General features: G+C 40.9%; 1 protein-coding gene across 1 annotated transcript; it reads right to left on the minus strand.

Moving 5' to 3' along the window:
• Positions 1-30120: 30120 nt before the first annotated feature.
• LOC142391176 (uncharacterized) lies at positions 30121-53953 on the minus strand. Its single transcript, XM_075476952.1, has 5 exons — positions 53528-53953; positions 40033-40461; positions 38199-38627; positions 30642-30905; positions 30121-30256 (listed from the first exon to the last, which is right to left on the minus strand). The coding sequence occupies exons 1-5, from the start codon at positions 53857-53859 to the stop codon at positions 30121-30123; spliced, it is 1590 nt and encodes a 529-aa protein (XP_075333067.1). The 5' UTR covers positions 53860-53953.
• Between the last annotated feature and the right edge of the window lie 12893 nt (positions 53954-66846).

Below are 66846 nucleotides of genomic sequence, written 5' to 3' on the forward strand. Positions count from 1 at the left end.
TTTTATCTGCTGTCTGACCTTTAAGAGTCAAACATAGAAACTGAAATCAAACAGCGGTGAAAGAACAAATCCAGAGTCCGTATCATGTCCAATAGGTGCTGATGCTCCACCTTGCTGCTGATTTAACACACATGTAAATCACAGTTCTGCTGCACAACATCTGCAGCTGGAGACACAAAGTGATGATGACTCACTGCTGTCTGTGACCTGAATGTGTTGCTCTCTATAGAGCTGCTACCATCTTCATCATGGTCAGTAAAGTTCACTCCAGCCACAAGTTAAAAAGGCAGCTCAATGGAACTTTCTTTGTTTCCTTCATTTCCTTTAAAATGCTGTTAAATTCAACTGAAAGAGAAGCTCCTTTTTGTTCTTCAGCTGCTGAGAAACTGAAAAAGCCAACAGCAGCTCTGACTGCATGTTTTTCTCTTTGTGTACCAGGAGGTATGAACATGGCTGTGTTGTTGTCACTGAGCCACAGAGTTCTTATTATTCACATCATTTCATTCTTCTCATGCAGACAGAAGACTGTCACATGTTTCCAAACTGTTGGAGCTAAATATTTCTCCTTAAAATCCCTGTTCTCCCACATTCTTCTCTGTGATTCATTTGTTCAGACAGAGACCTTCATGGAGACAAGTTAGCTCAGCAGCCAGTCATGTTTCATGTTGCTGTTCAGAGGACTAAAAACAGCAGGGAGTGCTTTGACATGATGGACTGGAAGAACAAGCTGAAAACACTCAACCTTCCTACTGATTGTACAGAGAAGTCATTTAAATCAACAATCTATTCACAATCATGTCACCAAAACTCTAACAGAAGCATGGTGAAACTAACTATTTCTATATATTCAGTTGTTCTGTTTAATCTTTAACAAAAACTCAGTTTTATAAAGTGATCAAACATGTAGATAAAATATCAGACTGCAGGAAAACAAACGACCAAAACAGTAAAGTAATGATAGCGCAGTAAAGAGTACAATGTTTCCCTCTGAAATGGGACAAAGTTTCAATAAAACTGAAATATGACTCCATGTGGATAAAGTCTTTAAGTGGAAATAAAAACCCAACAATAATCAGAAGAATATGCTGACACAGAAATTTATGGAGTTTAAACTGCTCTTTTAAAATGTTCCTCTTTAATGTAGAGTTAGTTATGTAAAGTTAAATGAATTTACCTGAGCTGTGAGATATAAGGCAGACACTGCAGGAAACTCCTCACTTCACTCTCTGCATGTGAGCAGCCTGTCAGCTTCACTTGTTTCTTCTCTGATTGGAGTTTCAGCACTTCCAGGAGGATGGAGCTCTTTCTCTCTGAGAGGTTTATGAACCAGACTGCAGGAGCTGACTGGAAAACTGGCTGTAATGATGGAAGGACACTCAGACCTGTTTTAGTCTCACAGTCCTTCAGATGGGAGTACAGATCCTGCAGGAAATCAGACTGATGTTTGTCCCCATGATTAAAAGGAAACCTCTGATATCTGCACACTGATGATAACAGCTGCAGCATCTTCTCTCCTGTCTGCTGTTCTCTCTCTGCTGCTGCACAGAACAGATTCACAAAGAACCTGGTTTGATCCTGAAGATCTGAGCTCCAAAGAAGCAAACTGGAACAACAAGAAGGAAACATTTAGTGATGATTTGATCTCAGCTGCATAAATACAACCACACACTACTGATGGACTCCATCTTGTACATGTGTGTCCTGTATATGATGAACTTCCATGTTAAACACATCTTTCATCAGAGCAGCTGAACATTGTTTTAGACTGTTACTGACTCACAACACAAACACTGATCCTGACACTGAAATCACTCAGTTCTAACTGTCAGCCTCATTTTATCTGCTGTCTGACCTTTAAGAGTCAAACATAGAAACTGAAATCAAACAGCGGTGAAAGAACAAATCCAGAGTCCGTATCATGTCCAATAGGTGCTGATGCTCCACCTTGCTGCTGATTTAACACACATGTAAATCACAGTTCTGCTGCACAACATCTGCAGCTGGAGACACAAAGTGATGATGACTCACTGCTGTCTGTGACCTGAATGTGTTGCTCTCTATAGAGCTGCTACCATCTTCATCATGGTCAGTAAAGTTCACTCCAGCCACAAGTTAAAAAGGCAGCTCAATGGAACTTTCTTTGTTTCCTTCATTTCCTTTAAAATGCTGTTAAATTCAACTGAAAGAGAAGCTCCTTTTTGTTCTTCAGCTGCTGAGAAACTGAAAAAGCCAACAGCAGCTCTGACTGCATGTTTTTCTCTTTGTGTACCAGGAGGTATGAACATGGCTGTGTTGTTGCCACTGAGCCACAGAGTTCTTATTATTCACATCATTTCATTCTTCTCATGCAGACAGAAGACTGGCACATGTTTCCAAACTGTTGGAGCTAAATATTTCTCATTAAAATCCCTGTTCTCCCACATTCTTCTGTGTGATTCATTTGTTCAGACAGAGACCTTCATGAGGACAAGTTAGCTCAGCAGCCAGTCATGTTTCATGTTGCTGTTCAGAGGACTAAAAACAGCAGGGAGTGCTTTGACATGATGGACTGGAAGAACAAGCTGAAAACACTCAACCTTCCTACTGATTGTACAGAGAAGTCATTTAAATCAACAATCTATTAACTATCATGTCACCAAAACTCTAACAGAAGCATGGTGAAACTAACTATTTCTATATATTCAGTTGTTCTGTTTAATCTTTAACAAAAACTCAGTTTTATAAAGTGATCAAACATGTAGATAAAATATCAGACTGCAGGAAAACAAACGACCAAAACAGTAAAGTAATGATAGCGCAGTAAAGAGTACAATGTTTCCCTCTGAAATGGGACAAAGTTTCAATAAAACTGAAATATGACTCCATGTGGATAAAGTCTTTAAGTGGAAATAAAAACCCAACAATAATCAGAAGAATATGCTGACACTGAAATTTATGGAGTTTAAACTGATCTTTTAAAATGTTCCTCTTTAATGTAGAGTTAGTTATGTAAAGTTAAATGAATTTACCTGAGCTGTGAGATATAAGGCAGACACTGCAGGAAACTCCTCACTTCACTCTCTGCATGTGAGCAGCCTGTCAGCTTCACTTGTTTCTTCTCTGATTGGAGTTTCAGCACTTCCAGGAGGATGGAGCTCTTTCTCTCTGAGAGGTTTATGAACCAGACTGCAGGAGCTGACTGGAAAACTGGCTGTAATGATGGAAGGACACTCAGACCTGTTTTAGTCTCACAGTCCTTCACATGGGAGTACAGATCCAGCAGGAAATCAGACTGATGTTTGTCTCCATGATTAAAAGGAAACCTCTGATAATAATCATCATCATCATTGAAGGGGAATGTTTGATATCTGCACACTGATGATAACAGCTGCAGCATCTTCTCTCCTGTCTGCTGTTCTCTCTCTGCTGCTGCACACAACAGATTCACAAAGAACCTGGTTTGTTCCTGAAGATCTGAGCTCCTTCGTTCCAAACTGGAACAAGAAGAAGGAAACATTTAGTGATGATTTGATCTCAGCTGCATCAATACAACCACACACTACTGATGGACTCCATCTTGTACATGTGTGTCCTGTATATGATGAACTTCCATGTTAAACACATCTTTCATCAGAGCAGCTGAACATTGTTTTAGACTGTTACTGACTCACAACACAAACACTGATCCTGACACTGAAATCACTCAGTTCTAACTGTCAGCCTCATTTTATCTGCTGTCTGACCTTTAAGAGTCAAACATAGAAACTGAAATCAAACAGCGGTGAAAGAACAAATCCAGAGTCCGTATCATGTCCAATAGGTGCTGATGCTCCACCTTGCTGCTGATTTAACACACATGTAAATCACAGTTCTGCTGCACAACATCTGCAGCTGGAGACACAAAGTGATGATGACTCACTGCTGTCTGTGACCTGAATGTGTTGCTCTCTATAGAGCTGCTACCATCTTCATCATGGTCAGTAAAGTTCACTCCAGCCACAAGTTAAAAAGGCAGCTCAATGGAACTTTCTTTGTTTCCTTCATTTCCTTTAAAATGCTGTGAAATTCAACTGAAAGAGAAGCTCCTTTTTGTTCTTTAGCTGCTGAGAAACTGAAAAAGCCAACAGCAGCTCTGACTGCATGTTTTTCTCTTTGTGTACCAGGAGGTATGAACATGGCTGTGTTGTTGTCACTGAGCCACAGAGTTCTTATTATTCACATCATTTCATTCTTCTCATGCAGGCAGAAGACTGTCACATGTTTCCAAACTGTTGGAGCTAAATATTTCTCATTAAAATCCCTGTTCTCTCACATTCTTCTCTGTGATTCATTTGTTCAGACAGAGACCTTCATGAAGACAAGTTAGCTCAGCAGCCAGTCATGTTTCATGTTGCTGTTCAGAGGACTAAAAACAGCAGGGAGTGCTTTGACATGATGGACTGGAAGAACAAGCTGAAAACACTCAACCTTCCTACTGATTGTACAGAGAAGTCATTTAAATCAACAATATATTCACAATCATGTCACCAAAACTCTAACAGAAGCATGGTGAAACTAACTATTTCTATATATTCAGTTGTTCTGTTTAATCTTTAACAAAAACTCAGTTTTATAATGTGATCAAACATGTAGATAAAATATCAGACTGCAGGAAAACAAACGACCAAAACAGGAAAGTAATGATAGCGCAGTAAAGAGTACAATGTTTCCCTCTGAAATGGGACAAAGTTTCAATCAAACTGAAATATGACTCCATGTGGATAAAGTCTTTAAGTGGAAATAAAAACCCAACAATTATTCAGAAGAATATGCTGACACTGAAATTTATGGGGCTTAAACTGATCTTTTAAAATGTTCCTCTTTAATGTAGAGTTAGTTATGTAAAGTTAAATGAATTTACCTGAGCTGTGAGATATAAGGCAGACACTGCAGGAAACTCCCCACTTCACTCTCTGCATGTGGGCAGCCTGTCAGCTTCACTTGTTTCTTCTCTGATTGGAGTTTCAGCACTTCCAGGAGGATGGAGCTCTTTCTCTCTGAGAGGTTTATGATCCAGACTGCAGGAGCTGACTGGAGAACTGGCTGTAATGATGGAAGGACACTCAGACCTGTTTTAGTCTCACAGTCCTTCAGATGGGAGTACAGATCCTGCAGGAAATCAGACTGATATTTGTCCCCATGATTAAAAGGAAACCTCTGATATCTGCACACTGATGATAACAGCTGCAGCATCTTCTCTCCTGTCTGCTGTTCTCTCTCTGCTGCTGCACAGAACAGATTCACAAAGAACCTGGTTTGTTCCTGAAGATCTGAGCTCCTTCGTTTCAAACTGGAACAAGAAGAAGGAAACATTTAGTGATGATTTGATCTCAGCTGCATAAATACAACCACACACTACTGATGGACTCCATCTTGTACATGTGTGTCCTGTATATGATGAACTTCCATGTTAAACACATCTTTCATCAGAGCAGCTGAACATTGTTTTAGACTGTTACTGACTCACAACACAAACACTGATCCTGACACTGAAATCACTCAGTTCTAACTGTCAGCCTCATTTTATCTGCTGTCTGACCTTTAAGAGTCAAACATAGAAACTGAAATCAAACAGCGGTGAAAGAACAAATCCAGAGTCCGTATCATGTCCAATAGGTGCTGATGCTCCACCTTGCTGCTGATTTAACACACATGTAAATCACAGTTCTGCTGCACAACATCTGCAGCTGGAGACACAAAGTGATGATGACTCACTGCTGTCTGTGACCTGAATGTGTTGCTCTCTATAGAGCTGCTACCATCTTCATCATGGTCAGTAAAGTTCACTCCAGCCACAAGTTAAAAAGGCAGCTCAATGGAACTTTCTTTGTTTCCTTCATTTCCTTTAAAATGCTGTTAAATTCAACTGAAAGAGAAGCTCCTTTTTGTTATTCAGCTGCTGAGAAACTGAAAAAGCCAACAGCAGCTCTAACTGCATGTTTTTCTCTTTGTGTACCAGGAGGTATGAACATGGCTGTGTTGTTGTCACTGAGCCACAGAGTTCTTATTATTCACATCATTTCATTCTTCTCATGCAGACAGAAGACTGGCACATGTTTCCAAACTGTTGGAGCTAAATATTTCTCATTAAAATCCCTGTTCTCCCACATTCTTCTCTGTGATTCATTTGTTCAGACAGAGACCTTCATGAAGACAAGTTAGCTCAGCAGCCAGTCATGTTTCATGTTGCTGTTCAGAGGACTAAAAACAGCAGGGAGTGCTTTGACATGATGGACTGGAAGAACAAGCTGAAAACACTCAACCTTCCTACTGATTGTACAGAGAAGTCATTTAAATCAACAATCTATTAACAATCATGTCACCAAAACTCTAACAGAAGCATGGTGAAACTAACTATTTCTATATATTCAGTTGTTCTGTTTAATCTTTAACAAAAACTCAGTTTTATAAAGTGATCAAACATGTAGATAAAATATCAGACTGCAGGAAAACAAACGACCAAAACAGTAAAGTAATGATAGCGCAGTAAAGAGTACAATGTTTCCCTCTGAAATGGGACAAAGCTTCAATAAAACTGAAATATGACTCCATGTGGATAAAGTCTTTAAGTGGAAATAAAAACCAACAATTATTCAGAAGAATATGCTGACACTGAAATTTATGGAGCTTAAACTGATCTTTTAAAATGTTCCTCTTTAATGTAGAGTTAGTTATGTAAAGTTAAATGAATTTACCTGAGCTGTGAGATATAAGGCAGACACTGCAGGAAACTCCTCACTTCACTCTCTTCATGTGAGCAGCCTGTCAGCTTCACTTGTTTCTTCTCTGATTGGAGTTTCAGCACTTCCAGGAGGATGGAGCTCTTTCTCTCTGAGAGGTTTATGAACCAGACTGCAGGAGCTGACTGGAAAACTGGCTGTAATGATGGAAGGACACTCAGACCTGTTTTAGTCTCACAGTCCTTCACATGGGAGCACAGATCCAGCAGGAAATCACACTGAAGTTCCTGATAATCATCATCATCAACATAATCATAATCGAAGGGGAATGTTTGATATCTGCACACTGATGATAACAGCTGCAGCATCTTCTCTCCTGTCTGCTGTTCTCTCTCTGCTGCTGCACAGAACAGATTCACAAAGAACCTGGTTTGTTCCTGAAGATCTGAGCTCCAATAATCCAAACTGGAACAACAAGAAGGAAACATTTAGTGATGATTTGATCTCAGCTGCATAAATACAACCACACACTACTGATGGACTCCATCTTGTACATGTGTGTCCTGTATATGATGAACTTCCATGTTAAACACATCTTTCATCAGAGCAGCTGAACATTGTTTTAGACTGTTACTGACTCACAACACAAACACTGATCCTGACACTGAAATCACTCAGTTCTAACTGTCAGCCTCATTTTATCTGCTGTCTGACCTTTCAGAGTCAAACATAGAAACTGAAATCAAACAGCGGTGAAAGAACAAATCCAGAGTCCGTATCATGTCCAATAGGTGCTGATGCTCCACCTTGCTGCTGATTTAAACGCCTACAGAAAGGTGATTTTTTTGCACAAAACTGAAATAGCAGATCGATTCCTTATATACCATGGAATTTTTTTATGATTTTAAAAGAATTTTAGGCCCCTGGATAGTCCTGATTAGGCCCAATAAACTATCACCACATTTTACTCGAATTTGGCAAACTGGAAGTAGCAGACGACAGGTGCGTGACGTCACGAGTGCCAGCTGCTGGAACAACCCCCAACAATCAACAGCAATTTGCCAGACCTGGACAGCTTCTTCATGGCAAATTTCGATCCGAATATTGTTGATGACAATGAAGAAGACAATGAAGAGCCTGAAGAAGAAACCAAGGAGGAATTGGGGCTAGAAACATACAGGTTCGAGCCAGCCATTGCCAGTGACAGTGGGTCGGAGTCCGAGTCCGAGAGCAGTGGGGACGATGATGGTGATCATGGTGATTTTAGTCGTCTTCAGAATGCCGATTGGTGAGCATACACTGTGTTTGGTCTAGGCCACGAGTCACAAAAGCAGCGTGTAATTGTGCAGCTATTTCCACTGCTGTATACACAGCTGGACTGTTTGGCACCAAAGCAGGATGAACAAAAAAAGGTCACCGGTAATAAAACATAACAGTCCATTAGGCTGCAACAAAGAGACAGAATCCCATAACGCCCTCCTCTCCATCTCTGATAGATAACACCACTGTTGCTACATTTGCGGCACTGAAACCTTGTCCAAACACAAGTATACTCCCACTCACTTTCGTGCTGGGAAGTTCCCCATGTGTGCCGCGGGACGTCGGGGCTCTTGATGATCGCTCTGCCGGCTGATTTCAGGGCAACCATCCCGAGGTGTGTCCGCTCTCCGCCAGGTGGATTCCCACTGAGCGTCCGCACCGCAGGGAGCTGAACACGGCAGGATGGCTCCGGCTGATTTCACCAGAGAGGAGGCAGGCGAACAGGGAGACACAGACACAAGTTCCGACCGCAGGTCTCTCTGCTTCCTCTGTCCTCTGTGGTGTGAGCTGCTGGTGCTGAGGGCAACACACGCACCCACAACACTTCGTACATCTACTACTCACAATAAAAACTGCACTGAACCCAACGTTTTATTGCCTTCACCACTCAACAAGCATACTAATAGCGGCAGCCAGGAAAAACCATGGCACTTGTGACGTTGCACGGAAGCCCCGCCCCCAGTCTGGAATTCCAGGAAGGATTTCCAAGCGGCAAATTAGAAATCGCAAATTTCATGCGTTTATGAAATGTTTTGGTGTAGAGTCCAATGATCATTATTGTTCCTCTGTGTATGTATTATCATTATGTATTGGGTGTAGTGTCAGCTTTCTGTAGGCCTTTAACACACATGTAAATCACAGTTCTGCTGCACAACATCTGCAGCTGGAGACACAAAGTGATGATGACTCACTGCTGTCTGTGACCTGAATGTGTTGCTCTCTATAGAGCTGCTACCATCTTCATCATAGTCAGTAAAGTTCACTCCAGCCACAAGTTAAAAAGGCAGCTCAATGGAACTTTCTTTGTTTCCTTCATTTCCTTTAAAATGCTGTTAAATTCGACTGAAAGAGAAGCTCCTTTTTGTTCTTCAGCTGCTGAGAAACTGAAAAAGCCAACAGCAGCTCTGACTGCATGTTTTTCTCTTTGTGTACCAGGAGGTATGAACATGGCTGTGTTGTTGTCACTGAGCCACAGAGTTCTTATTATTCACATCATTTCATTCTTCTCATGCAGACAGAAGACTGGCACATGTTTCCAAACTGTTGGAGCTAAATATTTCTCATTAAAATCCCTGTTCTCCCACATTCTTCTCTGTGATTCATTTGTTCAGACAGAGACCTTCATGAAGACAAGTTAGCTCAGCAGCCAGTCATGTTTCATGTTGCTGTTCAGAGGACTAAAAACAGCAGGGAGTGCTTTGACATGATGGACTGGAAGAACAAGCTGAAAACACTCAACCTTCCTACTGATTGTACAGAGAAGTCATTTAAATCAACAATCTATTAACTATCATGTCACCAAAACTCTATCAGAAGCATGGTGAAACTAACTATTTCTATATATTCAGTTGTTCTGTTTAATCTTTAACAAAAACTCAGTTTTATAAAGGGATCAAACATGTAGATAAAATATCAGACTGCAGGAAAACAAACGACCAAAACAGTAAAGTAATGATAGCGCAGTAAAGAGTACAATGTTTCCCTCTGAAATGGGACAAAGTTTCAATAAAACTGAAATATGACTCCATGTGGATAAAGTCTTTAAGTGGAAATAAAATCCAACAATTATTCAGAAGAATATGCTGACACAGAAATTTATGGAGCTTAAACTGATCTTTTAAAATGTTCCTCTTTAATGTAGAGTTAGTTATGTAAAGTTAAATGAATTTACCTGAGCAGTGAGATATAAGGCAGACACTGCAGGAAACTCCTCACTTCACTCTCTTCATGTGAGCAGCCTCTCAGCTCCACTTGTTTCATCTCTGATTGGAGTTTCAGCACTTCCAGGAGGATGGAGCTCTTTCTCTCTGAGAGGTTTATGATCCAGACTGCAGGAGCTGACTGGAAAACTGGCTGTAATGATGGAAGGACACTCAGACCTGTTTTAGTCTCACAGTCCTTCAGATGGGAGTACAGATCCAGCAGGAAATAACACTGATGTTCCTGATAATCATCATTGAAGGGAAACCTTTGATATCTGCACACTGATGATAACAGCTGCAGCATCTTCTCTCCTGTCTGCTGTTCTCTCTCTGCTGCTGCACAGAACAGACTCACAAAGAAACTGGTTTCTTCTTGAAGACCTGAGCTCCTTCGTTTCAAACTGGAACAACAAGAAGGAAACATTTAGTGATGATTTGATCTCAGCTGCATAAATACAACCACACACTACTGATGGACTCCATCTTGTACATGTGTGTCCTGTATATGATGAACTTCCATGTTAAACACATCTTTCATCAGAGCAGCTGAACATTGTTTTAGACTGTTACTGACTCACAACACAAACACTGATCCTGACACTGAAATCACTCAGTTCTAACTGTCAGCCTCATTTTATCTGCTGTCTGACCTTTAAGAGTCAAACATAGAAACTGAAATCAAACAGCGGTGAAAGAACAAATCCAGAGTCCGTATCATGTCCAATAGGTGCTGATGCTCCACCTTGCTGCTGATTTAACACACATGTAAATCACAGTTCTGCTGCACAACATCTGCAGCTGGAGACACAAAGTGATGATGACTCACTGCTGTCTGTGACCTGAATGTGTTGCTCTCTATAGAGCTGCTACCATCTTCATCATGGTCAGTAAAGTTCACTCCAGCCACAAGTTAAAAAGGCAGCTCAATGGAACTTTCTTTGTTTCCTTCATTTCCTTTAAAATGCTGTTAAATTCAACTGAAAGAGAAGCTCCTTTTTGTTCTTCAGCTGCTGAGAAACTGAAAAAGCCAACAGCAGCTCTGACTGCATGTTTTTCTCTTTGTGTACCAGGAGGTATGAACATGGCTGTGTTGTTGTCACTGAGCCACAGAGTTCTTATTATTCACATCATTTCATTCTTCTCATGCAGACAGAAGACTGTCACATGTTTCCAAACTGTTGGAGCTAAATATTTCTTATTAAAATCCCTGTTCTCCCACATTCTTCTCTGTGATTCATTTGTTCAGACAGAGACCTTCATGAAGACAAGTTAGCTCAGCAGCCAGTCATGTTTCATGTTGCTGTTCAGAGGACTAAAAACAGCAGGGAGTGCTTTGACATGATGGACTGCAAGAACAAGCTGAAAACACTCAACCTTCCTACTGATTGTACAGAGAAGTCATTTAAATCAACAATCTATTAACAATCATGTCACCAAAACTCTAACAGAAGCATGGTGAAACTAACTATTTCTATATATTCAGTTGTTCTGTTTAATCTTTAACAAAAACTCAGTTTTATAATGTGATCAAACATGTAGATAAAATATCAGACTGCAGGAAAACAAACGACCAAAACAGTAAAGTAATGATAGCGCAGTAAAGAGTACAATGTTTCCCTCTGAAATGGGACAAAGTTTCAATAAAACTGAAATATGACTCCATGTGGATAAAGTCTTTAAGTGGAAATAAAAACCCAACAATAATCAGAAGAATATGCTGACACTGAAATTTGTGGAGCTTAAACTGATCTTTTAAAATGTTCCTCTTTAATGTAGAGTTAGTTATGTAAAGTTAAATGAATTTACCTGAGCTGTGAGATATAAGGCAGACACTGCAGGAAACTCCTCACTTCACTCTCTTCATGTGAGCAGCCTGTCAGCTTCACTTGTTTCTTCTCTGATTGGACTTTCAGCACTTCCAGGAGGATGGAGCTCTTTCTCTCTGAGAGGTTTATGATCCAGACTGCAGGAGCTGACTGGAAAACTGGCTGTAATGATGGAAGGACACTCAGACCTGTTTTAGTCTCACAGTCCTTCAGATGGGAGTACAGATCCAGCAGGAAATCACACTGATGTTTGTCCTCATGTTTAAAAGGAAAGCTCTGATATCTGCACACTGATGATAACAGCTGCAGCATCTTCTCTCCTGTCTGCTGTTCTCTCTCTGCTGCTGCACAGAACAGACTCACAAAGAAACTGGTTTCTTCTTGAAGACCTGAGCTCCTTCGTTCCAAACTGGAACAACAAGAAGGAAACATTTAGTGATGATTTGATCTCAGCTGCATAAATACAACCACACACTACTGATGGACTCCATCTTGTACATGTGTGTCCTGTATATGATGAACTTCCATGTTAAACACATCTTTCATCAGAGCAGCTGAACATTGTTTTAGACTGTTACTGACTCACAACACAAACACTGATCCTGACACTGAAATCACTCAGTTCTAACTGTCAGCCTCATTTTATCTGCTGTCTGACCTTTAAGAGTCAAACATAGAAACTGAAATCAAACAGCGGTGAAAGAACAAATCCAGAGTCCGTATCATGTCCAATAGGTGCTGATGCTCCACCTTGCTGCTGATTTAACACACATGTAAATCACAGTTCTGCTGCACAACATCTGCAGCTGGAGACACAAAGTGATGATGACTCACTGCTGTCTGTGACCTGAATGTGTTGCTCTCTATAGAGCTGCTACCATCTTCATCATGGTCAGTAAAGTTCACTCCAGCCAGAAGTTAAAAAGGCAGCTCAATGGAACTTTCTTTGTTTCCTTCATTTCCTTTAAAATGCTGTTAAATTCAACTGAAAGAGAAGCTCCTTTTTGTTCTTTAGCTGCTGAGAAACTGAAAAAGCCAACAGCAGCTCTAACTGCATGTTTTTCTCTTTGTGTACCAGGAGGTATGAACATGGCTGTGTTGTTGTCACTGAGCCACAGAGTTCTTATTATTCACATCATTGCATTCTTCTCATGCAGACAGAAGACTGTCACATGTTTCCAAACTGTTGGAGCTAAATATTTCTCATTAAAATCCCTGTTCTCCCACATTCTTCTCTGTGATTCATTTGTTCAGACAGAGACCTTCATGAAGACAAGTTAGCTCAGCAGCCAGTCATGTTTCATGTTGCTGTTCAGAGGACTAAAAACAGCAGGGAGTGCTTTGACATGATGGACTGGAAGAACAAGCTGAAAACACTCAACCTTCCTACTGATTGTACAGAGAAGTCATTTAAATCAACAATCTATTAACAATCATGTCACCAAAACTCTATCAGAAGCATGGTGAAACTAACTATTTCTATATATTCAGTTCTGTTTAATCTTTAACAAAAACTCAGTTTTATAAAGTGATCAAACATGTAGATAAAATATCAGACTGCAGGAAAACAAACGACCAAAACAGTAAAGTAATGATAGCGCAGTAAAGAGTACAATGTTTCCCTCTGAAATGGGACAAAGTTTCAATAAAACTGAAATATGACTCCATGTGGATAAAGTCTTTAAGTGGAAATAAAAACCAACAATTATTCAGAAGAATATGCTGACACTGAACTTTATGGAGTTTAAACTGATCTTTTAAAATGTTCCTCTTTAATGTAGAGTTAGTTATGTAAAGTTAAATGAATTTACCTGAGCTGTGAGATATGAGGCAGACACTGCAGGAAACTCCTCACTTCACTCTCTGCATGTGAGCAGCCTGTCAGCTTCACTTGTTTCTTCTCTGATTGGAGTTTCAGCACTTCCAGGAGGATGGAGCTCTTTCTCTCTGAGAGGTTTATGAACCAGACTGCAGGAGCTGACTGGAAAACTGACTGTAATGATGGAAGGACACTCAGACCTGTTTTAGTCTCACGGTCCTTCAGATGGGAGCACAGATCCAGCAGGAAATCAGACTGATGTTTGTCCTCATGTTTAAAAGGAAAGCTCTGATATCTGCACACTGATGATAACAGCTGCAGCATCTTCTCTCCTGTCTGCTGTTCTCTCTCTGCTGCTGCACAGAACAGACTCACAAAGAAACTGGTTTCTTCTTGAAGATCTGAGCTCCCAGGATCCAAACTGGAACAAGAAGAAGGAAACATTTAGTGATGATTTGATCTCAGCTGCATAAATACAACCACACACTACTGATGGACTCCATCTTGTACATGTGTGTCCTGTATATGATGAACTTCCATGTTAAACACATCTTTCATCAGAGCAGCTGAACATTGTTTTAGACTGTTACTGACTCACAACACAAACACTGATCCTGACACTGAAATCACTCAGTTCTAACTGTCAGCCTCATTTTATCTGCTGTCTGACCTTTAAGAGTCAAACATAGAAACTGAAATCAAACAGCGGTGAAAGAACAAATCCAGAGTCCGTATCATGTCCAATAGGTGCTGATGCTCCACCTTGCTGCTGATTTAACACACATGTAAATCACAGTTCTGCTGCACAACATCTGCAGCTGGAGACACAAAGTGATGATGACTCACTGCTGTCTGTGACCTGAATGTGTTGCTCTCTATAGAGCTGCTACCATCTTCATCATGGTCAGTAAAGTTCACTCCAGCCAGAAGTTAAAAAGGCAGCTCAATGGAACTTTCTTTGTTTCCTTCATTTCCTTTAAAATGCTGTTAAATTCAACTGAAAGAGAAGCTCCTTTTTGCTCTTTAGCTGCTGAGAAACTGAAAAAGCCAACAGCAGCTCTGACTGCATGTTTTTCTCTTTGTGTACCAGGAGGTATGAACATGGCTGTGTTGTTGTCACTGAGCCACAGAGTTCTTATTATTCACATCATTTCATTCTTCTCATGCAGACAGAAGACTGGCACATGTTTCCAAACTGTTGGAGCTAAATATTTCTCATTAAAATCCCTGTTCTCCCACATTCTTCTCTGTGATTCATTTGTTCAGACAGAGACCTTCATGAAGACAAGTTAGCTCAGCAGCCAGTCATGTTTCATGTTGCTGTTCAGAGGACTAAAAACAGCAGGGAGTGCTTTGACATGATGGACTGGAAGAACAAGCTGAAAACACTCAACCTTCCTACTGATTGTACAGAGAAGTCATTTAAATCAACAATCTATTAACAATCATGTCACCAAAACTCTAACAGAAGCATGGTGAAACTAACTATTTCTATATATTCAGTTGTTCTGTTTAATCTTTAACAAAAACTCAGTTTTATAAAGTGATCAAACATGTAGATAAAATATCAGACTGCAGGAAAACAAACGACCAAAACAGTAAAGTAATGATAGCGCAGTAAAGAGTACAATGTTTCCCTCTGAAATGGGACAAAGTTTCAATAAAACTGAAATATGACTCCATGTGGATAAAGTCTTTAAGTGGAAATAAAAACCCAACAATAATCAGAAGAATATGCTGACACTGAAATTTGTGGAGCTTAAACTGATCTTTTAAAATGTTCCTCTTTAATGTAGAGTTAGTTATGTAAAGTTAAATGAATTTACCTGAGCTGTGAGATATAAGGCAGACACTGCAGGAAACTCCTCACTTCACTCTCTTCATGTGAGCAGCCTGTCAGCTTCACTTGTTTCTTCTCTGATTGGACTTTCAGCACTTCCAGGAGGATGGAGCTCTTTCTCTCTGAGAGGTTTATGAACCAGACTGCAGGAGCTGACTGGAAAACTGGCTGTAATGATGGAAGGACACTCAGACCTGTTTTAGTCTCACAGTCCTTCAGATGGGAGTACAGATCCAGCAGGAAATCACACTGATGTTTGTCCTCATGTTTAAAAGGAAAGCTCTGATATCTGCACACTGATGATAACAGCTGCAGCATCTTCTCTCCTGTCTGCTGTTCTCTCTCTGCTGCTGCACAGAACAGATTCACAAAGAACCTGGTTTGTTCCTGAAGATCTGAGCTCTCAGGTTCCAAACTGGAACAACAAGAAGGAAACATTTAGTGATGATTTGATCTCAGCTGCATAAATACAACCACACACTACTGATGGACTCCATCTTGTACATGTGTGTCCTGTATATGATGAACTTCCATGTTAAACACATCTATCATCAGAGCAGCTGAACATTGTTTTAGACTGTTACTGACTCACAACACAAACACTGATCCTGACACTGAAATCACTCAGTTCTAACTGTCAGCCTCATTTTATCTGCTGTCTGACCTTTAAGAGTCAAACATAGAAACTGAAATCAAACAGCGGTGAAAGAACAAATCCAGAGTCCGTATCATGTCCAATAGGTGCTGATGCTCCACCTTGCTGCTGATTTAACACACATGTAAATCACAGTTCTGCTGCACAACATCTGCAGCTGGAGACACAAAGTGATGATGACTCACTGCTGTCTGTGACCTGAATGTGTTGCTCTCTATAGAGCTGCTACCATCTTCATCATGGTCAGTAAAGTTCACTCCAGCCACAAGTTAAAAAGGCAGCTCAATGGAACTTTCTTTGTTTCCTTCATTTCCTTTAAAATGCTGTTAAATTCAACTGAAAGAGAAGCTCCATTTTGTTCTTCAGCTGCTGAGAAACTGAAAAAGCCAACAGCAGCTCTAACTGCATGTTTTTCTCTTTGTGTACCAGGAGGTATGAACATGGCTGTGTTGTTGTCACTGAGCCACAGAGTTCTTATTATTCACATCATTTCATTCTTCTCATGCAGACAGAAGACTGGCACATGTTTCCAAACTGTTGGAGCTAAACATCTCTCATTAAAATCCCTGTTCTCCCACATTCTTCTCTGTGATTCATTTGTTCAGACAGAGACCTTCATGAAGACAAGTTAGCTCAGCAGCCAGTCATGTTTCATGTTGCTGTTCAGAGGACTAAAAACAGCAGGGAGTGCTTTGACATGATGGACTGGAAGAACAAGCTGAAAACACTCAACCTTCCTACTGATTGTACAGAGAAGTCATTTAAATCAACAATCTATTAACAATCATGTCACCAAAACTCTAACAGAAGCATGGTGAAACTAACTATTTCTATATATTCAGTTGTTCTGTTTAATCTTTAACAAAAACTCAGTTTTATAAAGTGATCAAACATGTAGATAAAATATCAGACTGCAGGAAAACAAACGACCAAAACAGTAAAGTAATGATAGCGCAGTAAAGAGTACAATGTTTCCCTCTGAAATGGGACAAAGTTTCAATAAAACTGAAATATGACTCCATGTGGATAAAGTCTTTAAGTGGAAATAAAATCCAACAATTATTCAGAAGAATATGCTGGCACTGAAATTTATGGAGTTTAAACTGATCTTTTAAAATGTTCCTCTTTAATGTAGAGTTAGTTATGTAAAGTTAAATGAATTTACCTGAGCTGTGAGATATAAGGCAGACACTGCAGGAAACTCCTCACTTCACTCTCTGCATGTGAGCAGCCTGTCAGCTGCACTTGTTTCTTCTCTGATTGGAGTTTCAGCACTTCCAGGAGGATGGAGCTCTTTCTCTCTGAGAGGTTTATGATCCAGACTGCAGGAGCTGACTGGAAAACTGGCTGTAATGATGGAAGGACACTCAGACCTGTTTTAGTCTCACAGTCCTTCAGATGGGAGTACAGATCCTGCAGGAAATCACACTGATGTTTGTCCCCATGATTAAAAGGAAACCTCTGATATCTGCACACTGATGATAACAGCTGCAGCATCTTCTCTCCTGTCTGCTGTTCTCTCTCTGCTGCTGCACAGAACAGACTCACAAAGAAACTGGTTTCTTCTTGAAGATCTGAGCTCCTTCGTTCCAAACTGGAACAACAAGAAGGAAACATTTAGTGATGATTTGATCTCAGCTGCATTAATACAACCACACACTACTGATGGACTCCATCTTGTACATGTGTGTCCTGTATATGATGAACTTCCATGTTAAACACATCTTTCATCAGAGCAGCTGAACATTGTTTTAGACTGTTACTGACTCACAACACAAACACTGATCCTGACACTGAAATCACTCAGTTCTAACTGTCAGCCTCATTTTATCTGCTGTCTGACCTTTAAGAGTCAAACATAGAAACTGAAATCAAACAGCGGTGAAAGAACAAATCCAGAGTCCGTATCATGTCCAATAGGTGCTGATGCTCCACCTTGCTGCTGATTTAACACACATGTAAATCACAGTTCTGCTGCACAACATCTGCAGCTGGAGACACAAAGTGATGATGACTCACTGCTGTCTGTGACCTGAATGTGTTGCTCTCTATAGAGCTGCTACCATCTTCATCATGGTCAGTAAAGTTCACTCCAGCCACAAGTTAAAAAGGCAGCTCAATGGAACTTTCTTTGTTTCCTTTGTTTCCTTTATTTCCTCTAAAATGCTTTTAAATTCAACTGAAAGAGAAGCTCCTTTTTGCTCTTTAGCTGCTGAGAAACTGAAAAAGCCAACAGCAGCTCTGACTGCATGTTTTTCTCTTTGTGTACCAGGAGGTATGAACATGGCTGTGTTGTTGTCACTGAGCCACAGAGTTCTTATTATTCACATCATTTCAATCTTCTCATGCAGACAGAAGACTGTCACATGTTTCCAAACTGTTGGAGCTAAATATTTCTCATTAAAATCCCTGTTCTCCCACATTCTTCTCTGTGATTCATTTGTTCAGACAGAGACCTTCATGAAGACAAGTTAGCTCAGCAGCCAGTCATGTTTCATGTTGCTGTTCAGAGGACTAAACACAGCAGGGAGTGCTTTGACATGATGGACTGGAAGAACAAGCTGAAAACACTCAACCTTCCTACTGATTGTGCAGAGAAGTCATTTAAATCAACAATATATTCACAATCATGTCACCAAAACTCTATCAGAAGCATGGTGAAACTAACTATTTCTATATATTCAGTTGTTCTGTTTAATCTTTAACAAACACTCAGTTTTATAAAGTGATCAAACATGTAGATAAAATATCAGACTGCAGGAAAACAAACGACCAAAACAGTAAAGTAATGATAGCGCAGTAAAGAGTACAATGTTTCCCTCTGAAATGGGACAAAGTTTCAATAAAACTGAAATATGACTCCATGTGGATAAAGTCTTTAAGTGGAAATAAAATCCAACAATAATCAGAAGAATATGCTGACACTGAAATTTGTGGAGCTTAAACTGATCTTTTAAAATGTTCCTCTTTAATGTAGAGTTAGTTATGTAAAGTTAAACGAATTTACCTGAGCTGTGAGATATAAGGCAGACACTGCAGGAAACTCCTCACTTCACTCTCTGCATGTGAGCAGCCTGTCAGCTTCACTTGTTTCTTCTCTGATTGGAGTTTCAGCACTTCCAGGAGGATGGAGCTCTTTCTCTCTGAGAGGTTTATGAACCAGACTGCAGGAGCTGACTGGAAAACTGGCTGTAATGATGGAAGGACACTCAGACCTGTTTTAGTCTCACAGTCCTTCAGATGGGAGCACAGATCCAGCAGGAAATCAGACTGATGTTTGTCCTCATGTTTAAAAGGAAAGCTCTGATATCTGCACACTGATGATAACAGCTGCAGCATCTTCTCTCCTGTCTGCTGTTCTCTCTCTGCTGCTGCACAGAACAGACTCACAAAGAAACTGGTTTCTTCTTGAAGATCTGAGCTCCTTCGTTCCAAACTGGAACAACAAGAAGGAAACATTTAGTGATGATTTGATCTCAGCTGCATAAATACAACCACACACTACTGATGGACTCCATCTTGTACATGTGTGTCCTGTATATGATGAACTTCCATGTTAAACACATCTTTCATCAGAGCAGCTGAACATTGTTTTAGACTGTTACTGACTCACAACACAAACACTGATCCTGACACTGAAATCACTCAGTTCTAACTGTCAGCCTCATTTTATCTGCTGTCTGACCTTTAAGAGTCAAACATAGAAACTGAAATCAAACAGCGGTGAAAGAACAAATCCAGAGTCCGTATCATGTCCAATAGGTGCTTGTAAAAGCCATAAACCAGAAAATATAGAATGTGGAGAAATATGTACAATGTATAGTTGCAGTTTATATTTTATTTAATTCTTATTTCATGTCATTGTGTAATTACTCATTTCAAGAAAATGATTATTGATATAAAAAATGTTGGATGACGCTCCCTTAGAGTGACGTAACTGAGAACGTGCAGCCAGTTCAATCAGAGCTGCGTTAGGCACGGGAGCATATAGTTTTCTTAACGTGCGTCATGTGATTTTGTAACCTTTTTATTTTCTAATTAAAGACACCTAAACCTTCAGAACTTGTCATGTCGTGTGCGTGAAGAAATTACTGTGTCTGCAGCTCTAAGTGGTATTTGGAAATTCAAGAAAGAAAGTGCCACTACATTTAGTAAGAAAACTGCTCACGGATGGACCAAGAGTGACTGAAAACTGAATTTTTGGATGCTAATAAGGAGCCAACTAGCAGTTAACACCTCTGAACGGTGTGTCAGATTGGAGCATCATTCTGAAGAGGATTTACTCAAAGCAAACGAGGTGGTAAGCCTTCTGAATTAACATATGAAACAGGACAGTCTCTGGAAATATGAAAGGAGGAATTGCCATTAAAGAGATCGTTTGCTAGATGGAAGGAATCCACAAACTGTGCTAGTTTGAAGCTAAATGAAGCCAAGAAGCTACTGCTAGCTAGCTACTGAATGACTTGCTGTTCGAGCTAAGAAGCTAATGCTAGTCAGCTACTCAGTGACTTGCAGATCCATGCTAACTTGTTAATTGAAGCCTGAAACCGATTACTGAAAGCTCCGTGTGTTTTTGGAAATTGTAAAGCATTTATTGGATGAAGAAAAGTGTTAGTGGAATACTTCTGATTCATATGCACACAGTTTGCGCACAGCTTTATTGAGAAAAGAAATATGGTGGATGGTGATGTTGAAACAGTTGGCACTGAAGAAATGGTCACCAAACGGCCAGTCAAGTTAAATGAGAAGGCAATTGAGGACAAACTGCACAGGCTACTTGGCACCAGAAGAGGATTTCTATCTCGACTCACAACTTTAAGGAGGGAAGTTACCAATTTAATCACATTATCTGATAATTTGCCAACAGTGAAAGAGATAATGCAAGAAGAATTTAATCCAGTTCTCCAAGATTTTATTGCCATCACTGAAAAATGGATGGAGCAGGAGACATTGAGCTTACAACAAATAAACCAAGAATCACAAGCTGAAGAAGAGATAAACCCTGATGATTGTGTGTCACAAGTGAGCCATAAGTCCAGCAAGAAGGGCTCACACGCTGGACACTCAACTGTCGTGTCTTCTCGTGCATCAGTTCGTGCTATTGAAGAAGCCAAGCTCTCTGGTCTAGTGGAACGTGCCGCTATTTTGGAAAGGAAACAAGAGTTAGACATGGAGGAAGCGCGTATCAAAGCGACTAAAGAGAAGTTGGAACTAGAGGCAGCTATTGCAGAAAAAAGAGCAAAAGTCAGAATACTGAAACAGTATGAGAAATCAGAGGATGGCATGAGCAGCTACATGCGCTTTCATCCAACAGATGGCGCAAGAGTGAAGGAAGAGGAAAATCCCGTCACTCTCTCCCAGAGCAGACCTTCTTACAGAAGCCAGGCATCACTCAGGCCATTGCAAGATGTAAGACGTCAGGTTGCTACAGTAAACACTGCAGTGCAACAGCAAGATGGAAGTATGAGTGGCCTTCTGAAAGTAATGGAAAACCAAAATGTTATTACAGAGATGCTTGTTAAGCAACAACAGTATGCTCAGCTTCCTGAGAAAGAGGTGGCAGTGTTCAAGGGTGATCCACTTACCTATAGATCGTTCATTAGAGCTTTTGAACGAGCCATTGAACAGAAGACGGACAGTGAACAAGACAAATTGTATTACTTACAACAGTTTACTGCAGGAGAACCACAGGAACTTGTTCGAAGCTGCGAACACATGCCATCACACAAGGGGTTCAAAGCACCAAAAGAACTCTTAAAGAAACATTATGGAGATGAGTTGGTGATTGCAAGTGCTTACATTGATAAAGCTTTACAGTGGCCGCAAATCAACCCTGAAGACGGAAAATCACTTAAGACCTATGCTTTATTCCTAACTGGTTGTTGCAACACGATGCAAGATGTCGAATTGATGGAGGAAATGGATAATCCTACAAATATGAGGATGGTGGTATCCAAACTGCCTTATAAGATGCGAGAAAGTTGGCGCAATGAAGCATTTAAAATCAAGGAGAAAAGAGAGCTCAGAGCAAGATTTGCTGACCTTGTCGCCTTCATTGACCGACAGTCTAAGGTAGCCACGGATCCACTCTTTGGAGACCTCCAAGGCAAAAACCCACCACTAGCAGGAAAAAGCAGGGAAATTGGGAAAGTGGTCAAGAGTGGAGCAAAAGGATCAAGCTTTGCAACCAATGTGGCGGTGGAAAAGAAAAGTGCAGCTGCAACACCGAAGCAAGCAAGCTCATCTAAGACAGGAACTTCTTTTGAAACTCCGTGTCTATTTTGTCAAGGAAATCACACCTTGGAAACTTGTAACAAGATCAAAGAGAAAACGAACCAGGAACGTATTGACTTTCTAAAGTCAAAAGGACTGTGTTTCGGGTGTTTGAGACAAGGTCATATTAGCCAGAACTGTAAGAAGAAGACAGTATGCAAACATTGTTCACGAAAACACCCAGACATTCTTCATCTGAACGAAGGAGCTAAGAATGCAACTTCTGTACCAGAACAGGGTAATGCTCAGAAGGAAGAGGTGTCTGCGACTCCAAGTCCTGTCAAAGAAGAAGTGTGTGGCTACACTGGGGCCGGAGAAACAGACTGTCTACTACATGTGGTTCCTGTGAAGGTGAAGTCCTGCAGCAGTGGAAGATTCATAGAGACCTATGCATTTATGGACCCCGGGAGTACAGCCACGTTCTGTACGGAGGATCTTAGAAAGAGGCTGAATGAAAAGGGAAAGCCAACTCAGATCTCCTTGAGCACAATGGGTCAGAACGAAGCAGAGGAACGAAAGTTGATCAACAGCTACCTGCTCACAGACCTTGAAGTATGTAGTCTTGATGGAGAAGAGTACTTGGGGCTACCCAAAGTTTTCACACACAGCAACATCCCTGTGCAGAGAGAAAACATCCCCAGTCAGCAACATCTGCAGAAGTGGTCCTACCTGAATGAGGTGAATCTACCATGTATCGATGCAAGTGTAGGCCTTCTCATTGGCGCCAACAACTCTAAAACAATGGAGCCCTGGCATGTAATTAACAGCCAAGAGGAAGGACCCTATGCTTTAAAGACAGTTCTCGGTTGGATGGTGTATGGTCCGGTGATGAATGAAAACCCGCTTGTCAGGGTCAAGACAGCTCCTCTCAGTGTTAACCGAATTGCAGTTGAGGAAGTGGAACAGCTACTTATACAGCAATATAACACAGATTTTCCTGAGTGTCAATACGATGATAAAGAGGAAATGTCACAAGAGGACAAGTTGTTCATGGAATCAGTGCAAAGCACAACCAGGTTCACAGACGGACATTACAGTGTGGGGCTCCCACTGAGAGACAAGAGTGTGAAAATGCCCAACAACCGCTGTGTGGCCGAACAGCGAGCTGCTGGCCTTAGAAGAAAGTTGACAAGGAAACAAGGGTTTCTGGAGGATTACAAAGGCTTTATGGAGAGTATCCTGGGAAAAGGCTACGCTATGGAAGTTCCTCAAGATCAGCTCGCCCGTGACGACAACAGGGTTTGGTATGTCCCACACCACGGTGTATACCACCCGAAGAAAAAGAAAATACGGGTTGTTTTCGATTGCAATGCCAGCTTCCAGGATGTGTCGCTCAATGGTCAGTTGATGCAAGGACCTGACCTAACCAACACGCTGATTGGTGCCTTAGTGAGGTTTCGAGAAGAACCAATGGCTGTGATGGCGGACATAGAGTCCATGTTTTATCAGGTGAGAGTTCCGGAGACAGACGCTGACCTGTTGCGATTTCTGTGGTGGCCGGCTGGTGATCTTAGCGCACCTGTTAAAGAGTACAGGATGATGGTACATCTTTTTGGAGCGACGTCTTCCCCTAGTGTTGCGTCCTATGCGCTACGAAGAACAGCAGAAGATCAAAGAGGCACCGCAGCCCCAGAAGCTGTGGAAACAGTTCTACATAATTTTTATGTAGACGACTGTCTCAAATCGGTGGCGACAGAGGAGGAAGCAATCTTCTTGGTGAAGAATCTTCGAGACCTGTGTGCTGAAGGGGGTTTTACCCTCACCAAGTGGGTCAGCAACAGCAGGAGAGTCTTGTCTTCCATTCCTGCAGAACTCCGAGCCACAGAGTTGAGAGACCTCAACCTCACACAGGACGCCCTGCCCACAGAACGAGCTCTCGGTGTACAATGGTGCACAGAGGATGATGTGTTCACGTACAGCATCAAGCCACAGGACAAGCCCAAGACAAGAAGAGGTGTTCTTTCTGTTGTAAATTCCACCTTCGACCCTCTTGGCTTTCTGGCACCATTGATACTCCCTGCTAAACTTCTCATGAGGGACTTGTGTAAAGAAAAGCTAGGATGGGATGAAGAGATCGATGATTCACGAACAGAACAGTGGAGCAAATGGCTGGAAGATCTCATTCTTCTCTCAGGCTTTAGCATCAGAAGATGTGTCAAACCTCAGGCCTTTGGAACCACAGTGGTTGCCAGGTTACATCATTTTTCTGATGCGAGCGAGGTTGCCTATGGCACAGCATCTTACCTCGTTCTGGTGAATGACCAAGGCATGATCCGTTGTTCCCTAATGATGGGGAAGTCCAGAGTGTCCCCACTTAAGCAGATTACCGTGCCAAGGCTAGAGTTGACTGCAGCGGTGGTTGCAGTCAAGGTGGATAGGATGCTGCAAGAGGAGATGCAGATCCCACTTCAGCAGTCAATCTTCTGGACTGACAGCACGACGGTTCTGAAGTACATCGATAGTGAGACTGCCCGCTACAAGACCTTCGTGGCAAATAGAATCACACTCATACGAGAGGCCACTAAACCATCGCAGTGGAGGTACGTCAGAACGTCACAGAACCCGGCTGACAAGGCAACCAGGGGCATGAAAGCCAAAAGGTTCATGGAAGATAAAGACTGGATAAATGGCCCAGAATTCCTTTCACAGCCAGAAAGTGAATGGCCACAGAGACCAGACAACCTGAATCAGAGCATGCAGAATGACCCAGAGGTGAAAAGTGTCACAGTAAACACCATCATAACGGAAGAAAAGCTTGATTGTTTGAACAAGTTACTTGAGTACTACGACAGTTGGAACCGACTGAAGAGGGCAACTGCATGGATTATGAAAGTTAGAGAAGTATTGATCAACCTGAAAAACAAAAGAAAAGAGTTTCAAAGTGAGATCAGTCAAACCGAAAAGGATCCAGCGAAGCAGACGTTGCTTGTGCAACAAAGCATAGAAAGGTACAGGAGTACCATGGAAAAGAAAGCACTTACCTTGGAACAGCTGACGACGGCAGAAGCAGAAATCATCCGGTACAGCCAAGCCCAATGCTTTCCTGAGGAGATTAACGCACTCTGCAAGAACAAGCCTGTGAAGAAAAGCAGCCTGCTACACAGACTCGATCCCATGTTGAAAGACGGCATTCTGAGGGTAGGAGGACGGCTAGCTAAATCTGCCATGCCAGCGGACGCAAAACATCCCGCGATACTGTCCAAACATTCAAGAGTTGCACTTCTCATCCTGAGTGACATTCATGAGAAAATTGGTCACTGTGGGCGCAATTACATGTTATCACAGTTGAGAGAGAAGTTTTGGATCCCACAAGCAGCCTCCACCATCAGGAAGCTCATATCCAAATGCACAGTCTGTAGAAGACTACAAGGACGAGTTGGTGAACAGAAAATGGCACCTCTGCCTGAAGATCGTCTTGTACCAGACAAACCACCGTTCACCATTGTTGGAATTGATTACTTTGGCCCATTTGAAGTGAAACGGGGCCGGGGCACTGTCAAAAGGTATGGCGTGATGTTTACCTGCCTCACCATCAGGGCAGTGCACATTGAGGTGGCTGACAGTCTGGACACAAGTGCCTGTATCAATGTCCTTCGTCGCTTTATAAGTAGAAGAGGACAGGTCTCCATAATGCGATCCGACAATGGCACCAATTTTGTTGGTGCCGAGAAGGAATTGAGAGAGGCACTGGAAAACCTGAACCAATCCGAAATTGAGAAAACGATGCAAAGGAAGGGCATCAAGTGGATTTTCAATAGTCCAGCGGCATCACATCAAAGAGGGATTTGGGAGCGACAGATCCGTTCAGTTCGTAGGATTCTCAGTGCCCTGCTTAAGGAACAGACCCTCACAGACGACAGCGTTCAAACACTTCTTTGTGAGGTTGAAAGCATCATAAACGGCCGACCCATAACCAGTGTGTCAGATGATCCAAACGACTTAGATCCTCTGACCCCCAACCACCTGTTGTTGATGAAGACCCAGCCTAATCTGCCACCAGGAATCTTCAACCAGGATGATCTATACACAAGAAAACGTTGGAGGCAAGTACAATATCTTGCGGATCTATTCTGGCGCAGATGGACTCGCGAATACCTTCCCCTCCTTCAGGAACGCCAGAAGTGGACGAGACAGGAAAGGAACTTTGAACATGGAGATGTGGTGCTAGTAGTCGACAGTTCATCTCCGCGCAACAAATGGATCATGGAAAGAATAGTGCAAACCCTACCTGACTCCAGTGGAACTGTACGCCGTGTGAAGTTGCAAACAAAAAACAGCACCCTGGAGAGATCTGTGCATAAGCTATGCTTATTGCAAGAAGCCATATGAAAAGAAAAGAGAAAAAAAAAAGACTTTTTTATTTAAAGATTATTTATTTGTAGTTTATTGATAGTCTTGATTTGATGGCTCTTAGTTTTAAGTTAATTGTTAATTGCGTAATTTTACAGTATACCCAATTAGGGGCCGGATATGTAAGAGCCATAAACCAGAAAATATAGAATGTGGAGAAATATGTACAATTTATAGTTGTAGTTTATATTTTATTTAATTCTTATTTCATGTCATTGTGTAATTACTCATTTCAAGAAAATTATTATTGATATAAAAAAAATGTTGGATGACGCTCCCTTAGAGTGACGTAACTGAGAACGTGCAGCCAGTTCAGTCAGAGCTGCGTTAGGCACGGGAGCATATAGTTTTCTTACCGTGCGTCAAGTGATTTTGTAACCTTTTTATTTTCTAAGTAAAGACACCTAAACCTTCAGAACTTGTCATGTCGTGCACGTGAAGAAATTACTGTGTCTGCAGCTCTAAGTGGTATTTGGAAATTCAAGAAAGAAAGTGCCACTACAGTGCTGATGCTCCACCTTGCTGCTGATTTAACACACATGTAAATCACAGTTCTGCTGCACTACATCTGCAGCTGGAGACACAAAGTGATGATGACTCACTGCTGTCTGTGACCTGAATGTGTTGCTCTCTATAGAGCTGCTACCATCTTCATCATGGTCAGTAAAGTTCACTCCAGCCACAAGTTAAAAAGGCAGCTCAATGGAACTTTCTTTGTTTCCTTCATTTCCTTTAAAATGCTGTTAAATTCAACTGAAAGAGAAGCTCCTTTTTGTTCTTTAGCTGCTGAGAAACTGAAAAAGCCAACAGCAGCTCTAACTGCATGTTTTTCTCTTTGTGTACCAGGAGGTATGAACATGGCTGTGTTGTTGTCACTGAGCCACAGAGTTCTTATTATTCACATCATTTCAATCTTCTCATGCAGACAGAAGACTGTCACATGTTTCCAAACTGTTGCAGCTAAATATTTCTCATTAAAATCCCTGTTCTCCTACATTCTTCTCTGTGATTCATTTGTTCAGACAGAGACCTTCATGAAGACAAGTTAGCTCAGCAGCCAGTCATGTTTCATGTTGCTGTTCAGAGGACTAAAAACAGCAGGGAGTGCTTTGACATGATGGACTGGAAGAACAAGCTGAAAACACTCAACCTTCCTACTGATTGTACAGAGAAGTCATTTAAATCAACAATCTATTAACTATCATGTCACCAAAACTCTAACAGAAGCATGGTGAAACTAACTATTTCTATATATTCAGTTGTTCTGTTTAATCTTTAACAAAAACTCAGTTTTATAAAGTGATCAAACATGTAGATAAAATATCAGACTGCAGGAAAACAAACGACCAAAACAGTAAAGTAATGATAGCGCAGTAAAGAGTACAATGTTTCCCTCTGAAATGGGACAAAGTTTCAATAAAACTGAAATATGACTCCATGTGGATAAAGTCTTTAAGTGGAAATAAAATCCAACAATTATTCCAGAAGAATATGCTGAAACTGAAATTTATGGAGCTTAAACTGATCTTTTAAAATGTTCCTCTTTAATGTAGAGTTAGTTATGTAAAGTTAAATGAATTTACCTGAGCTGTGAGATATAAGGCAGACACTGCAGGAAACTCCTCACTTCACTCTCTTCATGTGAGCAGCCTGTCAGCTTCACTTGTTTCTTCTTTGATTGGAGTTTCAGCACTTCCAGGAGGATGGAGCTCTTTCTCTCTGAGAGGTTTATGAACCAGACTGCAGCAGCTGACTGGAAAACTGGCTGTAATGATGGAAGGACACTCAGACCTGTTTTAGTCTCACGGTCCTTCAGATGGGAGTACAGATCCAGCAGGAAATCACACTGATGTTCCTGATAATCATCATCATCATCATCATCGAAGGGGAATGTTTGATATCTGCACACTGATGATAACAGCTGCAGCATCTTCTCTCCTGTCTGCTGTTCTCTCTCTGCTGCTGCACAGAACAGATTCACAAAGAACCTGGTTTGTTTTTTAAGATCTGAGCTCCTTCGTTCCAAACTGGAACAACAAGAAGGAAACATTTAGTGATGATTTGATCTCAGCTGCATAAATACAACCACACACTACTGATGGACTCCATCTTGTACATGTGTGTCCTGTATATGATGAACTTCCATGTTAAACACATCTTTCATCAGAGCAGCTGAACATTGTTTTAGACTGTTACTGACTCACAACACAAACACTGATCCTGACACTGAAATCACTCAGTTCTAACTGTCAGCCTCATTTTATCTGCTGTCTGACCTTTAAGAGTCAAACATAGAAACTGAAATCAAACAGCGGTGAAAGAACAAATCCAGAGTCCGTATCATGTCCAATAGGTGCTGATGCTCCACCTTGCTGCTGATTTAACACACATGTAAATCACAGTTCTGCTGCACAACATCTGCAGCTGGAGACACAAAGTGATGATGACTCACTGCTGTCTGTGACCTGAATGTGTTGCTCTCTATAGAGCTGCTACCATCTTCATCATGGTCAGTAAAGTTCACTCCAGCCACAAGTTAAAAAGGCAGCTCAATGGAACTTTCTTTGTTTCCTTCATTTCCTTTAAAATGCTGTTAAATTCAACTGAAAGAGAAGCTCCTTTTTGTTCTTTAGCTGCTGAGAAACTGAAAAAGCCAACAGCAGCTCTAACTGCATGTTTTTCTCTTTGTGTACCAGGAGGTATGAACATGGCTGTGTTGTTGTCACTGAGCCACAGAGTTCTTATTATTCACATCATTTCAATCTTCTCATGCAGACAGAAGACTGCCACATGTTTCCAAACTGTTGGAGCTAAATATTTCTTATTAAAATCCCTGTTCTCCCACATTCTTCTGTGTGATTCATTTGTTCAGACAGAGACCTTCATGAAGACAAGTTAGCTCAGCAGCCAGTCATGTTTCATGTTGCTGTTCAGAGGACTAAAACAGCAGGGAGTGCTTTGACATGATGGACTGGAAGAACAAGCTGAAAACACTCAACCTTCCTACTGATTGTACAGAGAAGTCATTTAAATCAACAATCTATTAACAATCATGTCACCAAAACTCTAACAGAAGCATGGTGAAACTAACTATTTCTATATATTCAGTTGTTCTGTTTAATCTTTAACAAAAACTCAGTTTTATAAAGTGATCAAACATGTAGATAAAATATCAGACTGCAGGAAAACAAACGACCAAAACAGTAAAGTAATGATAGCGCAGTAAAGAGTACAATGTTTCCCTCTGAAATGGGACAAAGTTTCAATAAAACTGAAATATGACTCCATGTGGATAAAGTCTTTAAGTGGAAATAAAATCCAACAATTATTCAGAAGAATATGCTGACACTGAAATTTATGGAGCTTAAACTGATCTTTTAAAATGTTCCTCTTTAATGTAGAGTTAGTTATGTAAAGTTAAATGAATTTATGTTTATAGTGAAGTGTTGTTTTGAGACATATATCAAGGAACAGTCTCTCCTTTTCCATCGCCAACATCTCAGTGTGTTTCTCCTTGTTCTGTAAACCTGAACCTCTGTCAGTCATCCTGAAGCTGTGAGATGACAAAAAATATGAAATATAATTCTGATGTAGGTCATTTTACTCTCGTAAAAATCAAGATTAAACTAGGTCTGTACTACTCAGCACTTTATGGCAGTAAAGATATAAAACACAATGAAATGGCTGAAAATGTCTGAGTGTGAGTGTAACACCAACCAAAGTCTAACTACTCGAGTCATTAGTGGTATGAATCACAGTTGTAAAACCCACGATCCCTTCAAACACTAAAGTTTTAACACCACGGATAAGCCATTCCACGAATAAGAAGTTCCCTCTTGTCCCACTGGTTGAAGAGTTGTCACCAAAAAGGGAGGATTTTTATTTCGATACTGACAGACTGAAAGAAATTAAAGGAATGTGGGATCATTTTTACTCACCTGAGTGAGCCGATGGATGGCATCGCCTCCAACAGGGACTCACACAGACTCTGGCAGACAGCAGCTGCTCTGTCCCAGTAGAGGCAGACATTAACCTTTGTGGACATCCTCTGCATGACTTCCACAGCTCTTTCAAACAACTGTTTTTCACCACAAACCGGAAGATGTAACTGGTTTCCATCAAGACCAAGCAAGGCCTCATAATCCATCTGCTCTTCACTGAGGAGGAAACTCTTCCAGAGCTGCTGAGACAGGAGGTCACGCCTGCAATTTAAAGAGGAGGCTGTTTCTTCATTGTTCAACTATTCAACCAAAAGGTGTGATTCAGTTTATTTTACAGGGGTTGGACAAAACAATGGGAACAAATGTGATATGTCAGTGTAGATTCTCAGTCATCTGGGTCATGGGAATCCAAAGAGCTTGAGACTACCACCTTATTCCAGCACATTTGGCCATCTCTAAATAAAGACTATAAAAAGCTCGAGTACTTCTTCAGAGGTGCAGAACCTGGACTCTTGACTGAAGATTCTCAGTCATCCAGGTCATAGTAATCATGCTCAAAGCAGTTTCATTTGGATCTTTAAGATCCAAAAAGATCCAAAAAGAAGTCCAGTTGCCCTTTTTCCAGCTCTTGTGAACTCACACATACAACATCCAGCCTGCCGTATGTTCACTGCCGGTCCCTAAAGAGATCTCTCTGTCATTACTTTCTCTCTGCCACAGCCCCACCCACTGCCCACCGGGAGTTAAGGCTGATTCTTACTCGGCGCGACCTCGCTCATACTAGCTGGTCGCAAATGGCGCAAACGGTCACGTGTCCCAAAATTCCGCCACGCCCCCCTTCGCAAGCTAGAAAATCCTCGCGCGGCACGAGGGCGCGCACACAACTTTTTTTCTGACTTCACGCGCGCTCAAACGGAAACAGCTGACCAAGAAAAAGAAAAAATGAACACTGCAGAGACCGCGGTGACCGAGACGGTGCGCCTCTACAAACATCTGTACGACACGTCTATGAAGTTACACTGGGACAACGTTGGACAAAGTCCGTCTTGTTGCAAAGGACGAACATTCCACCTTCTCTTCTGTTTTTGCCGCAGCCGCTTAGCTCTGAGATACATATACAGTTCTACACCCAGAGTAAATTCATTCCGCATCAGATGTGCCAGCCTCTGCTGACGTGACACCACAGGTGGCATTGTGTATGCTTTTTTCGAATGCTTTTCAGCTTGTTTCCTCAACAGTGACGCTCGCTGGTCTGGAGAGAACTGCAAATGTGACGCATTCTCGGCGCAAACTGCGCTTATGAGCTGAAGGAACTGTGAAGGGACTGGCGCTTTCGATTACGTCATTAATGGTTCTCGAGCCAGAACAGTTGCGCGTTTGCGCCGAGTATGAATCAGCCTTTAAATGATTCACTCATGGACTGAATACCCTGACCTTATTCACCAGACCTACCTTAAATGTGCTCAGACAACAGATAATAAGTTGGTGATACTTCATTTAAAAAACTGACTTTTTTCAGAAGAACACGCTGGTCGCAGTTCGGCCCATTTGAATATCACACCATGACAACAGGCAGCCGGAGTGGCCAGGACAATTCCCGGTGGGCCGGTCTGATGTTGGGGCCGTAAGGGCCGGTGTTCTCTCTTCTTTTTTGGGCCGGTGTTCGGTCATGGCAGCGGGTTGATTACGTGCTGCTCGCGCTGTCCCTGGGCCGCCTTCACTGACACGTTAAACGTCAGCGCTCTCGGTCAGTGGTGTTTGAAAGATGGAAAGTAGAAAGATCAAGGGTGGCGCGAAAAAGGCTAGAATTAAAAAGAGCAAAGCTCTGGAAACAGACGCAGCTAAATATGCAAAAACTGGCAACTTTTTCACTAAAACGAGCTCGCGGTTTGTAACATCAAATGAGGACGATGAAACGGAAAAGGCAACATGTTGAACTCTGCCTGCAAACCAGCGTTCATGTTAATTAATTATCAAGTCAATTTGTGTTCCCACAAGTCCAGAGTGGGCAGGTAGGATTACTCATTGAGTGAATACTATTAGAATGAATATAATGAAAAGTATGGTGTAGAGCTGCTCTATGAAAAGGGCCCTGAGATGCTAGATGATTCAGCACCTCATTAATGAAACTGACCTGAAATGATCAGAAGGCTTTGTAAAAACGGGAGATTTGTGCTGAGAATTATGACCATTTTTAAAATGTGATTAAGTGTCAGAAGCAGAGCCAGCAGCCAGTAGCAATGGGACTGCTTCTGTCAGTGTGGAAGGAACAGGTGAGTTTTCTATGCCCAAACCCGTTTTATTTTTTTATTATTAAAAGTAAGATAGTAAATACACAAAGCCCACAATTAAAAGAGAATACAATAAAAGTAATATGAAATAGACCTGCATATTTTGCCACTGAAAATATCTTAATTGGTTAAAGCAATACTATGTAACATTAATACATTAAAATAACAGCTCGAAAAAAATTGTGCGGCTAGAATGAGTTTTAATATTACGATTGGCCTGTCTCCTATGCCCTTCGGGGGTCTGAGTTGGAAAAACTGCGCTATGTAACTTTGCTGGAGCGGCCCGGGAGCTGAGCGGAAGTACTTCGACTTGCTTTCTGGCACACCTACAGCAAAAACAAATAGACCCCTCTCACGCTCCCAGGTACATTTGATTACTCTTACCTTCTCGGTCGACATAGCTTGCACCTTCTGAGTCCTCACCGGTTCGTCAACAAACGTGAAAGTGAAAGTGAAAGGGTGTTGTATTTACAACAGTGTACATTACCTCCAAGACTGTAGGGGGAGCTCCAGAGTGGGCTTTTTGAGAAGTTACATTGTATTGCTTTTAGTCAGAATGTCTTTTCCATATCAAATGTAAGGTTATTATTTAGGGGTTGAAATCGCCAGAGACACCACGATATGATATTATCACGATATTTAAGTCGTGATATGATATTATCACGATATTTAAGTCACAATATAATAATATCACGATATTGCGATATGCTGAGTATTGCTACACCAACTATCAAAGTTATATAGCAAAATTTTCAGCTGCAAAGGATACCAACATAATTAATCTTATCAACATGCTTATCTGTTAAAAAAAGTTTTCAGTCAATTCATCTTACTTGAAACATTTATTTCAATAAAATGGACTGCTCAGAATCGGGTCTCTGCTTTTTGCGGACGATTTGGTTCTGTTGGCGTCGTCAGGCCGTGACCTTCAGCTCTCACTGGAGCGGTTCGCAGCCGAGTGTGAAGCGGCTGGGATGACCATCAGCACCTCCAAATCTGAGACCATGGTCTTAGGCCGGAAAAGGGTGGAATGCTCTCTACGGGTCGGGAATGAGATCCTTCCCCAAGTGGAGGAGTTCAAGTATCTCGGGGTCTTGTTCACGAGTGAGGGACGAATGGAGCAGGAGATTGACAGACGGATCGGTGCGGCGTCTGCAGTGATGCGGGCTCTGCACCGGCCCGTCGTGGTGAAGAAGGAGCTGAGCCAGAAGGCGAAGCTCTCGATTTACCGCTCAGTCTATGTTCCTACCCTCACCTATGGTCACGAGCTGTGGGCAGTGACCGAAAGAACGAGTTCCTACCCTCACCTATGGCCACGAGCTGTGGGTAGTGACCGAAAGAACGAGATCGCGAATACAAGCGGCCGAAATGAGTTTCCTCCGCAGGGTGTCTGGGCTCTCCCTTAGAGATAGGGTGAGAAGCTCGGTCATCCGGGAGGGGCTCAGAGTAGAACCGCTGCTCCTCCGCATCCAGAGGAGTCAGATGAGGTGGCTCGGGCATCTGGTTAGGATGCCTCCTGGACGCCTCCCCGGTGAGGTGTTCCGGGCCCGTCCCACTGGGAGGAGGCCCCGGGGAAGACCCAGGACACGTTGGAGAGAGTATGTCTCTCGGCTGGCCTGGGAACGCCTCGGGGTCCCCCCAGAAGAGCTGGAGGAAGTGGCCGGGGACAGGGACGTCTGGGTCTCTCTGCTCAAGCTGCTGCCCCCGCGACCCGATCCCCGGACCAGCGGAAGATGATGGATGGATTGATGGACTGCTCATTCAACAAGTGCAAACACTCAGTTCAAACTGAATAGAAAAATAAAACATGTCTGTCTTTTCCCAACTACAATAGAAAAATAAAACATTGTAAATTGTACTCATTGTAATTATATGTCCCCTTTACCTGACCAACGTAACTGTTTGTATTTCAGTCTAGTCAATTTCTTCCGCGTGCGCGATGTTCGTCTCATTCAGAGTGAAGATTTCACTGATTTCACTGATTGCCTTCGGGAGACAACAGGGCTGCACAAATTGCAGGCTGTTGTTCAGGAAACCTCAGAAGCATTTCGTATGCACTATTCCATCACGTGGTTACGTCAGTTTTCAGTTTGTGGCTCGGAAGCTGCAACGTGGTTTGTCACCGTGCTTGTGTTGAAAAAGGCAGTGATGCGCCGCACTCTCGCCATAAACCTGGCTGCTGTTGGCAGCTTTAATGCCGGCTGTGATGTGAGATTAAGTGTGTTGGCGAAACACTTGACAGGGACGTATCCCCCTAACTGAAACAATGGACTGAGTTATCTTACTTGCACGCTCAGAATGTGAAGATAGCTTTGGTAATCTCAGAGTGTCCAGTGTCGGTTGTTTTTTTTTTTTGGGGAAGCGCTGGTTTCGTTTGGCCCCCCTCACCTGCCAGTGCTGCTGGGTGGTAACGGGAGAGGTGAACTCTCATGTTAGTTGTGTTCCCGGAGTATTTAACTTTCGCACATGCAGATTGCATGTGATCAATGTCTTTCTTTCCCTCTTTTTTTCAAAAGTCCAAAATAAGTCCAGACATTTGACTTAAATATTGATGGCGCATTTATCAGTTCTCCTTCCTACATGTTGCTGTGCTGTGATCACCTAGGACCTTGGTCATGTGCCAGCCAGATCTCACGAGAGCCGCGCCTTCGCTGTGTTGAGCTCACCAGGCAGGAACGGCTAGCACCATTTAGTGGACTAAAGCAGCAATTGATTTTACTTTGGTGCATAATACAGAGTTTATTCTTTTATGTGTATGTGACTAAAATATCGATATTTGGTGTCTCTGAATCGATACAATATCGCCACGCGAAATATCGCGATATGTCACTGTATCGCTATTTTCCCCCACCCCTTTTATTATTACATGATTTTAGTAACAGGTCGAGATCTAAAGTGGACTGATCTGATGCATGAAACTCCAGGGCTGAAAATGAGTCCCACTCCGGCCCTGACAACAAGAGTCTTCATCAATCACTCATGGGTCAGAACTGCACAAAAGTTGGACGGTTTAATCACTGTGGCTCCCTAAAAAGATCAAAATACCTCTATCCTACCAACGCCACAGCCCCCCCACTAAGAACAGGAAGTGATCGTTTTTATATTTGACTTCTGAACAATTTACTCTTCACACTTTCACAGAGAATGTGTGAACCTTTCATCCTGCTACTTTATCAGGTTTTTTCAACATTTTTACCAAATACATCTACAGCAAACTGATGCTCTGCCATGAAAAAAGGAGGTCCTCCTTCCTATCTGACACATACAATATTCAATTTTCCTCAAACTTTGCAGATCTGATGAAAGTCCCATCTAAACACAAAACTATAAATATGTTGGTGGATGTGGCAAAATAGCTCCATAGCTCCCCCTAAAACAATCAAGAACTTCTGCATATATAAAAGATATTATGCATGTACTGTAGGAGCCATACATTGATTTTGAGTTGTTTTACTTTGTATTATTCTTATTTTGTGTGCACATGCATGACGTCAGCGGAGGCTGTCGCCGGTGTCTGTGGGTGGCACCTTGGGTGTGTTTTTTCTTTAAATGAGTAGGTGAACTCAGCTGTGAGGGGATGAGCCTGGATCATAGAGGCTGGGTGAGCTTGGGAAAAAACTTTTTGTTGACCGTAAACGTAAGCATAATAATAACTTGCACTTTCAGAGGCATCCTTGCACGGCTTGTGAAATACATCAAATGAAGTAAGTGTCTGTCTTTTGTACAAGCTTGTGAGATGGAGCAATAAATAATACCATCGTGTGCAATAGTTCTGCGTGACGCGTCATCAGAAGTAAAACCCCATTCGCGATCTCGTTCTTTCGGTCACTGCCCACAGCTCGTGGCCATAGGTGAGGGTAGGAACATAGACTGAGCGGTAAATCGAGAGCTTCGCCTTCTGGCTCAGCTCCTTCTTCACCACGACGGGCCGGTGCAGAGCCCGCATCACTGCAGACGCCGCACCGATCCGTCTGTCAATCTCCTGTTCCATTCGTCCCTCACTCGTGAACAAGACCCCGAGATACTTGAACTCCTCCACTTGGGGAAGGATCTCATTCCTGACCCGGAGAGAGCATTCCACCCTTTCCAGCCGAAGACCATGGTCTCAGATTTGGAGGTGCTGATGGTCATCCCAGCCGCTTCACACTCGGGTGCGAACCGCTCCAGTGAGAGCTGAAGGTCACGGCCTGATGCTCCACCTTGCTGCTGATTTAACACACATGTAAATCACAGTTCTGCTGCACAACATCTGCAGGTGGAGACACAAAGTGATGATGACTCACTGCTGTCTGTGACCTGAATGTGTTGCTCTCTATAGAGCTGCTACCATCTTCATCATGGTCAGTAAAGTTCACTCCAGCCACAAGTTAAAAAGGCAGCTCAATGGAACTTTCTTTGTTTCCTTCGTTTCCTTTAAAATGCTGTGAAATTCAACTGAAAGAGAAGCTCCTTTTTGTTCTTTAGCTGCTGAGAAACTGAAAAAGCCAACAGCAGCTCTGACTGCATGTTTTTCTCTTTGTGTACCAGGAGGTATGAACATGGCTGTGTTGTTGTCACTGAGCCACAGAGTTCTTATTATTCACATCATTTCATTCTTCTCATGCAGACAGAAGACTGGCACATGTTTCCAAACTGTTGGAGCTAAATATTTCTCATTAAAATCCCTGTTCTCCCACATTCTTCTCTGTGATTCATTTGTTCAGACAGAGACCTTCATGAGGACAAGTTAGCTCAGCAGCCAGTCATGTTTCATGTTGCTGTTCAGAGGACTAAAAACAGCAGGGAGTGCTTTGACATGATGGACTGGAAGAACAAGCTGAAAACACTCAACCTTCCTACTGATTGTACAGAGAAGTCATTTAAATCAACAATCTATTAACAATCATGTCACCAAAACTCTAACAGAAGCATGGTGAAACTAACTATTTCTATATATTCAGTTGTTCTGTTTAATCTTTAACAAAAACTCAGTTTTATAAAGTGATCAAACATGTAGATAAAATATCAGACTGCAGGAAAACAAACGACCAAAACAGGAAAGTAATGATAGCGCAGTAAAGAGTACAATGTTTCCCTCTGAAATGGGACAAAGTTTCAATAAAACTGAAATATGACTCCATGTGGATAAAGTCTTTAAGTGGAAATAAAAACCAACAATTATTCAGAAGAATATGCTGACTCTGAAATTTATGGAGTTTAAACTGATCTTTTAAAATGTTCCTCTTTAATGTAGAGTTAGTTATGTAAAGTTAAATGAATTTACCTGAGCTGTGAGATATAAGGCAGACACTGCAGGAAACTCCTCACTTCACTCTCTTCATGTGAGCAGCCTGTCAGCTCCACTTGTTTCTTCTCTGATTGGAGTTTCAGCACTTCCAGGAGGATGGAGCTCTTTCTCTCTGAGAGGTCTATGATCCAGACTGCAGGAGCTGACTGGAAAACTGGCTGTAATGATGGAAGGACACTCAGACCTGTTTTAGTCTCACAGTCCTTCAGATGGGAGTACAGATCCAGCAGGAAATCACACTGATGTTTGTCTCCATGATTAAAAGGAAACCTCTGATATCTGCACACTGATGATAACAGCTGCAGCATCTTCTCTCCTGTCTGCTGTTCTCTCTCTGCTGCTGCACAGAACAGATTTACAAAGAACTTGGTTTGATCCTGAAGATCTGAGCTCTCAGGATCCAAACTGGAACAACAAGAAGGAAACATTTAGTGATGATTTGATCTCAGCTGCATAAATACAACCACACACTACTGATGGACTCCATCTTGTACATGTGTGTCCTGTATATGATGAACTTCCATGTTAAACACATCTTTCATCAGAGCAGCTGAACATTGTTTTAGACTGTTACTGACTCACAACACAAACACTGATCCTGACACTGAAATCACTCAGTTCTAACTGTCAGCCTCATTTTATCTGCTGTCTGACCTTTAAGAGTCAAACATAGAAACTGAAATCAAACAGCGGTGAAAGAACAAATCCAGAGTCCGTATCATGTCCAATAGGTGCTGATGCTCCACCTTGCTGCTGATTTAACACACATGTAAATCACAGTTCTGCTGCACAACATCTGCAGCTGGAGACACAAAGTGATGATGACTCACTGCTGTCTGTGACCTGAATGTGTTGCTCTCTATAGAGCTGCTACCATCTTCATCATGGTCAGTAAAGTTCACTCCAGCCACAAGTTAAAAAGGCAGCTCAATGGAACTTTCTTTGTTTCCTTCATTTCCTTTAAAATGCTGTTAAATTCAACTGAAAGAGAAGCTCCTTTTTGTTCTTTAGCTGCTGAGAAACTGAAAAAGCCAACAGCAGCTCTGACTGCATGTTTTTCTCTTTGTGTACCAGGAGGTATGAACATGGCTGTGTTGTTGTCACTGAGCCACAGAGTTCTTATTATTCACATCATTTCATTCTTCTCATGCAGACAGAAGACTGGCACATGTTTCCAAACTGTTGGAGCTAAATATTTCTCATTAAAATCCCTGTTCTCCCACATTCTTCTGTGTGATTCATTTGTTCAGACAGAGACCTTCATGAAGACAAGTTAGCTCAGCAGCCAGTCATGTTTCATGTTGCTGTTCAGAGGACTAAAAACAGCAGGGAGTGCTTTGACATGATGGACTGGAAGAACAAGCTGAAAACACTCAACCTTCCTACTGATTGTACAGAGAAGTCATTTAAATCAACAATCTATTCACAATCATGTCACCAAAACTCTAACAGAAGCATGGTGAAACTAACTATTTCTATATATTCAGTTGTTCTGTTTAATCTTTAACAAAAACTCAGTTTTATAAAGTGATCAAACATGTAGATAAAATATCAGACTGCAGGAAAACAAACGACCAAAACAGTAAAGTAATGATAGCGCAGTAAAGAGTACAATGTTTCCCTCTGAAATGGGACAAAGTTTCAATAAAACTGAAATATGACTCCATGTGGATAAAGTCTTTAAGTGGAAATAAAATCCAACAATTATTCAGAAGAATATGCTGACTCTGAAATTTATGGAGTTTAAACTGATCTTTTAAAATGTTCCTCTTTAATGTAGAGTTAGTTATGTAAAGTTAAATGAATTTACCTGAGCTGTGAGATATAAGGCAGACACTGCAGGAAACTCCTCACTTCACTCTCTTCATGTGAGCAGCCTGTCAGCTTCACTTGTTTCTTCTCTGATTGGAGTTTCAGCACTTCCAGGAGGATGGAGCTCTTTCTCTCTGAGAGGTTTATGGACCAGACTGCAGCAGCTGACTGGAAAACTGGCTGTAATGATGGAAGGACACTCAGACCTGTTTTAGTCTCACAGTCCTTCAGATGGGAGTACAGATCCAGCAGGAAATCACACTGATGTTTGTCCCCATGATTAAAAGGAAACCTTTGATATCTGCACACTGATGATAACAGCTGCAGCATCTTCTCTCCTGTCTGCTGTTCTCTCTCTGCTGCTGCACAGAACAGATTCACAAAGAACTTGGTTTGATCCTGAAGACCTGAGCTCTCAGGATCCAAACTGGAACAAGAAGAAGGAAACATTTAGTGATGATTTGATCTCAGCTGCATAAATACAACCACACACTACTGATGGACTCCATCTTGTACATGTGTGTCCTGTATATGATGAACTTCCATGTTAAACACATCTTTCATCAGAGCAGCTGAACATTGTTTTAGACTGTTACTGACTCACAACACAAACACTGATCCTGACACTGAAATCACTCAGTTCTAACTGTCAGCCTCATTTTATCTGCTGTCTGACCTTTAAGAGTCAAACATAGAAACTGAAATCAAACAGCGGTGAAAGAACAAATCCAGCGTCCGTATCATGTCCAATAGGTGCTGATGCTCCACTCTGCTGCTGATTTAACACACATGTAAATCACAGTTCTGCTGCACAACATCTGCAGCTGGAGACACAAAGTGATGATGACTCACTGCTGTCTGTGACCTGAATGTGTTGCTCTCTATAGAGCTGCTACCATCTTCATCATGGTCAGTAAAGTTCACTCCAGCCACAAGTTAAAAAGGTAGCTCAATGGAACTTTCTTTGTTTCCTTCATTTCCTTTAAAATGCTGTTAAATTCAACTGAAAGAGAAGCTCCTTTTTGTTCTTTAGCTGCTGAGAAACTGAAAAAGCCAACAGCAGCTCTGACTGCATGTTTTTCTCTTTGTGTACCAGGAGGTATGAACATGGCTGTGTTGTTGTCACTGAGCCACAGAGTTCTTATTATTCACATCATTTCATTCTTCTCATGCAGACAGAAGACTGTCACATGGATCGATTTCATTTAAAATTTGCATAATCGATTTGTAGGGCATGAGATCGATTTTTTTTTTTCATGAATGATTTTTTTCATGAAGTTACTGGTTCCAATCCACACGGCTACGGTAAGAACCATGTGTTCCCCAGTCCAAGCAGTCATCAACCCACTAATTCTGGGCACCTGTAATTATACCTAGAACTAAGTTAGCTACCATAAAAGAAGTGCCCCCCCAAGTGGCTAAATCTAAAACTACACTAAAACCTACCTATAGGTGAGACTAAAATGGCTCCTACAAATGTATTTAATTAAGTAGGCTGTCACGTTGAATATAGTGTAAAATCTTGCTAATACTTCTTTCCACTGGGTGGCTTCAGGTGTTACTAATATAATGTAACAATCTGTTAACACTGTCAAGCCACAGCCCTTTGAAATATTGATGTCAAAATGCAACATTTTGAGGTTAAATCCTGGCGCCAAGAGAAGCAGATGGAACCGATTCGGATCGAATCGAATCGAATCGAATCGAATCGTGATTAATCGATTTAAAGCCCTAAGAATCGAAATCGAATCGATCCAGGAACTTGGCGGTGATACCCAGCCCTACAGAAGACTGTCACATGTTTCCAAACTGTTGGAGCTAAATATTTCTCATTAAAATCCCTGTTCTCCCACATTCTTCTCTGTGATTCATTTGTTCAGACAGAGACCTTCATGAAGACAAGTTAGCTCAGCAGCCAGTCATGTTTCATGTTGCTGTTCAGAGGACTAAAAACAGCAGGGAGTGCTTTGACATGATGGACTGGAAGAACAAGCTGAAAACACTCAACCTTCCTACTGATTGTACAGAAAAGTCATTTAAATCAACAATCTATTAACAATCATGTCACCAAAACTCTAACAGAAGCATGGTGAAACTAACTATTTCTATATATTCAGTTGTTCTGTTTAATTTTTAAAGGTCCCATGGCATGAAAATTTCACTTTCAGAGGTTTTTGAGCCTTAAAATGAGTTTCTCTAGCCTCCTTAAGTCACCCCAGTGAGTAGAAATTGCGAAATGTATTCACGGAGCAGTACAGCATTTCCTCCGTGTTTTGAACAGAGCGCCTCCAAGTGTCTCGTTGACTCAAGGCTCCTGGCATGACGTCATGCCAGGATAGAGCTCATCAAAATTTCCCACCCCCTCTCTCCGCCACGCCCTCTGTCTCCACCCACTGCTGGTAAACTACCTGTATCTTACCCGCCCAACTCATGTGGAGTAGAACGAGACTCGCCACGGGCTGGGAGCTAGCTAGCTGGTCGACGGACGTGACGTGGTGTGGATTTGAATTCGTAGTTCGGAGGAGTTGGAGGCTTGGAGTGACGTGGCGGTTGGCATAAACTGATTTGTGACTGGATTGTATGGCGTCTCAGGGTGAAGACGAGGGAGATGATGAAATGGATAATGGAGATTGGAGTCATGTATGTGGTAGTGGTAGGTCAGGAAAAGAGAGAAGGACAAAGGAAGATAATATGAGGGGAACGCAAAGTAGTAAGCGAAGTCTCGAAGGAAATAGCTCAGACGAAAATAATATAGTGTGTAAGAAGGTTGTCAGGGAGGAAACCAAAATAATTATAAAATTCAGGAAAGAAGATGAGGGTATTCAACTAAGTCCAATAAATTTATCGAGGGAACTAAAAAAGAAGTTTGGTGAGCTGATTCTGGCTAAGATTCTAAGAGATGGAAATCTGTTGATTATAGTGGGGAGTGAAGAGCAGAAAAACAAAGTGATGAATAGTCAGAACATTTGCAAAAAAATGGTGAATGAGATAAAGATATTGGGAGAAGCTAAAATAGCTAGAGGAGTAATTTATGGAATACCGGTGGATGAAGATCTAGAAAAGTTAAAACGTAGTATTAGTGGAAATGAGATAAGCAACATTAAAAGATTAATGAGAACAGTGGAAGGAAAGAGAGTGGAAAGCCTGTCAGTGATGTTAGAATTTCAAGGAGAAGTTCTTCCAGAAAAGATAAGAGTTGGATGTATGGTCTTTCCTGTTAGGCCATACAATTCTCCTCCGCTCAGATGTTATAAGTGTCAGAGATATGGACATATAGCAGCAGCATGCAAGGGGAAACAAAGATGTCCAAAGTGTGGAGGGGAGCATGGATATGAAGAGTGTAAAAATGAAAAGGATATTTGCTGTAACTGTGGAGGGCAACACAGGGTGACTTATGGAGGATGCGAAGTTAGAAGAAAAGCAGTGGAAATAGAACAGGTTAAAGTTACTCAAAATATAAGCTATGCAGAAGCTGCAAAGAGAATGAAGAAGCCAAGAGAGGTGTCAGGGGAAACTATTATAAATACAACATCAGAACAAAGACAGATGAGAACAGATACAGTGATGACAGCTGAGAAGATTATGTTGTTCATTGCATATGTAATTAACTGTACAGAGCAAGTAAAATATAATCAAAATAATAGTGAAAGGAGCAGAGAAATTCTTTGGGATAAAGGACATATCTTGGGAGCACATAAATAAGAAGTTGGGGGGAGAAGGGAAGACAGGAGGACAGGAAGATAGAATATAATGTTCATCCTGCAGTGGAATGCCAGGAGTTTAATTGCTAATGGACAGGAGTTTAAGGGATTTATTAAAGAATTTAAAAAAGAGTTGGATATTATATGTATTCAGGAAACTTGGCTTAAACCAAGTTTAGATTTTGTTATTAAAGGATATGAAAGTGTGAGAAGAGATAGAGAGGGAGGGTCTGGAGGAGGCTGTATAATATTTATAAAAAATGGAGTTCAATTTAGAGTAGTAGCTAAAGGAAAAGAATTAGAATATATTATTATTGAAATTTGGACAATAAATGGGAACATTAAAATAATAAATTTTTATAATCCATGTAAAAAACTATCTGTAGAGGTAATGGAGGAATTTGGGAAGTATTTAGAGGGTAAAGTGATTTGGTGTGGGGACTTTAATGGGCATAACTCATTATGGGGTAGTTATAATGATTATAATGGGGAAGTAATTGAAGAAATAATGGATGTTAAAAATTTGGTAGTATTAAATGATGGGAGTGGAACAAGAATTAATTTTAGAAATAATACAGAGTCAGCCATTGATTTGACAATAGTGTCAAATTCTTTAGCAGGTAAAAGTTTATGGAAAGTACTTAATGAAACAACTATAGGAAGTGATCATTACCCTATTATGATAGAAGTTAAAATGCATATAGAGAAATATTGTATAAATGAGATGAAAAAATGGTGTTTTAGATCTGCAAATTGGAAAATTTTTAGGAATAATAGTGAATTAAAAATACGAAAAGTGGATGTAAATAGTAGTATTGAGGAGTTGAATTTTAATATATGTAATGCTATAGTAGAAGCGGCTCATCAAAATATAAGGATAAAAGGAGGGAAAAAGGAAAGGAAGTTGGTACCATGGTGGACAATGGAATGTACTGCAGCTATTAAGAAACGAAATAAAGCGTTTAAAGTATTAAAGAAAAATCATAACCCACAGAATTTGAATGAATACAAAAAATTACAGGCGATGGTAAGAAGAACTATTAAAAATGTAAAAAGAGATTATTGTAGGAGTTTTTGTAACTCAATAGGGAGGGAGACAGACATATCTAAGGTATGGACAATGATTAAAAGAATGAAAGGAATTAAAAGAGTGACTGGATATCCAGTATTAAATAATGGAGAAATAGCAGCAGTGACAGATAAAGATAAGGCAGAGATGTTAGCAAAAGTGTTTGTTAAAATTCATAGTTCTGAAAATATCAGTGTAGACGGGAAAAAAGGAAGAGAAAAAACAATTCTGGAAAATAAGGAGCTATTGGAAAAAATGGTAGAATCGGATGATGTATTGAATATGGCATTTACAATAATGGAATTAAATAGGGCACTTAAAAAATGTAAATTAACAGCACCAGGGAAAGATCAGATTTGTTATGTAATGGTAAGTAATTTAAGTGAATTTTCTAAAAACATTTTATTGGAATTGTATAATCGAATTTGGGAGGAGGGAGAAATACCAAAAAGTTGGAAAGAAGCTGTGGTTATACCAATTAGAAAGCCAGGGAAAGATGAATCAAAACCAGAAAATTATAGACCAATAGCGTTAACATCCAATATATGTAAAATAATGGAGAGAATGATAAATGAAAGATTGATATATTATATAGAAAGTAAAGGACTTATAACAGAGGTTCAAAGTGGATTTAGAAAAGGGAGGAGTACAATGGATCCAATCAAGGGAGTAACTTTGATTTTGACATTGGTGGGGACATAAAAGTGCAGTTTTTTGTTTTTTTTTGCATTACCAATCATAAGTTAATGGCATGCAGATGCTATATGTTAACGAGCCATCCTAATTTTTAGGGAGTTTGTCTTTAAATCACAGGGTTGCAAGCTCAAATCCCACGATTAGGCTACCTCTGTTTACACCTGGAGTGACCTTGAGCAAAACAACTAACCCAACAATTCTCCAGAGACTGTAACCAATAATGTGTTCTTATAAGTCGCTTTGGATAAAAAAAAAGTCAGCTAAGTGTTATGCAATGTAACTCATATAATGCAGAGTATCTGCACATTTTTAATCAACAAATTTAATGACATTTAAGACCTTTTTAAGACCTCTAAGAATAAAAATTAAGACCATTACCACAGCAAAAATATATATAAAAACTACACTCTAGGCTGTTCGGTGTTGAAAAAAAGTCCAGTGTGAAATGTGTGCTTCAGTGATACTGAATCAGTGTGTCAACATGATCGCATAAGATTTGAACCCACAACACCACACACTACAGGACAATCGTGCCCAATTGTCACACATCTGCGAAGGAGCGTGTTTTCGCTGCCATTTGTCTGTCTGTTTGTCTGAGGCTCTGAGCAAAATAATTCCATAATTGAACCTAATTTTCGAGTTATGTCTACTGTGCTTTTACAACTAGCAAAACGATTTTACAACCCAAGTTAACTTAAACCAGAACTTTGGACAACTCACGTGAAGCACAGACTGGTTTATGCAATAGTCAGCTGTCCATATATGGACTGTGACTTTGCAGCATAAACCACACGACAAAATCAAATTTCCTTCGGGATTAATAAAGTATCTCCAATCTAATCAAATAAATAAAAACGAGCACAGACCGCTCATACAGTCAATGGCACGTAGCCTACCCATAGAAAAAATACACACTCTCACACACATCATACAACCTGACTATCGACTGTTACTGAACAATGATCAGTAACTTACACAAACCCAGACACATAATGGCTCGGCGGCCAGCAATCGGATAAACCAATGAAGTGAATGAATCCTGTGAAAGAATGAAAACAAGTGAATGAAACCTGCACTCACCCATTATGAAGTTAACTCTGCACCTCCATAATCTTGCCCCTGCTCAGCCAACTCCTTGACGTCAGGTTTGGTAAAGTTACTGCGGCTAGCATTAGCAACTAGGCTGCTAGGCTTGCTAAATCGGTAAGCATTAGGCTACAGAAGAAAGCTAGTCTTTTTAGCTACGTTATATTATCATCTTTCTTCTCGGCTATAAGTTAACCTTTGTTTACGGCCACTGGCCCTAACCTGACGCGCTAGCTGTCATATCACCGGAAGTTTTCACCGGAAGTACTGGCGCACACACAAAACGTCAGCGGTCGCCATATTGTGCGCAGAGCTATAGAAAATCGTCTTTCCAGACATATCTTTCTTTCATTTCTCCCAGATGAAATTTAATGCCACTCTTCGAAAATCGGCGAAATTTAAGACATTTTAAGACCTTAAAAAAAGTATTTTTTATTTAAGACGTTTTAATACTTTTTAAGGATCCGCGGAGACCCTGCAGTAGGGGGCTGAATATTGGTAGGGACGTGACCCTAGCGTCCCTACCCAAAATTACGCCCTTGGATCCAATAATAGGTTTAGAGCATGAAATTAGGAAGGCTCAAGTAAATAAAGAGAGTGTAGTAGCAGTATTTTTTGATATTGAAAGAGCGTATGATATGATGTGGAGGGAAGGGTTATTAGTTAAAATTAGAAGAATGGGTATAAGTGGTAACATGTTTAAATGGATTAAAACATTTTTAGAAGAAAGAAAAATACAAGTGAGAATAGGGAAGGAATATTCTGAAAATTTTAATATAGAAAATGGGACACCACAAGGAAGCATAGTAAGTCCAGTATTATTTTCTGTGATAGTAAATGATATGTTTAAGGAAACAGAAGGAGGAATGGGTTGTTCACTGTTTGCTGATGATGGAGCAATGTGGAAAAGAGGAAGGAATTTAAAATTTATTGTAAAGAAGCTACAGGAAGCAATTTCAATGGTGGAAAAGTGGTCATATAAATGGGGATTTAGGTTTTCTGTGGAAAAAACTAAAATAATGTTTTTTACAAGGAAAAGAGTGGATGGAGAAATTAAGTTGAAAATATATGGTCAGGAATTGGAAAGAGTTAAGCAATTTAAATTTCTTGGGTTATGGTTGGATGAAAGAATGACTTGGGGTGTACACATTAATAAAATAATAGATAAATGTAGGAAGGTGTTGAATATAATGAGATGTTTAGTTGGTACTGAGTGGGGGGCTGATAGAAGGTCATTGAAAGCTATTTATACAGGTTTAATTAGGTCAGTATTGGATTATGGGAGTATAGTGTATAATTCAGCTGCAGATACAAATCTAAAAAAGTTAAATACTATACAATATCAGGCTTTAAGAATATGTACAGGTGCCTTTAAAACATCTCCTATAGCAGCAATACAGGTGGAAATGGGTGAAATGCCTCTAAAAATGAGAAGGGAACAATTATCCTTAAACTACTGGTCAAAATTACAAGGTCAGAAAAAAGATAATCCAACAGTAAAAGTGTTAGAAACAGGGTGGGAAAAAGGAAAAATTAAAAGTTATGGAACAATAGTAAATGCTAAAAGTAGGGAAAAATATTTAGATAAAATAGATATAAGTCAAACGATTCCATTACATACAGTTCCACCATGGATAATACCTGAAGCAAAAGTAGATTTATCATTATTAGAAAAGAAGAATAGAAATAATTTTAGTTTGAATAAATATATTGTACAGGAACATATAAATCAATATTATAATTATGTACATATATATACTGATGCATCAAAAACTTTAGATGATAGGATAGGGATAGGTATGATTGTACCGCAATTTAAAATTAAAGTGGGGAAAAGGGTAAGTGATGGAGTATCAGTATATACTGGAGAAATGATTGCGGTACTTTTAGCAGTTCAATGGATAGAAGAGGTTAAACCATTAAAGTCAATTATATGTTCAGATTCAAGTTCTTCATTAGTTAGTATTCAAAATAGTAAGTCAGAAAGTAGACCAGATGTATTAATAGAAATAGAACAAACACTATATAGAATTAATATGATGGGGCTTATAGTTCATTTTATATAGGTACCAGCGCATTATGGAGTTGAGGGAAATGAAATGGCAGATAGAATGGCAAAACAGAGTGTAAAACGAGTAATGATTGATATTAATGTAAGAATGAGTGTAAAAGAGGTAAAGGGTATTATAAAACAAAAAATGGAAGAGAGATGGCAAAAGTTATGGGAGGAAGAAAGAAAAGGACGTTGGTTGTTTAAAATACAAAGGAAAATAGGGAAAATGAGAAGATCAGAAAGAAGTAGGAGAGAGGAGATCATTATAACAAGACTTAGAATTGGACATAATGGATTAAATAAAAACTTATATATGATAGGAAAACATCACTCAGGGAAATGTGAGTGTGGGGAAGATGAGACAATAGAACATGTTATGATATATTGTAGGAATTATCAGGTTCAGAGAAATAATTTAATTAGAAAGCTTAGTAGGATGAAAATGAAATTAGATATAGTAGATTTATTGCAAAAAGAATCAGGAAACAGATGTTATCAGGAAATTTTTTATTATTTAAAACGGTGTAGGTTATATAATAGAATATAGTATAGATAAAGTATATAAATGAGGGTATATGAGTAGGGAGTATGTAAAAGTGTAGGCATAAATAGATATATGGGTGTATAGATGAGTGTTGATGTATAGGTATATATATATATATATATATATATATGTGTGAATATATATATGTATATATATAAATAAATATATATTGAACGGGTATATATAAATATAGGGATATAGATAAATGTCATGTGATCCACACTCCATATCAGTAGGTGGCGGTAATGCTACTAAAAGTTGTTTGCCAACCGCCAATATAAAATCCGAAAGAGAGAGAGAGAGAGAGAGAGAGACTCGCCACGACTGAAGACAGTCACAGAAGATACAGAAATGGCTTCCAAACGACTTTACCATGCGAAATGTACTGTGCCAGGATGTGAAGATGAAGAGAAGAATATGTTTCCGCTTCCACCCTCTGTCCCTTTGAAAACGGAATGGCTAATTTCATTTAGAGGGACGGGTGCCCATGCATGTTCCAAAGAGCGTCAGTGTTTGCGCGACACATTTCAGAGGAATGATTTCACAACTTGGGACAGTACAGGGCAGGTTTTGCCCTACACCTGAAGTTGAAGCCTGGATCAGTGCCAAGCCTTGCCGGTCCATCAGCTACCCACACCGATCAAGTAAGTCATAATTATTTGTAGCCGCTAGCACTTTATGGGTGACAGCTAACTAGCCAACATTAGCTGTGGAGGTATTTATCCATGAAACCTACACTGCGCTACAAAACCAATACTCTGTTAAACTGGTTAGATTTGGAAAATTGGTTGTAAAACAAGACATTTGTCTTTTGACCAAGTATCTTACGTGTAGGGGACTACATACAGCATGAATACTTAGGTAAGCAAGTCTAGTTATGTTCTGCGGCTAGATACGTCTGTTACACGGAAAATGACGCCCGACGATAACAATTCATATTTTGTAAGCTTTCTTTCGATTGGTGACTTTATATTTTGAAAGCATTTGTTACGGTTTGGTGACTTTTTTGTTTTTTAACGTCGAGTCGTTTCTGCGTCTTTAGTGTGTGATATGCGATCGGGTGTTGTGGCTAGGTGAAGGATGTTTAGCAAACGTTTGCTGACTACCCTCGAACATACACCATTACGTATCTGTCAATTCGAACACAATTTTGACTTCAAATCTGTCGTGACTCGTCAGTTTATCACGAGTGTAATGCTCGGCTTTCGAACCATGAGATGTGTGCTCTCTGTCTGCATCAGGTTCACTCTTCACTGGCCAGCACATCAAGTGCTCACGTCCAGACATCCCGGCCAGGGATGCTGCCTGCCAGACTGACCCCATTGTCAATAGGACTGCAGCCACACCGAAGAATGTTGTCTTTCTCTATATTGGAATGCTTTGCAGGTGAGATGTTTTACCTTGTAGTTGTTGAAAGTTTTTGTTGTCTGAAATGTCATTATTGAGCCGGGTTTCTCCAGCACTACAAGTCTTGTGAATGTAATTTATATTTGATTTACCAAAAAATGTATACTTTTAGGGGGTTTTCAGATCATAGTTCCTATGAAACTTCACAATATATGAAAAGCTTTTTCCAAAATGTTTTATACCTACTTTCAAAAATATTGTTTTATTTGTTACTACCATTAAAAGCAGCATTTAAATGTTTCAACATGTTATGTAAATCTCAGCTGATATCACTTTCCTGATGCTTGAAATCAGATTTAAAAAAAAGTAATGAGAACAGCTTTTATAGGATTTTGGAAAAGAGCTTTTCATATGCTCTCCCATGATGATTCATGTGTCTCTACCAGCTAACCCCCACCACCATGGCAAATGAAAATTCTGTGAGAAACACTGTTTACACATTGTTTCTTGTTCTTTCAGACTGTACTTGGCGGCGATCGACTTTAATGAAAATGCAAACCGACCACAGGCCCAGACAGCAGACGGTGTACCTCTCTTCAAAATCTCCTTTCCCAAATCCAAGAAGGGGGAGTGCAGTCAAACGTCAAAAGACTAAGCCAACCTTTGGTAAGACCTCAAAAGTTCAAGAATTCAAGTCCAACTACTTTTCCCTGTATCAAATTTACTGAGGTTAATTCCAACAAATAGGAATACAAAAAATGTGAGAAATAGAAATCTAAACAAACATAAATGTATATATAGAACAAATATAAATATATAAATAAACATTGAAATGTACAAATGTTGTGCGTGTACAGTGAGTATGAATGTTCTGTGTGAAAAGGGAATGTGGATGTCCTGATGGACCTAATTTTTCACACGCGAGGCAGTCTAAACCCGGTGCAGTGTCCTTCATCATCGGGATACTCGGCACGGATACGCAGGACCACACAGGCAGGAATGACCACTCTGATCCGGCGACCCAAAAAGCCCCAGCACCACGCCACGAGCTGCCTGTAGGCCAAATACCTGAAGCGCCTGGAAGAACAGATAGAAAAAATGACACTTGAAGAGAATGTTGTTGTTCTTCTGTTATTGCTATGTTGTACATATTTACATATTCCTATGGATTATTCTTGATTGTGTTTTAATAATATCTTGTAAATAAATCTACAAACACTCTTCATACTGTCTGCATAGTTGAATTATCAGGCTCTATTGGGTGGGTGTACTGTAAACTCTATGTATGTGCCTATGAGTGATTATTTTACAACGCTTACCGATGCGTTCTTCTCAGGCGTAAACTGCCAAACAGGTAGATCCAAATGTTTACAGTGTTACCTGAGGGATCTCCATGCAGCATCTATTCTCCCTTTCTGTGGGCATTATCTCGCAAATTCCACATTGACACCTATTATTTTAAAAAAAAGGCAGTGTAATGATATTCTGTTTTCAGGTAATGCCGGCAAATATAACAATGAAACATCTTTAGTGGCAAGTAAATGAGTTAACAGGTGAGCATGGAGAATAATTACATGCTGGTCAGAATACTATCATGTTTTTTTGCATGCCATAGGCTACTGTATAACTACATGGGCAACAAACAGCTGGCTGTTCCCAGTGAAGACAGGCTACTAAAAAGGTGTACACAGAAATATGTGGCATAAGTTTCACTTCGTGTAGTTACACTTTGGATCCAGCACCTGGTCAGGATATGATGAGGTATGTTTTTTTTTTTTTTTTTGGTATATTACAGCATGTAAACCTTTTTGTCTAGAAAACTTGGTTATAAATCGCTCCCCTTATGTCAACACTGGGTGGAGAATCATTTGCCAAACAGGACAGTGTTTGTGGGGGTAATTGCAATTTTCATGAAATTACCCACCGCCAGCGTTTATTACAGTTGTTTTTCATAACATGTTGGAAATGTGTACTATGGGAAATACTTTGGCAGTGTTACTGTTGTACAATGCAAGGCGACATTGAGAAAGTTACTTGATGTAGAGACTGGAGATGCCAGCAGCCATACTCACTAATGTTAGCACTGCAAATACGTGCCCACATTGCAAAATAAGTTGGGAACTTATATGTTTTGTAAGCAAAAATAATATTTTAGGTAGTCCTGATGTAGTGACTAATTTCTGCTCTAATTAGGCTACCGTAGGCTAAGCGACTGCTATATCTGCGCACCTCAGTGGTTCGGACCGACCCAATTATAAACGTTTCCAGACATAACATTTCAAACTCACCATTCTGAGACGTTTTGCTGAAGGCGCTGCTGATCTGCAGTTTGTTGCTGAACTGCCTGCGCCTCGGCTTCAGGGTCCGATTCCGGGTCGAAGGCGAACGGTACGATGGTTTGCTCACCTGCCATTTCTATTTTTTTTTCCTACTAGCAGGCAGCTAACATGCGTGGAGCCAAAACAGTGAATCAGACACGCCCCCATTCAGCCATGACACACCCCTCGCGCTCCTCCTTGCTTCTCATTAGGAAAACAGGGCACTGGAGAGAGCGTTGAAATGCGGCTTTCTTCTAAGTGGCCAAATCTGCGTTTTCCGGGTGAATTTTGAGAACGCCTGGGGGTACAACATCCTGAAGCCTCCGAAAGCCCATTTAAAGTGCCGCTACTATACCATGCCATGGGAACTTTAACAAAAACTCCGTTTTATAAAGGGATCAAACATGTTGATAAAATATCAGACTGCAGGAAAACAAATGACCAAAACAGTAAAGTAATGATAGCGCAGTAAAGAGTACAATGTTTCCCTCTGAAATGGGACAAAGTTTCAATAAAACTGAAATATGACTCCATGTGGATAAAGTCTTTAAGTGGAAATAAAAACCCAACAATTATTCAGAAGAATATGCTGACTCTGAAATTTATGGAGCTTAAAACTGCTCTTTTAAAATGTTCCTCTTTAATGTAGAGTTAGTTATGTAAAGTTAAATGAATTTACCTGAGCTGTGAGATATAAGGCAGACACTGCAGGAAACTCCTCACTTCACTCTCTGCATGTGAGCAGCCTGTCAGCTCCACTTGTTTCTTCTCTGATTGGAGTTTCAGCACTTCCAGGAGGATGGAGCTCTTTCTCTCTGAGAGGTTTATGGACCAGACTGCAGGAGCTGACTGGAAAACTGGCTGTAATGATGGAAGGACACTCAGACCTGTTTTAGTCTCACAGTCCTTCAGATGGGAGTACAGATCCAGCAGGAAATCACACTGATGTTTGTTTTCATGATTAAAAGGAAAGCTCTGATATCTGCACACTGATGATAACAGCTGCAGCATCTTCTCTCCTGTCTGCTGTTCTCTCTCTGCTGCTGCACAGAACAGATTCACAAAGAAACTGGTTTGTTCCTGAAGATCTGAGCTCCAAAGAAGCAAACTGGAACAACAAGAAGGAAACATTTAGTGATGATTTGATCTCAGCTGCATAAATACAACCACACACTACTGATGGACTCCATCTTGTACATGTGTGTCCTGTATATGATGAACTTCCATGTTAAACACATCTTTCATCAGAGCAGCTGAACATTGTTTTAGACTGTTACTGACTCACAACACAAACACTGATCCTGACACTGAAATCACTCAGTTCTAACTGTCAGCCTCATTTTATCTGCTGTCTGACCTTTAAGAGTCAAACATAGAAACTGAAATCAAACAGCGGTGAAAGAACAAATCCAGAGTCCGTATCATGTCCAATAGGTGCTGATGCTCCACCTTGCTGCTGATTTAACACACATGTAAATCACAGTTCTGCTGCACAACATCTGCAGCTGGAGACACAAAGTGATGATGACTCACTGCTGTCTGTGACCTGAATGTGTTGCTCTCTATAGAGCTGCTACCATCTTCATCATGGTCAGTAAAGTTCACTCCAGCCACAAGTTAAAAAGGCAGCTCAATGGAACTTTCTTTGTTTCCTTCATTTCCTTTAAAATGCTGTTAAATTCAACTGAAAGAGAAGCTCCTTTTTGTTCTTTAGCTGCTGAGAAACTGAAAAAGCCAACAGCAGCTCTGACTGCATGTTTTTCTCTTTGTGTACCAGGAGGTATGAACATGGCTGTGTTGTTGTCACTGAGCCACAGAGTTCTTATTATTCACATCATTTCATTCTTCTCATGCAGACAGAAGACTGTCACATGTTTCCAAACTGTTGGAGCTAAATATTTCTCATTAAAATCCCTGTTCTCCCACATTCTTCTGTGTGATTCATTTGTTCAGACAGAGACCTTCATGAGGACAAGTTAGCTCAGCAGCCAGTCATGTTTCATGTTGCTGTTCAGAGGACTAAAAACAGCAGGGAGTGCTTTGACATGATGGACTGCAAGAACAAGCTGAAAACACTCAACCTTCCTACTGATTCTACAGAGAAGTCATTTAAATCAACAATCTATTAACTATCATGTCACCAAAACTCTAACAGAAGCATGGTGAAACTAACTATTTCTATATATTCAGTTGTTCTGTTTAATCTTTAACAAAAACTCAGTTTTATAAAGTGATCAAACATGTAGATAAAATATCAGACTGCAGGAAAACAAACGACCAAAACAGTAAAGTAATGATAGCGCAGTAAAGAGTACAATGTTTCCCTCTGAAATGGGACAAAGTTTCAATAAAACTGAAATATGACACTGTTGGAGCTATTTGTTATTTTGTATATTTGTCTCACTTATTAGTTAGTTATCTTTTGGGGGTTTAGTTTGGGGAATAAACCTTTTTTGGTTGTTTATGATATTTAGTATTGTTTGAGTTAATTTGGGTATTTAATTGTGCTTTTATTTTGAAAGCAAGTGGTAGCTGGGGCGCACTGGAGAGTTTACTTAGATGAGCAGGCAGTCACAGGTGGGCAGGCACCTGGGAGGGCAAATAGGTTTTAGCAGGGCAAGAGAGGCGGCAAAGGCCATTGTCATTTGTTTGTTTGCTTGTTTTTGGAGAAATAAACCGAAAGAAACGTAATTTTTTGCCTGGACAATGGACTCAATTACCTGCGTAAATTCACTCCCTAGGTGTCTCAGTGGCCGTTTGATTTGATTTAGTTTATTATGGTTTTGACATCTCTTTTTTGTTTTGATTATCGACACAAGAGGACAAATAGCCACTACAGACTCCATGTGGATAAAGTCTTTAAGTGGAAATAAAAACCAACAATTATTCAGAAGAATATGCTGACATTGAACTTTATGGAGCTTAAACTGATCTTTTAAAATGTTCCTCTTTAATGTAGAGTTAGTTATGTAAAGTTAAATGAATTTACCTGAGCTGTGAGATATAAGGCAGACACTGCAGGAAACTCCTCACTTCACTCTCTTCATGTGAGCAGCCTGTCAGCTCCACTTGTTTCTTCTCTGATTGGAGTTTCAGCACTTCCAGGAGGATGGAGCTCTTTCTCTCTGAGAGGTTTATGATCCAGACTGCAGCAGCTGACTGGAAAACTGGCTGTAATGATGGAAGGACACTCAGACCTGTTTTAGTCTCACAGTCCTTCACATGGGAGCACAGATCCAGCAGGAAATCACACTGATGTTCCTGATAATCATCATCATCATCATAATCATCATCATTATCGAAGGGGAATGTTTGATATCTGCACACTGATGATAACAGCTGCAGCATCTTCTCTCCTGTCTGCTGTTCTCTCTCTGCTGCTGCACAGAACAGACTCACAAAGAACCTGGTTTGTTCCTGAAGATCTGAGCTCCCAGGATCCAAACTAGAACAACAAGAAGGAAACATTTAGTGATGATTTGATCTCAGCTGCATAAATACAACCACACACTACTGATGGACTCCATCTTGTACATGTGTGTCCTGTATATGATGAACTTCCATGTTAAACACATCTTTCATCAGAGCAGCTGAACATTGTTTTAGACTGTTACTGACTCACAACAATTATTCAGAAGAATATGCTGACATTGAAATTTATGGAGCTTAAACTGATCTTTTAAAATGTTCCTCTTTAATGTAGAGTTAGTTATGTAAAGTTAAATGAATTTACCTGAGCTGTGAGATATAAGGCAGACACTGCAGGAAACTCCTCACTTCACTCTCTGCATGTGAGCAGCCTGTCAGCTTCACTTGTTTCTTCTCTGATTGGAGTTTCAGCACTTCCAGGAGGATGGAGCTCTTTCTCTCTGAGAGGTTTATGTACCAGACTGCAGGAGCTGACTGGAAAACTGGCTGTAATGATGGAAGGACACTCAGACCTGTTTTAGTCTCACAGTCCTTCACATGGGAGCACAGATCCAGCAGGAAATCACACTGATGTTCCTGATAATCATCACTGAAGATGAATGTTTGATTTCTGCACACTGATGATAACAGCTGCAGCATCTTCTCTCCTGTCTGCTGTTCTCTCTCTGCTGCTGCACAGAACAGATTCACAAAGAACCTGGTTTGTTCTTGAAGATCTGAGCTCCTTCGTTCCAAACTGGAACAAGAAGAAGGAAACATTTAGTGATGATTTGATCTCAGCTGCATAAATACAACCACACACTACTGATGGACTCCATCTTGTACATGTGTGTCCTGTATATGATGAACTTCCATGTTAAACACATCTTTCATCAGAGCAGCTGAACATTGTTTTAGACTGTTACTGACTCACAACACAAACACTGACCCTGACACTGAAATCACCCAGTTCTAACTGTCAGCCTCATTTTATCTGCTGTCTGACCTTTAAGAGTCAAACATAGAAACTGAAATCAAACAGCGGTGAAAGAACAAATCCAGAGTCCGTATCATGTCCAATAGGTGCTGATGCTCCACCTTGCTGCTGATTTAACACACATGTAAATCACAGTTCTGCTGCACAACATCTGCAGCTGGAGACACAAAGTGATGATGACTCACTGCTGTCTGTGACCTGAATGTGTTGCTCTCTATAGAGCTGCTACCATCTTCATCATGGTCAGTAAAGTTCACTCCAGCCACAAGTTAAAAAGGCAGCTCAATGGAACTTTCTTTGTTACCTTCATTTCCTTTAAAATGCTGTTAAATTCAATTGAAAGAGAAGCTCCTTTTTGTTCTTCAGCTGCTGAGAAACTGAAAAAGCCAACAGCAGCTCTAACTGCATGTTTTTCTCTTTGTGTACCAGGAGGTATGAACATGGCTGTGTTGTTGTCACTGAGCCACAGAGTTCTTATTATTCACATCATTTCATTCTTCTCATGCAGACAGAAGACTGGCACATGTTTCCAAACTGTTGGAGCTAAATATTTCTCATTAAAATCCCTGTTCTCCCACATTCTTCTGTGTGATTCATTTGTTCAGACAGAGACCTTCATGAAGACAAGTTAGCTCAGCAGCCAGTCATGTTTCATGTTGCTGTTCAGAGGACTAAAAACAGCAGGGAGTGCTTTGACATGATGGACTGGAAGAACAAGCTGAAAACACTCAACCTTCCTACTGATTGTACAGAGAAGTCATTTAAATCAACAATCTATTAACAATCATGTCACCAAAACTCTAACAGAAGCATGGTGAAACTAACTATTTCTATATATTCAGTTGTTCTGTTTAATCTTTAACAAAAACTCAGTTTTATAAAGTGATCAAACATGTAGATAAAATATCAGACTGCAGGAAAACAAACGACCAAAACAGTAAAGTAATGATAGCGCAGTAAAGAGTACAATGTTTCCCTCTGAAATGGGACAAAGTTTCAATAAAACTGAAATATGACTCCATGTGGATAAAGTCTTTAAGTGGAAATAAAAACCAACAATTATTCAGAAGAATATGCTGAAACTGAAATTTATGGTGCTTAAATTGATCTTTTAAAATGTTCCTCTTTAATGTAGAGTTAGTACGGAGCCCCTTGAGTCTTAAGGTGAAATATATTGGGGTGTCGAGAAAGTGTGCACCCGTTTTAAAAAGCGCGCTCTCATTTAACCAAACCGTGCTCTCCTTAAAATATAGCAAGCGCACGTTTACCTAAATCGTGCGCTCGAATTACTAATGTCGTGTACTCGCTGTAATACAGTCGTACTCACGTTATATCCCTCGTGAACACAATTTACTGAAACGTGTCTTCACTTTGCAAAGTGCGCTCTCATTTAACCAAAAACGTGCTCCCGTTGAAATACAACGCTCGATTTAGTAGTTTCGTGCTCTCGTTGTAGTAACAAAGTTATATACCTCGTGACCACAATTTACTAAAGCGTGGTCATGATTCACAAAACGTGTTAACGTTATTTAAGAAATGTATAGCCTAATTAAAATGGGCACAAGTAAGCAAAGCGTGGCCACGATTCCACACTCTCATAACATCATGAGCCAAATTTACCAGCAGGATATGATTCTTCACCATTTTGAAATGGACTTAATCAGGGTTTACCATGGGCTAGGTATGGAATACAAGAATATTCTTTCAACCTTGGCGTCCAGTCATGGCATCATCATGAGCCTAGTTGACTCAAAGTACTTCACACACCCTCACCTGTTCTCAAGGCTGCCTTGTAAGGGGCCCAAGTCAGGGCTGTAGCCAAATGAAAATCCTAAAATATTTATTTGCATTCGTTAATTTTTTCCCCAGGATGAATTGAACAGCATCCAAGACACATGGAATGCACATCGCATCCGTCCGTCCAGAAACCCAGGTGTTCCGGCTGGAATACCGGATATAATGCACCTGGCTCCGCATCTGTGGGGGGCTGAAGATCATCTCTTTCCTCTCGATGAAGCCAATCTGACCGTCTGCAAGAGGAAATGCACCTTCCTTGACTCCACACCATGCGACATCGATGTATTTGATTTTTGCACAGGCATTGTAGTGGCTATTTGTCCTCTTGTGTCGATAATCAAAAAACAAAAAAGATGTCAAAACCATAATAAACTAAATGAAATCAAACGGCCACTGAGACACCATGGGAGTGAATTTACGCAGGTAATTGAGTCCATTGTCCAGGCAAAAAAACACGTTTCTTTCGGTTTATTTCTCCAAAAACAAGCAAACAAACAAATGACAATGGCCTTTGCCGCCTCTCTTGCCCTGGTAAAAACCTATTTGCCCTCAGGTGCCTGCTCACCTGTGATTGCCTGCTCATCTAAGTAAACTCTCCAGTGCGCCCCAGCTACCCAGTGCTTTCAGAATAAAAGCATAATTAAATACCCAAATTAACTCAAACAATACTAAATATCATAAACAACCAAAAAAGGTTTATTCCCCAAACTAAACCCCCAAAAGATAACTAACTAATAAGTGAGACAAATATACAAAATAACAAATAGCTCCAACATTCCGGCCCCTAATTGTGAAAAGTTTAAACTCACAATTATATTCATTTTTACAAGGAGCTATTCCCTTTATCTCTCCCTAACTCTACAAAGAGGATTCTTCTGTCTTCTTCTGGTATGCTGTGAACAAAAAACACAGACAGAGGATAGAGTAGTCAGGGAGAAAGAAAGAATAATGTCCAATGTCCATGATCCTATACTGTGGCCTCCAGGAGCAGGCAGATCTTTGTTACAGGCCGCTGGCATCAGACTTGGTACTCAGAACTTGGCCCATCATCCAGGATCCTCTGGGAGCTGTAGCATCAGCGATGATGACAATATCTTCTCCGGTAAATCTGCCATCTTCTGCTCTCCAAGTTTTGGCGTCAAAATCCTCCCTCGAAGTGTGGCTTTGAAGCTCTGAAGTTTCTGTTGAAGAGAATTTTCAGCTCCTGTTTCCTTGTTGGTGTTCTCCATGTCCTTTGTATCTGCAGTAGCATCTGTATGTTCAGTATCTTTGTTGCTTGGAGGTGTCAGACTGTCCAAAGTCATTCTGCCCTCAAACTTTTGCTGCCTTTTTTGATGCTTTGCTTGCTTCTTTGCCTTTTTCTTTGCTTTTTTCTGCTGGTATTTGCTGCCAGCTCCAACAGGAATATCATAATTTCCACTTGTCGAGGCAGGACTGTTTGTGCCATTTTTTTCCAGTTCTGTTGTAGTTTCCATAGTTTTCATGAACTTAATGTCCTCTCTTGACATTTCCAATTGCTCCACTGATGTTTTTTCACTGAAATCATGATTATATTGACTAATAAGCATCTCCTCCAGATGTTCCACAGAGATATGATTAGTCGTGACGACATAGCTGTTTCCACAACGAAGTGGTCCATTGATTACCCAGCCGACTCTGGTTCGGACTGCGTATGGTCCTTCCCCCTGACTGTTAATCAGTTCCCAGGGTTCCATCACCTTAGGTGCATCTGTCCCAATGAGCAGATCAACCTCTGCATCCAGGGTGTGAAGTTTTATGCTCCTCAGATAAGACCATTTTGCAATATCCTCTTGCTGTGGAATGTTCAATCTTGACACTGGCATGGTCTCTTGTGTCAAAACACTTGGCAACTCAATAAAATCATTTGCATCCATGCCAGACACTTCCACACCAGACAATACAGTGGTACTCACAATTTTCTTCTGACCCATGGTTCTCAATAAAATGTTGGCTGGTTTGCCTCTCAGGCCCAGTCTCCTTGCCAGACTGATGGTGCAGAATGTACCTGAACTCCCAGGATCCAGAAAAGCATAAGTTTGCACAATCTCATCACTTGTGTGGCATTTAACCTGTACTGCAACAATGGAGAAGACAGCATCATCCTCATCACCGGCCCCAATAGCTCCACATGTCTGCGAAAGCCCAGGAGAAACACTCTGTGGGGGGCTCACAGTAGCTTGTGCATCTTTAAAGGATGTAGCTTTATCCTTTTCCTGAATGTGAAGGACTGATGGATGCTTCTGATCACACACGATACAAACCAAACGACCTCTGCAATGTTTGCTTGTGTGACCAATTCTCAAGCAACCAAAACAAATTCCATTTTCCTTTATGAAATTTATCTTGTCCCGATGCATCTTCAACTTGAACTGTGAGCATTTATCCAGAGAGTGACTGTTAAGTTTGCAGAATAAACAGCATTTGAGATGGCTTTGATCAGAGGTGGACTTGATGTTACTGTCCATGTAGATTTTGTCACCTTCCTTCACTGTAGCGACACTGGTGGCAAAAGTGCTTCCACTTCTTCTTTGCTTTGTGTAACTGACATTTGAGGCTTTGCTCCGGCTGACAAGAGGCAGATCTTGAATATTACCAAAGAGCGGATCAGAGACTATTTTGGCTTGTTTTTCCACAAAAGTCACCAGGTCAGTGAACATTATTCTGCATCCATTTTGCTCCTGCAGATCACATGCAACACTCCTCCACTTCTCACGTAGCTTGTAAGGAAGCTTCATCATAATAAGTTTGAGATTGGAGGGCATGTCCAAATCCTTCATGTAGATTATCCGCTGTGTCAAATTGGAGCAACCTCGAAGAAACAGGGAAAACGATTGCAATGCTGGTACATCCTCTGCTTTAATGGGGGGCCAGTTGAGAATTTTTTCAATGTAGGCTGAAGAAATTTTATGCTCATTTCCAAAATGCTCCATAAGAAGGAATTTGGCTCTCTGATAACCCACGCTTGGGGGTAGATGCTGACAGCTCCTGACAAGATCTCTTGGCTGCCCCCTGGTGTACTGTTCCAAAAATGACAAACAATCACTGAAATTGTTAGTTTTTCCTTCTACACAGTTTTCAAAGGATCTCATAAAAGACTGGAACTGAAGAGGGTCACCATCGAAAACAGGAATATTTCTCACTGGCAAAGCAGATGCCAAATTTTGCTGAACCAACAATGCAGTGATGTCATTCTGCCTTTGCATAATGTCCATAATATCGTTGCGTGAGTTCCTGTTGCTGGCTCGATTCAGAGCGTTAGGAACCATTTGTGTTGTTTGAGTTTGACTTATTATTGGGCCAGTGTCAGTTTGTGTTGTTGCTGCTCGTCCAGGTCTGACATTCACATGGGTATTAGTTGTCATTGATGGTCTGACGGTGACAGCTTGAACCTCAATGTGAGCTTTATTCTGAATGTTATTTGCTGCATCCTTTTGTGGAACGAAGTCATCTGCGTGTAGATTCAGCCGGTGCGTTCCCTGAGCATCAGTCCAGTTCCTGTCGAAATATGAGTTCATTGCGTCCGATCCTTTAGAGCCACATTTTGAATTGATTTCCAACACATTCAGTTTTGCATTAGCGGCAGCAAGTTCCGTTTCCAGAGCGAACAGTTCTTTTTCCTTTCTGAGGTTTTCCGCTTTTGCTTCCAATGCATGTTTCCTGTCTAATGCAGCCATGCGCTCTATAAGTGCTGCTTTATCAGCTTCTGTCTTTATTCTTGCAGATGATGTAGATGATGCTTTGGATAACTTAGAATGTGCTCTGGAACGTTTCTCCTCTTGGCTTGAAACGTTTGAAACACTGTCTTCGGGATTAATTTCATCAGAAGCCACACTTAAGTTATCAGGAGGTTGTTCATCATCATTTGGTTGAGCATATGGATGGCCAGCATCAGACAACCAACATTTGACCTTTTTAATGAAATCAGAAAACACAGACCGTTTTGCATGAAAATACGTATTTTGACGTTCAACTTCATCCTCTGGCAAATTTAGATTCAAAATGGCTTCATGCATATCATTGGCTTCTTCAAAGCACTTAATACATTTGCTCAGCTGAGCTTGCACTGAGTTCACATTGTCATTGGATTCCATCAAATCGCGTATTTTATCCATACACTTCTATACTTGTTTGCACTTCGTAGACCTTTTTTCTTGACATGTCTTTACATAGAATTCCAGACCTTTTGAGGTAAACTTGACGCTCCGTTTTGAGAGCACGGACACAGCGTCATTTGCTTTAGATGAAGCCTCAGACATGTTTTCCACATCAAATAGTTTTCAGTCTTCTTTAATTTCCACACTCTTTGTTGAACTATTCATAACACACAGGGATATCGTTTGTGACACACGGCTCCGCATCAAATAACTTTATGAATGAGAGTAGGCGTGGTTTACCGTGACAGTAGTATTGCTCAGCACACGCGCGTCATCCAAACTTCCAAAGATCCCAATAAACATCCAGTGAGAAGAAACGATGATTCAAACACTCCAATAGTTGAGCCGTTTTCCAATACAGCCTGCTTGTAATTCGTTGCTCACCGATGCTGTTGAGTGGTTTCGTGCGATGTCCGTCGGCCAGTGACTCTCCAAAACTGACGCGTTTTCCAATCCAGCAATCCTCTTTAATTTACCATCAATCCAATATCCAAGCTTCCAGAGATTCCATCCTCCCAATCTTCACTTTAGGGTAGGTTTTTACTTTATGTAGTGGCTATTTGTCCTCTTGTGTCGATAATCAAAAAACAAAAAAGATGTCAAAACCATAATAAACTAAATGAAATCAAACGGCCACTGAGACACCATGGGAGTGAATTTACGCAGGTAATTGAGTCCATTGTCCAGGCAAAAAAACACGTTTCTTTCGGTTTATTTCTCCAAAAACAAGCAAACAAACAAATGACAATGGCCTTTGCCGCCTCTCTTGCCCTGGTAAAAACCTATTTGCCCTCAGGTGCCTGCTCACCTGTGATTGCCTGCTCATCTAAGTAAACTCTCCAGTGCGCCCCAGCTACCCAGTGCTTTCAGAATAAAAGCATAATTAAATACCCAAATTAACTCAAACAATACTAAATATCATAAACAACCAAAAAAGGTTTATTCCCCAAACTAAACCCCCAAAAGATAACTAACTAATAAGTGAGACAAATATACAAAATAACAAATAGCTCCAACAGGCATAATGCAAGAACGAGGGTTAGTTGACAAACAGTCCAGACCAAGCACTTGAATTATACATTACATTAAGGGACACTGTTCGTCCCATAATACTTGCTTAGGTGTAACAAGGTTTAAGTTGTAGAGTTCCACTTGCTTTGTGTATGGGTACAGTGGGGAAGTTGCGCCCCCTCTCGGTGTGGCTGGTTATATGCTGCTGGCTCCGTTAATCCGCGCCAGTCTGTGAAAGCTGCGTCAGAGGTGAGTCGCGTTTTTCAGCACAGAGCATAGAACGATACATGCTAACGCTAAATGCTAACGTGACGTTCTGTTGCAGTGTGCTGTGAAGCTAAACCAACTGCACTGATGCAAACTTATGTTCCCACGCAGGTACACCATTTATTATTATTTTCTTTATTGTACATTGTGAATATTGTTACTGTAATTTGGGCCAGTCTGTGAAAGCTGCGTCAGAGTGTGCTGTGAAGCTAAACCAACTGCACTGATGCAAACTTATGTTCCCACGCAGGAAATAAAGTGTCCACTGTCCAGAAACTCCTTGTCTTCATTAAAAATACACAACGCAGAGTCAAGGGGTTATTTGGTCTGTCCTAACACCGTGGAGTGACGCAAGAATCGGTTACATTGATGCCGTGATCCGAGCTTCTGCGATCCTGTATCTGCGGTGGGGCCGTCTAATTCCTGGACAGTGGTGGAGGTCGCCACGTGGACTGTGTCCTTGGGGGATTTCCCTCCTTTCCGCCATTTGCTGTTTCCCTTGGGACATTGAGGTGGGATTCTGTACTTTTACTGAAAAAGGGGAAAAGGAAAATACTCCCCTCATTCTTTAACAGAAGCAGTAGCAACATTCCAGTGGTGTTTTTAGCCATTTTGCAGCATTGCTTTGATGTGTGGATCTGAGTTTCATATTGAGAAGTGTGTTTCTGGAGTACTTCCCCCATCCATTGTGCTTTGCTGTTTTTTTTTTTTTTTTTTCTTATTTGGATCTACTGCTGATTTTGTTTTATTTTCTGGGATTGCTTTATTTGAGATTTTGCTGAATATTCCATTTGAAATATTTTCTTTCTTTACACATTGAATTTACTGTTTTGGACAACTAAAAAAAAAAAAAAAAAAAAAGAAGGTAAAGCAACAAGAACTGCTCAGTCATGGCAGATTTTCCCAGTTTTGGCAGGGGGAGAGGGAACGTTTCCCCACTGCATTCACTCGGCAGGGGTAGGGGAGGAAGGCTGATAGCTCCACTCTCATCTACGCCTGGGGCCGCCTTTGCTGAGTTACATGAGGGACCTGTTGATGGGGGATGTGATGATTCATATCATCCCAAATCAGACACCGAACCTACTACAGAGAGCCTTTATGCAGAGATAGCAACACAAATAGGATTTTCTATTGGTGAAAGCATTGCCTCTTGCATTGAGTCTCGTTTAGGCTGTGGAATTGGGTCTCCCAGTAATGTGCTCTCAGAACCTTCACTGTTGAATGTGATTGTGAAATCTGATGTTAAAGAGCCTGTGTGTTTTAGAGGAGATGGCTGTGATACATGCAGTGTTCAAGAATGGGAAGAAATGATGATGACCTATTTGAAAAGAAAGGGGGTACCAGTAGCTGAACAAGCTGATGAAGTGCTTGGTAAACTGGCGGGGAGGGCGCGAGAGATAGTCAGGGTGGGCATACGTAGTAAGCCATCCGTATGTCTTAAGGTGGGCCCAGAGCCTATTTTTGAAATCCTGAAACAACACTTTAGTGACACTGCTTGTTCAGACATGCCTTTAGCTGACTTTTACGCAACATTGCCTAACTTAGGTGAGACCCCTTTTGATTACTGGCTGCGGTTGAACAGAGCCATGGACCTGACAGAAGACTGCCTCAAGAGACAGAATAAGTCCTTTGCATACCTGACAAAAGAACTGACTGCAATGTTCATTCGTCACTGCCCAGACTCAGAACTGTCTCTTATTTTCAAGTGCAAACCTCTGCAACAGTGGACAGCTGCTGACGTGTACGAGAAGTTGCTGGAGCATAGCAAAGTTCAGAAGTGCGGCTCTCAGCTTAATGCATTCAGTGCCTTGAGTTCTCAGCAACAGGAGGTGAGTCCTCGTGTGCAACAAGTGACATCCAGTAGTAAATGTACAGCACCATTACAGACCTCTACCTCAGTACCATCTGTTGGAATTAATGCACAAGTGCCTGCTGATCGTCTTGATCATGTGATAGCCCTGTTAGAGAAAGTTCTGGAGGGCCAATCTCAACAAGTAAAGCTACCTGCTAAAGATGATGTCAGAGGTAATCGGCCTCAAACACACAAAGTAATGCCTTGTGCAATCTGCAGTGACACTGAACACTCCACCTATTACCACTGTAGGGTCAATCAGCTATGCTTCATCTGCTATGCTGCTGACCACACACGGGCTCGGTGTCCCAGGGCACTATCTACCAGAAGGGGGGGATGTGAATCAGCTGCCCAGCAGCTGGGAAACTAGTTGGCCTACATGTGGAGGGGGCAAGTGTTAGGCCTGAAGTTGCCCCTGAAGAGACTGATTTTGATGACTTGGAGTCTATATACCACACCGTTTGTGAGGAACGACAGTTAGGACGTCGACC

Source organism: Odontesthes bonariensis, chromosome 11 (assembly GCF_027942865.1).
Source record: "Odontesthes bonariensis isolate fOdoBon6 chromosome 11, fOdoBon6.hap1, whole genome shotgun sequence".
NCBI lineage: Eukaryota > Metazoa > Chordata > Actinopteri > Atheriniformes > Atherinopsidae > Odontesthes > Odontesthes bonariensis.

Coding starts and splice junctions, on each gene's coding strand:
- LOC142391176 (XM_075476952.1), bottom strand. CDS start 53,859: ATGCTGCAGCTGTTATCATCAGTGTGCAGATATCAGAGCTTTCCTTTT. Junction 38,628..40,032: donor CCTTATATCTCACAGCTCAG/GTAAATTCATTT, acceptor TTGTTGTTCCAG/TTTGGATCCTGAGAGCTCAG. Junction 30,257..30,641: donor CCATCCATCGGCTCACTCAG/GTGAGTAAAAAT, acceptor GTCATCTCACAG/CTTCAGGATGACTGACAGAG.